At 39.4% G+C, this 72089-nt stretch overlaps 1 protein-coding gene across 1 annotated transcript; it reads right to left on the bottom strand.

Annotated features, from left to right (window-relative positions):
* Nucleotides 1–47051: 47051 nt before the first annotated feature.
* lrrc4.2 (leucine rich repeat containing 4.2) lies at nt 47052–51690 on the bottom strand. The gene is made up of 2 exons (XM_027009658.3): nt 50393–51690; nt 47052–50262 (listed from the first exon to the last, which is right to left on the bottom strand). The coding sequence occupies exon 2, from the start codon at nt 50139–50141 to the stop codon at nt 48195–48197; it is 1947 nt and encodes a 648-aa protein (XP_026865459.2). The 5' UTR covers nt 50142–50262; nt 50393–51690; the 3' UTR covers nt 47052–48194.
* Nucleotides 51691–72089: the final 20399 nt, after the last annotated feature.

Raw genomic sequence — 72089 nt, 5'->3', positions numbered from 1 at the left:
CAACAAAAATTGAGATACTTGAGATACAACAAAATTAAGATACAACAAAAATACATGAGATGCTTGGCTACAAGATGAACATCATCTAGGAACAGTATCCTCCATGTAGATGGAGGGCAAGATAAGCACAACACTGACAGAAGTTCATAAAGGTGTGATGAAGGTACCTGAGAAGTACAAAAAGCTGTCCATATCTGAGGCTTTGGAGACTGACAAACAAAGATTACCAGCTCTGGCTGCCTGTCTGAAGAGGTACACAAGAGACATAGAAGCCAGGAGAATGAACAGGATGCTCTCCCACAAGCCATCCAAAGTGTACTCTCAGGGGTAATGGTGGCAGACTTACAAGAAGCAGTCTCAAGTATAAAGAGTTGGACCCTGTACACATCGTACACATTGCTGTACACATTGCTGTACACATTGCTGTTCTGCATAAGCCTGAACCCCCTCATTGAAATCATCACCAAGAGTAGCTAAGGATATTGGCTACAGAGTGAAGCAACCATCAGTGAACTCCTCTACATGAATGACATCAAGCTGTATGCCGGAAGTGAATAAGACATTGACTCACTAGGATAAACAGCAATGATATCAGAATGTCAGATTGGATAGGTGTGGTCAGATGGTTACAAGAAGAATGAAAGTAGCTAGAACTGAGGTGATTGTACTACTCGAAGATAACAAAGCAGATTTTGAGGACACTACGTTGGACATTACCCACAGACAAATGGGTATCATGAAGAGGCCACAAAAAAAGTAGCTACAGCCAAATAGTAATGCAAGAGTGATTCAAGTCCTAAAAAGTCAGTTGAATGGGAAGAACAAGATCCAGACTATCAACACCTATGCTCTACCAGTTATCAGACACCACGTTGGCATAATAAGCTGCCCAAATGAGAATAGACTGGAGGGGATTCATCTCAAATCCAGCACACTGAGACTGTAGACTAAGTAAAAGGAGGGGGACTGAGGACTAGTGAGCTTCAAAACCACTATCCAGGATGAAATATTCAAGATCCAGGAGGACACCAGGAGCACGGCCCAAGTGATGAAGTGCTTAGTGAGTACCTCAGACAGCACCCAAGAAACCAGAGGACAATGGGAATAAGGAAGAGCAGGAAGTTAAATGTGTGTGTGTGTGTGTGTGTGTGTGTGTGTGTGTGTGTATATATATATATATATATATATATATATATATATATATATATATATATATATATATATATATATATAAAACATTCTGTATCTGAATCTTCCTGCTTCTTTGGAAGCCTTGTGTACCTGTAATGTTTGTAAATGACAAGTCAGCATGATATAGGATGTTTTGTACTTGGTTGACTGGCATACTGTTTTACTTGGCTTTATATTTTCCATAGTTGATTTCAGCTTGTATTTGCTCTCTGCCTCAGGAGAGTGATGTTTGTATCTCACTGTAATGTCACAGAGATAACAAGCCTTATATGAACCAATGGCCATGGCAAACTAAACCCCAGATCTGCATTGATCATGACACTTGCTAAATGAAAATTAATTGAAGTTTGTGAGGTTTCATAAACTTTCTCTCTTCTTGAGGTCCTTACAGTCTCTTGTAAAACTCTGGAATGGACTTCAAATGGCTGGATATGGGCTTCCAAATGTTATACAGTTAAACTGGCAATGTGAGTGAGAGAGCTGTGTTTATGTATGAGGGTCTTTTCTATATAATTTGGCATGTGTATGAGTATTCCTGATTGCTTTATCAAAACATCTGCCAAGTCACTCAGTTCCCTTTGGTGATGAATACAGATACACACACATGCACAGAAATGCTCAAATGTTTCTACCAACAGAAAGGAATAACATTTTTAGCACTGAACTCCCACACATGCATGTTTCTAGCAGTTACAGTTAAGTTAGAAAAGAATATAAAAATACTTGGGTGAGTGGATGGATAGGTAGACAGCACAGTGAGATACAAGCAAAGCCCCTTCCACCTCTGCAGACTTAAAATTAAACTCACAATATATAAATGTCATGAATTTTTATGATGCTATCACTTTTCAATATTATGTCTCAGAACATGGTGACACAGACAAGCTTTACTCACTTCCTATCATAGTGTCAGTGTGTCATCATTTGAAATTATCACATGACATTGGGACTGGTTTATGAAACATGGTCCATTATTAGTAATGGAAGCAGTGGGATCCCTTTTTTACTCACTGTGTATTGTGTTCTTATCTCATGGAATGTAAGCACTCCTACATTCTCTCTCTTACACACACACACACACACACACACACACACACACACACACACACACACATGCACTTAGAGTCATGCTCATTGTAATCAACACTCTTTGAGTAATAGCCTGAATCAGTCTGGAGGTGTTGTGCCAAATCAGCACTCAGATGAGTTTTAGCTCCTCCAGGAGCGTCTGTTCTCAAACTTGTGCCAACCAGCCTACACACACACATGCGCACATACACACAAACACACATGCGGGTGCATGCGCGCGCACAAACACACACACACACACACACACACACACACACAAACAAAAAGGATGATTTTAGTTGATTTAATAACTGTGCCTGAAAATAAGGCACCGCTCCTGGCTGAGTTCATGTGCCAAAGTGCAGAGTGAGGTTAAGGGATTTGGTGGATTATTGGGACCATTGTAGCATGCCTCTCATTCTGGACTGATCTTAAACTCCATATGTCCTTTATAATGAAATCACTCACTCTGTATGTACTGAGTGAAAGGGAAACTGTAGAGGCTGAGCGTGTGTGCTTGTGTAGTTCTGTGAGTGTGCGCAGGGGATGCAGGTGACATGAATGAAGGATGAAAGTCAGGTAATAGAAGTATGCATGTGTATGCATGTTTCAAGGGGACAGGCAGGGACGCATTTGCATCCTTTCTCCCATGCTGTCCCTAATTGTATTTGTGTGGCATTGCTTTCTCGGCTGGGTAAACACTGAACAGCCATGTCCTTCACATGCCAGACTACCTGCCATGACCTTGAGTACAGGGGGCCAGGTTAATCCTAACCAGCCCTGATGTGCACAGTGCACCCTCCCTTCTGCTTGTTTACTGTTCAAAGTGAATCTCGAAAGAGCATGTTTAAAAAACTAAGAGGAAAAAAGCCAAAAAGGATAAATAAACAAGGGCCTTTCTAGTAAGTATACTTTTGAATGTGTGAGTGCAGTTCTAAATGTGCTCTGCTGTTTACTTTCCTAATCGTTACAGAAGCATTATAGACAGATAGTTATGGGCAGGTCAGTTACTATGCCAACAGGGACCTCAGCATGGCCAAAAAGTCAAGGTCATGTAGCCTTGAGGTATGGCAGATTAAAATGTGCAGTAGTCAGCACTTCAGTTTTGTTAATCTGCACTGGAAAATGCACTCACATATGTGTGTGTGTGTGTATGTGTGTATGTGTTTGTGTTTGTGTGTGGCTTACAATTACGAGGTCCAACAGCTCTCTTGGAAAATGTGCTGGTAAAGATATTGTCAACCCCGAATCCCATGACATTAAAGCAACACCTCAACATGCCAGCAACATTACAACTATTATTCACTATAGTAGGAGTAGAAATGAATCATTGTTTTTACTTAATAGCATAACATATTTCAGCATTATTTCAGGCCTATTTGTCTTTGATTATCTTAATGAAATAACGTTAGATGTGGGTGACAAACACTGGCAATGAAAGCACATTATCTCAATGTTTTGATGCAGTTATGTCTCTAATGGAACATTAAGACTGTAGTACTTAATGTGATTTGTTGTAAGAGTTTGCACAAATGGTTTTCCAGTTCTCTGGGTTTTAATTTTTTTTAGAACATATCCAGGCACTTTAGACCATCATTATAAATGTTTTCATTAATTGCTTGTCTCTCTAAATCATACAGAGGATATATTCTTTGAGAGGTTAGTGTATCCTGTAGAGAAGCATATTGCTTATTTTATCGCAAGTGCAAATATCCTGCCCTATTCTTAGTTTGTGGGCACCTCCTGAGCAGTCAGAAATTAAACTGCTTCCTTTGTAACCAGTTTTGTCCTCTTGCATTACCATGAGGTTCTCATCATAATGTATGACCATTACCTGCAATCACATGGACTTCATAAATCAGGTGTTACCGTGTGCAACATCGCCTTTCTGTTTGCCTGACAAATTGATCTATTTCCTGTGTAGCTGCCGCATGGCCGATGGCTGAGTTATTCACCTGAACCAGGCTGAACGGCTGAAGTCCCATCGATTGCGAGAGCAGTCGGAAGCAGGAGCTGGTGCCTTGAACGCAGCTCCAGTGGAGATGACGGGGGACCTGCCTGTCAGCAAAGACCCAGTCATGATGCCTCTCCAGTGAAGCACCAGCACTGTCAAGTGGAAAATAGAAGTCACACTTGACAGCATTTGCTTTTAAACCACACACTTACAGATTGAAGAGTTTCAGTGTGGAATGAAGGATAGGATTCCACCTTCACAGCGGTATCATGGATTGCCAACACTCACGCGTGACCAGTGCTTCATGCCTGCACAGTTGTCACTCTCACTCTAGGTTTTGTGATTTTGTGGGCTAGACATTTTTATTGGTCACAGCAATTAGTTATCTGAAGGTGTAGTTGCCAACTTGTTTCATGAATAATATTTCTAAAATTATAAATTATTTATTTTTTCTTTTTTTATTCAGCAAAGTGAAGCACTCACCACTGTTAAGGTTTTTTATCAATGTTAATCTAGTTAATTCTCAACAGAAAAATAAGAAAAGGAAGTATTAAAGGAGTACATTTATGTTCCATACATCTGAAGCCTATATAGTACAGTGGTTACAGCTTAAGTGGCTCAAATTTCATCTGGCTTTTCTTATGTGATCACACCTAACCTCAAATACTACTATCAGGAGAAATGCCATTGCTCCCTCCTGTGCTTATCGCCAACTTGCCAGGTTATCTTCCTTTCCCAGCATATTTTTTCCATCTCTTGGCCCTATAGTATAAGTCACAGAGTCATAGCTCCTGTACGCCAGGTGTGCTGCTTCTTTTTCCACGCTGCAAACATCCTGTCAGTGATGTAGCCCTCTGCAGCCTACAGCTACTTAAGCAGCCTTGTCTACATGGTCTCGGCACATTGGGCAGTACTAACAGAGAGGGGGACATCAGGCCTTTGAATTTGTGTCACCTGTCTAGGCAAGAACAGACTAAGATAAGGGTTATAGGTTCAGCCAGTCCTGAATAATCTATGAATTTATCCTACAGTATTTCAGACCTGAAATTAACAGTACTGACTTCTTGTGATGCATGAAATTGCATACAAGTGCATATGTAAATAACAATCCATTCTCAAAAAGGAACAGTTATTTCTTTAGTTGTGGGAGGATCCAATCATTTTGGATGTCACATTAAAATATAAATTAATAAATAAACCACTGATTCAAAATTTAAACAGCTGATGGACAACTGGTTTGATAATATAGCAAATGTGTAACTGTGTAACTGTGTAAATGTGTAAAGTAATCTGCACACCATAATGGACAAATACTGCATTGAGTAGGTACAGAGAAGGTATAGTGTCAGTGTGCTGTTACATTGTTACTCTGTATGTAATGCTATAATGTATATAATACTATAATTATATAATAATTATTTTATTATTTTATGTTATTTTTATAATATATTATTTTTTATAATATAAAATAATAATTATGTACATTTACATTACATTTAATTACATTATTTAATTACAATTAAAAGTGTTGTAAAGTGATGTAAAGAGTTGCCACTGTTAATTTAAAGTAACAGTTCCATGGCATTTAAAGCATATTGAAGAATAGTTCAGAGTGTCTCAGGGAGCTGTATCAGCTCCAGTGCCCTTTCACAAACAACTGCTTCTTTCAAAGAAATGATAAAGAAATATTAATAGGCATACATTTCTACAATTTGAACAAATCAAATTCATTATAGAATCCAAGATTAATATAAATAATAACTCCCTTCCTCCTTCAACATTGATCACAAGTATCTTAAACCTGCATTACCCCACAAAAAAAAACACTGCTAAATTTGATAGACTTGTGTTTAATCCCGACAACACACTAACTGCACAAGTACTGAAAAGGGAGAATAACAAGAATTTCTCCCAACCCTGATCTTTGGATACAAACATTCAAAAATGCCTTTTCTTCAACAACCAATGCAAATCTTCAACAAAAGATGCTCACAGAAATGACATCACACAGTATAAGATGTTCAAAATGGGTTTAGCAGATACCAACACGTTTACAATTTTCTCTTAGTAGTGTCGAAGATTACTTGCACACTATGTGGGCCTGCCCACCATCTTACATGTTTTAAACATCTGTAACACACACAATCTCATCATCCAAAACTGTAATATTCCAACATAGGCATCATTATGTTTGCTTGACAAGCTAACGGCGCTTGACCTGCCCAATACACATAGAAGCCCATTATTAATCTCTCTCTCTCACCAAGAAGACTATCCAACTTGATATCAACTCACCTATTCAATTTCACTAGAAAACATATTGTATTACAGAAGAAAGGAAAAGTAATCCTTATGGAAACATGGAACTTTTTATCCTAACAACCTTTAAACTTACAATTTTAAACACACGCTAAAGCTTTTTTTTCCTCTTTCCTTTTCATCTCTTGTTGGCATAACTATATATAATACATGAAACTTGAATATATCTCCATACAAATACCAAACATCTTCAGCTTCACCTGCACATAGCTTGCATAAGTCATTATCAGATACTGTCATGAAGGAGTTGATGGACACATACTCAACACCGACACAATCTAAAGCAGCGGAAATATAATCCTAAGAACTCATCATTGGACAGATAAACAGGGTAATGGAGACAACTGCACTCAGAGACAAGCTCCACTGCACTTATGGAGCCTCCTGATAGGACAGAGACAGAAATCCATCATCCCATTTCCCTCCTGAGCCATATGTATATATGTATACTCACCCTCATACATACTTAGAGTGTTTGAAGGTTAAATGCTAGGAAAGGTCTTTATACCATTTATATTATCAGTATTTATTACTTGTGTTGTAGTCTTTTGTCTTTTCTTCTTTTCTCAATGCTTTGTGTCTATCCCCTTTATGGGTCTTTTCTCATATATGTTTTTTGGAGGGACATGGCCTTTTAAAAGGGCTCAGTCTCAGGGACTGATTGATTTAAAGGTCAAGCGACAGTCACAGACAGATGATTGATCATTCACTTATTTGTCCCCCTTTCATGTCTCTGCATCTTTCTCTGGATCTTCTTTTCAGTTTTCAGTTTGGGCATTCTCTGTATAAATACCTTAAACCACACATGTGGAGGTGCTTTAAATGTACAGGACACCTTCAGGACACCTTCAGGACCCACTATCAGGACCCACTAATTTGGGAGTAAGTGTATATTACAAGATCTAAAAGATAAGTCTTGAGCAAGTGTGATTACAGGCCAATCTGACATATGTGCAATATATTTAGGCAAATATTTTTGGGTGGAGGCATTAGCATTGTCTATATGAATGATTACATTCCGTATAATGCAGTTGGATTTATCATGTCCTTTTTATTTGTGAGATTTTATATTTGTGTGGAATTATAGTTTCCTGGAAGTAAGACACATTGATGATAAAATTTGATAAAAAATATATAATTTACTGAGCATGATATGTAGCCACACCCGAGCTAGGAAATCTATCATAGATTATGTCACCTCTGGTCACACAGAGCTTAGGATGTGTGAGCCGATTAGAATGACTCCAGTTGCTATGCTGTTTCTGTGAAGACATCCTGAACGCACTGCGACGTGTCCGCCGACAGGGATTCTTTCACTCTTGCTGCTTGTAGAACAGCTTGTTTGACTTTGTAGTTCAGGAGCTGAAAGACAGTTCTTGGCTTGTTATCATTTAGTTTTCTGATCTGGTGTGGCCTCACTGTCTCACAATGGCTGCCAGAAAAGGCAGAGAGCACCTTTGTTAAATTCTCCTGCCAAAAAAAAAAGGAGACAGAAGGTTTGCCTAACAGTATTCACCATAAAGAGACAGTGTAGGGAGATTTCCATGTGTAGGGAGATTTCACACTTCCATTCTGACATATTTGGTGATATTATATTACCTGGTAATATTTTTGCATATATAATATTTTCAGGGCAAGCATTAGTCTTGGTCCCATACACTTGTGACAATTCCTGGTTACTTGGAAAACAGCTAAATGGAATTGAATAAAGCCTGTTAGTATAATAACCGGCTTGTTATGCACTGAGGGGCTGTTTACCAAATGCACACAAATCTCTATTTTTATTCTCTCGTCCCCAGAGGTGGTTTCATGTACCCAGCTGATATAGGCTTGCGTGAACCTTGATGTTAGCCTTAGTGAGTTGGCGCCACTACAAGTAAGTGCATCAGGTCCATGAATACCCTACAGGGAAGCTTTCACTCATAGCTGATATGCTGTCATAGGAAGTGCTGAAAGTAGATTAGATGTGATTGTTGTGTGCATGAAGCAGTAATCTTCATGGATGGATGCGTTGGCACAGATCATGACATTTGGCAATATGCAATTAAATCCCTTTTTGAAGACGTCATTAAATTACGTTGTTTTTGAAACTGACACCTTACTGGCTTCCTATGAAGAAATTTGTTAAAAACCTCTTTAAGTGATGGGCACTCTGGCACGCATAATAAGTACTTACATCCCTTCCTTTAAACTCCTCCACTTTAAAAATCATGGAAAAGTAGCTACAGTCTTAAGCTACCCTCTTTGTCTTTTGCTAATTGTGAGAAGTGTGATTAGATAGAAATGTGGTTCATTGTAGTCACCTTTGCTGATTTTATATTACCATGTGAGAAGAGGGTGCTTTAAATGTGTATGTATTTATCAGTAGGAAAATGAACATTTTACTCTGTTTTTTACTCTTCTAAAGAAGTATGTCTACTTTTCCTTCCTATGTCTTAAGTGTGTTTTCCCAAAGTTATTTGATATTGGCCTGCATCCGTCTAGTAAAGCATGCTCTGTGGCCGAAACGGCTCCCTCTCCCTGTTCCTCCAGCTCTGTCTTCTAAGGAGTCGTTGCATTGTCTTGGCATCCTCCTGTTTCAGGCATGCTGCTGCACTCTGCTGTGAACTGGCCCATGTCATGTTCTCCTGCCCCATGATATGTGAATCTTGCTGCAGTGCAGAGGACCTGCCGTTGGTTACGCACAACTTTAAATCTGTTTCCCCGGCAACCAACATGCCTGCAAACCGACGGCAACTTCCCCAGACAAGTCCTTTTGTTAGTGCAGTCACGATCTTAGAGTGAAAAGGAGATGAGGAGAGCAAAAAAGGAAAAGACATAAATGAGTAAAATAAAGCACAAAGTGTTAACATGCGGTGCAATTCATAAGTAAAGCTGCTATTTCTCTGACCAGGACGCAGTGCGCAGATGAGTCATCAGCACTCTGTCAGGACCGAGACGCATGTGGCTGAGAGGAAGCAAACATCTCTGTCAGCCAGCTGGGGCAGTGAATCCTGGGGCGGTATCTGTGACTCTCTGACACCCGACATCAAAGCCAGCTGGGAGAGTTATCAGCACAGAGTACGGTGATTCCAGACGCCATGAACCCCTTCAGCATCCCCAGCCCTTTTACTTGTTGCCAGTGGTGACTTTGTTTGAGCGGGGCTGCCCTGGGACGGACTTTGCTCTCCATAGTCAGGACTGACTCACTGTTCTGCTTCAGTAGAAGGTGGGGAGTATATTCTCCCCCTGTCCTCCACTGGGGGGAAGGCCACAGTTCAAGCCACTGAGTATGGTCGGATGATGTGCTTCTACAGAACAGCACACTGCCGCTCACTAAATACCAGTTTAACGCACATTACCAATGTCAACCAGATAGCCTGCAGGCCAGTTATGATCATGGCTGACATTATATGAGAAGGCTGTTACATAGAGGTAATTATGCAGAAACAGCAAAACTGTCTTGTCTTGTTACAGACACAAAATCTTTTTCTTCTCTTCACCTTCATTCAAAGTTTATGTTAATTACAGCCAAGCCAACAAGTGATCTCTACAATGAAGCTAATCTCTAGAGATGGATCCTAATATAACGTGTGACAAATGTAATCACTGTTAGCCATAATGCCTCAGCACACCTGGAGAGCACAGATCATCATGCAATACCACCCTTAAAGTATTATTTTACGTGTCTTCTGTGTATTCTTTATCAAGGACTGAGCTGGAGGGCTTCCCTAGTGTGATGAGATGTATTTGACCTGAATTTTAGGCTCATAATTGTATAATTCTAATCATGGCATCTGGTTGCTGCTCTTTTCCTGCAAGTTGTGCAGTCGCACTCTGCCCTTGGATATGCAATGATGCAACCAAAGGTAAACTTCTTTGGCTGGCACCTGATAGAGGGAGGGGTTTAACTGAGCCAGGCGGAGCCTCCAGAGTGCCACTGTGCTCCATCTTACCCAAATATATAAAGACCCTGGTTTAGCTCTAATCAGCAGATCAATGCTTTTCTGAGAGCCATGACCTCTCTGGATCTATGATCTAACTGCCCTGACCTTTCAATAACGAGGTCACAAAATCAGTATCCCAGCATGCAGTTTCACTCTCATACACTCAGCCCTGTTATGAACAGACACGGTGTGATCAGTGCATTTCTAGATCAAGAGAAATTGTGGATTTTGCTTTCTCAGATCCCCACTTTAGTTCATTTTAATGCAAACCTACAGTATGAATATTTTATCTGCTCTCTGCTCCCTTCATGATTAAGCTGTGGTGTCTTTCAAGATGCTGCCTATGTCTACCATGCTTTCTCTGGACCATACAGAGCTTGCTTCATGCTTCATCCTCTATATAGCTGGTTTTCAATGGAAAGGGTTCTCTGGCAGCATTTAAACACCTGCACAATAGCGACTTGTGAACAGTACACACCCAACACAAAACAAGATAAATGTAACATTAAGACCAGCGACCTAAGATAAGATAGTAATTTATGCCAGTAATTTAGGAATTATTCTGTTATATTCTGTATGTTGTGTGTTGTACATTGCTTGAAGATCATATTTGTATGCATGGGCATGTGTGCTCACCCACTCATTCGCTACAAAACCACAATTGGCAACATGTCTACTTACTCAGTAGCACCAGTAATGCACAGTAACTAAATCTCTGATGGCACGTTTTTATTTGGTATACTTTTTGTCTGTGAATCTAAATGGATGCCTGCAGCTGAATCAGTGACTGCACTGACTCATTCACTCAGGTGTCATTTGCGTAAGAGATCTTGTAAGTTGCTTAGTGCCACATATACAAGCTTAAAAAAAAAAAATCATAGTCAGTATTTCCCACCTCTTTATAGAGGGGCTCAATGAATGTCATAAGTTAATGCTAACAAGATCATTTACAAATGACATTCTCTTTGAGGTCAAGGATATGATGCATAGAATGAAATGGATCATTTCTTTCCTTTTTTAGTTCATCAAATGTGTACAATATGCACCATTACCACTGACAAATCAATGAGGTGAGTAAAGAGAAGTGCAAAATCTCTCCTGTTCTCTCTCTCTCTCTCTCTCTCTGTCTCTCTCTCTCTCTCTTTCTCTCTCTCAAAAGCTCTGGGCTATTGGCTTTACTATAAAGGGAATAATATAAGACAGCTATTGGATTTATATTGGCACATCAAACCATAAACATGCTATCACTGACTCAGTTTTTGACAAAACTTTCTAAACTGATGATTGACTAACTCTATGGATATTTTTTCTTGTGAATGAACTGTGAGTTAACAAGTATAGTAGTAACTAATGAAAAAAACTCAAAAATGTAACAGTAAGACTTTTGTTACCTTACCTTTTAATTAGTTGAAGATAGTTAGAGAGTATAAACTGATGATTAATTAATAATTATTTCTTGATGATAGACTTATTATAAGTTTCAATGACAAACCTGGCATAGTCACAGGATAATCCAGACATTACTTCACACCTACAATAGGACACATTTTAATTTGGTTAATTTTGAAGCTATTTGGCAGGGAACATCTACTCTCCCTTCTCAGCGTTGATTCCACATACAAATGAGTACATATTGAAATGTCTACTTTAATGTGGCATAATATTTCTCTTTTTTTAAGAAATAGGGATCCTAAAAATGTTTTTAAAAAAAAGACTCATGGTGGAAATAAGCTTTGCCCCCTAGGAAACCCACTTGCAGATGTTTACTATTTAAATGCTAATTTGGCGGTCTAGATGAATGGTTACAGTCCATTGAGAGAGCTAAGTGAGATGTTTTGTGTTTATGGCAAGTTTGATTATGGCATTGGCAGTTTGAACAGTGGGTGGGAGGTTAATGGAGGTTTTGTGCACACTCATGCACACGCAAATTCACATGGTTTCAGTCTCACAGCTTCCCTAGTCCCACATTATTAAAACTGGTGTGGCGTGATGGTTATGGAGCCCAACCAAAGCTAAATTAATAAAGCTTGAGGTTGTGATATGTCATTATTTTGGATAGTTGGTTAGCTGGTGACAGTATATTTTTAGAAGAAATGTTACTTTTGGTTTTAGCCAAGATCTCCTAAGAGCTTTTTGAAAAGTATTTTTGTTGACAAATGGTACAATAATAACTTTTTACTGCATATATATATATATATATATATATATATATATATATATATATATATAGTCTTTACGCTTCTTCTACCAGAGGGTGTGGTGAAGTACTTTTGCTGTTGCTAGGACTGTGCCGTTCAGGACTGAGATTGATGTTGTCATTGCTGGGATCTGTTACAGCCACTTCTCCATCTTAGGGTTCACAGCCCCAAGGGCCCCTATCACCACTGGTACAGCTTTGGTGTTAACCTTCCATATTCTCTCTGTTTCTTCTTTCATTCCCTGTTCTTTTTTCAGCCTTTCATATTCCTGTAGCTGGATTGTTGCACCACTTGGGACTGCCACATCTATTTTCCACTGCTGCTTTCTGCATCTTATCTACTATCACTTTTTATGGTGTAGGTTTGCCATTTCTAGTTTGCATGATTGGATCTGGAAGTCCCACAGGATCTTAGCTTTGTTGTTTTTCATTTTCTACCGTTCTGTGTGTCTTCTCCTATCTGGACTGTCCAGCTTATATGCCTTGCATATCTGTATATGATCCTGCCAGTATCTTGCACCTTGATTATAGGTGTTCGCTACAAAGTGTGTGTGTGTGTGTGTGTGTGTGTGTGTGTGTGTGTGTGTGTGTGTGTGTGTGTGTGTGGGATATATAAAATCTGAAGAAGATTCTAGGTGATTAACTGCATAGTGCTGTAGTAAGAGATATAGAAATATTCAAATTTTTACTGAACTATACAGTTTTGGACAGTGGTCCTTCATCAGCTGTGATTACATCTCTTGCAAGCAATACAATGGACAACTCCCACTGTAAGGCATAAAGATAAATGAGTGATGACAATTGATCCTCGCAAAGGTTGGTTATAAATTGGTTATGCAGCCAATGTTACTTGGCCTTAATACAGAAAGTGATTCAAAAGCAATAGAAAGTAATTAGAATACATTGCAGAATAGAACATAGTGCAATCCATTACATTAGGATACAGATTACACCTGTGGTGTGATCATTTGTTATGCAAGTGACTTTCCCAACCCCTTTCAAGAAAGTTAACTTATTAAAATTGGATAGCCACAATTTATTACCAAACAGACAAACGTGTAATATATCTCAAAACCAGAGTTCTTAAAAGCATTAACTAATCACATCCATATTTAGATTTAATTGTTGGCAGAAAGATGGATATGAGTCCAAACCTCCCTCAAGAGAGCCCTTGAATGAATTTACAAAAGTGTGTGTTGTAGTATGTGGGCTGAGTGAAGAGATACAAACAACTAAATTATATGTGCTGCATTTGACTGTGTATCAAAGGTAAAATTATCCTTATATTTAGGCCTGTCTTTGGAAGATGCTTTCAGGCAGGTCACTGACAAATGTTAGTGAAGGAATACCAGGACCATGCTGAATAAGATAGATAACCCTCGGAAAATGTGGAAATTGTATATATATATATATATATATATATATATATATGTACTGCTGACCTGTGTTTAGGGAATGATGTTGGAGGCAAGTGTTTATGGCAGGTTTTATTAGAACTAATGGTTCTGTTTTATTGATGGCTTCATAGAGGGAATCCTACAAAATAAATCATGCATGCATGCTTACATAATTCAATACTCCACCACAAAAAAAAAAGCTGGAAACATCCCATCTAGTACGTCCAGCAAGAACAGAGAGTGCATTTTTGTTTCCCTAGCAGTGAAATTCCTTTGTGTAACAAAACCTAATGACAAAGAATTCATGTTTTGACATCACTTCTGCTGCAAGTTACAATTGAACAACACTGTATCGCATTTCTATTCCTTTCTCCCTCCTGATCGCTGCCAACACTAGCTTCTGTTGCCTGTTGTACAAGAATAGGACTCTATCTAGGGCTGAGTCTACTGTATCCACTTAATTTAGACAAAGGGATACTACATTCATACATATATGTATGAAAATTAAGGGGCCATTCATTAGTAGGACTTGGGCTTGTGGCTGCAGGCCAAACTCTAGTGTGTGAAGTGTTGTTAACATCTACCTCCGTTGTTGTGCACCTTCGTGGTCCCACAGTAATAAGGCTAGAGACACACAATGACTGATTATTGGCCACCAGACAGCACAGGCCATTGGAGGGCTATGACTAACTATCACCCAGAATTTAGGCTCTAGTCGTTCCTTGTTGGTGCCATTTTGGCTGATTGTGCAAGTTGAATCAGTTGCGGAAGTTCATTCTAAATTTGACTCAAAATAAGATATCAATCAATTGCATAAAGGTGTGCTATGCTAACATTATGTTTTGCTACACCAAAAGTAGTTTTGTTTTGCTAACTATCTAGGGAACACTTGATATTACCTTGATGTTACTGTATAGTATTTTATGGAAGGAAGGAGCCCAAGTAGAGGTCTCCCAGAACTCAGTAAGCTTGTTATAAGAAGCCTGTACCTTCAGGAAGCATAGGTTTCCATCTAAATTATTTTAATTTGCACAGGAGCAGAATGTATGTGTTGTTCATTAGCTGTAGTCTTCATCAGCCGTAGTCTTCATCAGCTATAGTCTGGCATGTTCAAGTGTAAATACCAGGCAATGGCAGGTGACAGTGAACTGACAGAAGGTGATGATCATTGGTGTCAGTTGGTGTTAGTTCTTCAGTTTCAGTTTGGTGTGTCCCTAGCCTATGGTCATGTTTCAGCGTGGTGTGTCCCTAGCCTATGGTCATGTTTCAGTTTGGTGTGTCCCTAGCCTATGGTCATGTTTCAGTTTGGTGTGTCCCTAGCCTATGGTCATGTTTCAGTTTGGTGTGTCCCTAGCCTATGGTCATGTTTCAGTTTGGTGTGTCCCTAGACTATGGTCATGTTTCAGTTTGGTGTGTCCCTAGCCTATGGTCAAGTTTGCGCTGCCCCAACACAAATGGTCAGTTGTTATTCAGGGCTGTACATAAAAGTTGTACCAAGTGGGAATTCTTGTGGCTGTTGTGCTATGGTGAGCTGAGTATGTGGTTATTTTAGGTTGGTCAGGGGTGCAAACTCTGTTCTTGGTTGATATAATAGTGAAGGAAGTTGAGGCCTGATGGGAGAGGGTTTGATGGAGGAGCGTTGGAGTGATGTGTAGAGAGGACCCTGGGCAGAGCTGGTGGACTAAGGAGTTAGATTTGGAGACATGTCTCCCTTCGGCTTGCTCTCTGTTTCCCTCTCTTTCTCCACCCCTTTCTCTCTCTCTCTCTCTCTCTCTCTTTGTCTCACTCTTTTTCTGTATCTATTAGGTAACATTCATGTAGAATTTTCTATGCTGCATCTCTGTTCTTTACAGTATCATGTTTATTGCCTCATGACAATATCTAACCAATTGTAATGACAATATCTAACCAATTGTAACTAAATGGCTTGTACTATGCTACTAAATCATGTGTTACCTTGAAATTGTTAGTGAGTACTTAAGCATTTAAATTGTTTAATAACTAGAGTGAAAAACTAGCTATAGTTTTATATATTCCCAATACCAATTCCCTGTAAAGAATCCAATCTGATGTGCCCATTTACTAGGTTAAACCATAAATTAGACTCAATGGTAAAACTCTTACAATGCAGGCTATTTTAGCATTAAGGAACTTTATAGTTAGTTATGCATACTTTCATGACTTACACTAGGCTACACAATAGAATTTCTAACAAACTTGTTTCTTATAATTTGGAGTCAGATCAATTTGTTAAGATTTACATGCATTAACCGTTTGCCCGCATTTATTTCCATTATTGTCTACAAACTGTTTGTATCTTGATTCCTGGACACAATAGAAGCTGTTATAGACAGCAGTCATCAGTCAAGAGACTTAGATTTTGATAGATAATCTGCTTGGTGTCATTACATTTGCTTAACTTTCAAAGTTTTAATTTAATCACACCTACCCAACATATGCCGTGCAGAAATGGAAGACCAAATGGAGGTCTCAAACACAGCTCAGTAGGTTCATCTGTGTGAGCAGCCAATCATGCAGTTACACATTTCTCTCTTACACAAACATGCACGGTGCCCTCAGCCTTTCCTTGCCTGTAAATGCTTGTGAGCATGTAGGATGGAGAAAGAATCTTCATTTATTCAAAGGGTAGTGGCTGTGTCAACTTGAATGAGCCATTTGCATGAACTGGAGAACTCTGCAGATGATGATGTGACATTGATTTAGGGCCATGCCTGAGGTGGAACAGGAATTTCATGCACGGTTGCTGGGCTAGAGCTGATGAAACAGCCACAGGATTTCATTAACTGCCTTTCAGTCAGTTTTACCACCTTACTTCATGTCTGTGAAAATCAAAAATATTACTTCCCAAGTTTTCACTTCTGGACGCAATATACGTAGTGCACAAGGCTTTTCTGAGAACAGTGAGGACACTTTGATATATTGCTTACTGTATACACATAGGTACATTGTGCAACTGTGATTAATGCAAAGTAAAACTTTAAGAAGTAATGCAAACACCTGTAAAACTCTTGAAACAAACAAACAAACAAACTTGTTTTGAAACTGAATGTTTGGATCTTTGTTGCATCATCTGCTTCAAAAGGCAGTTTAACTTTTTTTTGCACTTTATGATGTAATAATAAAATAATATATCTTGGCGTTTCAGAATCCTTTTTTGCAGTTAAGCTCAAAGCAGCTCACAGTTCCTCAATTCCCTATGAAGTTTGTGAGTCACCACATGAAAATCATTTTGGTCAAGAGGCGCAATATTTCTTTGGACACAATCTTTCCGTTCTCCCACTCATTCCACTGCTGAGAAAAAGTTATCCACAGTGTCAAGCATTTGTACTAGTCTAAAATGCACAAATTTTATTAGAGCTGAAAGCACATTTTCCAGCCTTTTGATATTTTGATACCACTCACATTCAATCAGTCTAAAACTAAACTGCTTCCAATGTGCTTTTCTTTACCCACATCTATCTGCAAAATGCCAATGCTGGCTATAACACTTAATAAATAAATAATTTTTTGGCACCTGATCACAGTGGATAAGAAACATGCTATAGAAGCTCTATAAACATGCGGCTTAATACACATGAATTTGTTCACTTTTGAGCGGAGAAACAAACAAGTTGTATTATAGGTTAGAACATCTACAGCATTTATCCGGCAACACAAAGTATAATTAGCCTACATTTATGCATATGCTTTGTGCTTTTAGTTTTTATTTTTGTATGTGTGTAATTCAAACATCAAGGAAAGAATGATCCTGAACAGGCATTTCACAGCATTTCTGGAATGTGCATTTATGCATCCTGTTGTTAGTTATCGCAGTTTGAAAATTGGGTAACACAGTGTTCAATTGGGTAACACTTTATTTTGAGTGCTCCTTTGTAGATGATTAATAAACTCACCACAGACTGTCAGTAGAATATCAACAACATATCAGTGAATTGGAAGTAGTGAATCATCTAAAACATTCAAGTTACTACAGTCTGTAGATGGACAAAACCGATTTATGATTAACATACATATATTTAGATATATTACTTTAAGTAAAGATACTATTACTTACATTAAGTAGATCTATTGTTAATACATTATTTATATTAAGCGGATATATTGCTGACACTGTGGATTAAGTAGGTATATTGTTAATGTTACATTAAGATGATATATTGTTAATGTGTTACTAACATTGTTAATAGATGGTTAAGTTATATAGGCCTATTGTTGAAATATTACTTACATTAAATAGATATTGCTAATGTGTAACTAACATTAAGTAGATATATTGATACATTAAGTTAATATTATTGATACTTTACTTACATTATGTAGCTATATTGCTAATGTGTTACTAACATTAAGCTTATACATTGCTGATACATTTCAGAAGACCTGTTCTGCGACTGATGAAAAGAAAGAAAAGTCTGGAAAACATACAAACATGAGGTGTGACCTACTGGCTGGAAAAGAAGCACTCGAAGGAGTTCTTCTGAAGGACATTACTATAATAGCTGTTATGTTGATGTTTATGTTGTCCTGTTTGGCACATGCACAAACATTTCTTCCACCCACATACTCAACTCTCTTTTTCACTTATGCTCACTCATTTAATGTTTTGTATCTTTTAACTGGAGGTTTTGATAGGTTTACAGACTTCAGTGGCACATGACTCCTTTTCTTTTGGTTCATTATTTAACTGTTTAAATGGCATGGCTTTGAATGCTTTTTGAACTGTGTAAGTAAATGTAAATGGTTTGTTGTAATTAAAGTTTGTTGACAATCTACTGAATTTGGTTGTTTTTCACATTATTTGGAGTGTCCAAATTTAAATTCTGTAGATGTTAACATGAGAAGTCACTGAACATGTAACAGGTATAGTACATGTCATGTGAATATAATCAACAAGTTATATACAGGATCTGGGCTTTGTTAATAGTAGTTTTATGTATTCATTATCCTTATAAACACCATTCAATAAATGATACTACACTGCTACTACACTGTTATGTGTAAATAAATAAATAAATAAACAAGACAGACATTTAGCAACACATCATTAATGTGATGGTGCAACTCTTTATCTACAGTTTATCTCTAGCTACTGTTTTATTACTATATCAACAATATATCTTTTATATCTTATAACAATGTTAGTACCACATTAGCAATATTTTCCTAATGTAAGTAAAGTATCAGTAATATTTACTATTACTTATGTAAATATTATTGATAATTACATTAAGAAAATATTGCTAATATTGTATATCAACAATAGGCCTATACTTAAGAAATGAAACAGACATTTAACAACACGTCAGCAATATATCAATGTGATGGTAACTTAACCATCGACCATATAAATAATGTATTAACAATACATCTACTTAATGTATCAATAATATTTTTACTTAAAGTAATATATCTAAGTATATGTATGTTGATCATAAATATATTTTGTCCATCAACAGACTCTATAAAGATATTTACCTGAATGTTTTAGATGATTCACTACTGTACTGAAATACAGTCTGATGCAGGCAAGTCCTATGTTATTGTAATATCTTAACTTAAAATGTATGTATTAAGCACATAACTTTACCTGAGTGGTAGGTTACCTCAAGTGATTTGACATCACAAACACATTAGCTCACTGATAATGGTCTGATTATAATAGTGCTTGTTGGTAAAGCAGTGGACCAAAAGTCCAGACTTTGTCTCAGTTAATTGAGTCAGTAAATGCTGGGTGCTAGCCTGTATCTAACCCTGTCACAGGCCTTCACTGGGCACAGCCCTAACTTCCCATTAGCCCAAAAGCCATTCATCTTGCCTGTGATGGCCTACAGATGGCTTCTAATTAGCAATGAACTTAAAAGAGGTTGATTAAGATTGAAGAAAAATCTGGTGGTCTGTACAGAAATGGTTATAGTAAAGAACAAGACAGCCATCATTCAGTAGGGAGATGACGTGAGCAGCAGGGTTTCCTTCCTACCAGGGAAGAAGGAGTGAGCTATAACGCAATGCGTGGAATCCAAAACACTAAGTTCGCACAACTGTTGAAAGGAAAGTGATCAACTGGTGTTTGCCACTTGCATTTAGTGATTTCACTTTGGCAAATGTTGTGCCAAATTATTGCAAAGAAGGCTTTCTTTACCCAGTGAAAGCAATGGAATACATATTTAATTTCGTGGTGCTTTAAATGTAAAAACTTTTGGAATGTTTATTTCATGATTTTTGTTATTTAAAAAAATAAATAATGTTTACACATATTTGTATATTTGCTGTTACCTTTGTCCACAACCTTACTTAATAGAATTCTCTTAATAGAATTTCCACCCTTTCTTCCCTTTTTTGCATAATTATTAAAACATTCTGGGCAAAGTAAAACTAAAAATGTTTCACCATCATTAAAAATGCTTCAGCATGCTTGTTAAGTGTCAAATAATTTGAAATGCCATATTTGCGATGCTGAGGATTCGAGGGTTATGCCAGCTAGAACAGTTGGTCAGCTGTTGTCGGTGACATCGGGCAACGATGAAAGGGCCAGGAGAGCACTGTTTACACTGTCACGGTGTGGATCCATTACTGTGTCCTGCCATGACCCTGCCTGGCAGTCACTGGCGATGACCTTGATGTTAATCCACCGTCTCTGCTGTTGGTATAAATCAATCAGAGCCAATGTATTCATCTATTCCACCTGCTATGCCTCACACTTGTACTAACTGTGCTTGACAGAGTTTGTGTGAGTTATGCCAGTGAGTTTCCGTAAGGCATACATCAAACGTACAGTGCTGAATACACATGCAAGACCTGCTAGCACAGTATAGGAACATCAAAAAAGATTCTAGATTTTTAGCTTTTAGCTTTATTGCTTTATGTTCATTGCTTAGTGTCCATTATGAGCTGTCACAGAAAGTTTAAATGAATATGACATGGGTTTAGTTCCTTGAATAAAACATTCTGCACATAGGATGTGGCTATAATACTGGTCTCATCATCCTTCTGCATGTAACAACAGAGAAAAGCATGTTCTTTGTGCTTTGTGTTTAAGTGTAAGTCTGTGTAATGGAAATGCCCTCATTTACAAGGTGAGGGAAGGATCTGGAGGAAGTCGTGGATATTAGCATTTCAGCTCTCCCAAGGCTTCCAGAGGCCACACCTCTCCTCTCCTGTCTCTGGCTTCTCTCTTTGTCAGACTCACCACTTCCCTTTCTGCCATTTCAGTTTTAACATTCTAAACAGGATTTTAATTTATATATATATATATATATATATATATATATATATATATATATATATATATATATTTAAAACCATAGAACTGTCTTGATTTAATCAGCCTTGCAGTGTGAGCTCTGTGATCTTCGATTTGGTGGGGCTTTCTGTCAGAAGATAAGCCTTTCAGATGGTACTTTTCTTACATTAGCCTCATCTAAACCTGACATCTATGGTAAAAGACTGCATTTGGTAATTACAAGGAAGTCTGCATACATTAGCTCTGAGGTTGATTCTGAAGAGCAGCAGTCTTTTTAAACTATGTGCCGCATGACCTTGATTGCTTTAACATTTCAAATATATTCAAATTGTTCACACGTAATTTACTGCACTGATGAGTGTGATGCCTTGCCTAATTATTTCCAGATCAATTAAACCATTTAACATTAATGAGTCTAAATTGCTTTGATCATTTCACCTCAACCATAAATTAACCCTGAAGAAACCATATTTTGCCATCATAGAGTTTGGTGTTGATCTCATTGGAAGAATAGATACATTATGTGGCAAGTTATGCCCTCAGTAAAAAAACAGGAAAATAACCTACAAAGAACCCATCCATGTCATTCATCTTACTCTGGACCACTGCAATAATGTAATTATTTTTTATTATTTGAATTTTCAGAGTGTAACCGCAAGCAAAACACCTTCTGCAATACACTCGTTATTTTTTTTTTAAAAGTGAATTTATTATTGGTGTGTAGTTACAGACTAAATCATCTGATGCCATAAACATTTAGTGTTAGCTGTCCTCCAATTCATCATCGTTGGTCGGTTTCTGACCTCAGGAGCACTGTTATCTGAATATGTCAGTGCCATGTGCACATATGAAATGCACCTTAAAGATCAATCAACTTAATAAATACAATCCACTGAGTGTGTGTGTGAGTGTAAGCAAGGTATGTGTATTCTTGCTTATTGCTCACTCCTACCTCATCTGCTATGCCTTGGTTCCTGTTCCTGTGCTGGCATGTTGTGTATCATGCATGTCTGTGGCTATATTGTCCATATTGAGTCCGGGTCTTTTGTGAAGTACGCTTCCTCTGTTTTTGTGACACTTGCCTGTTTGTCTGGTTTATGATTATGGATGTCCCTTTGCTCACCTGTTTGCTTGTACTTTGACCCTTGCTGCCAGTTATTACAGTGAGTATTGGAAAAGCCCTTAAAAACATGCTTTTTACATTTTTTCAGTGTTTCTGACTCCTTTGTGTGGCAGCATTTATACTTGCAGATTCCTCACATGCAGTGTGTACGGGGGCCTATGGAAAATATTTTTTGTTAAGCAAACCAGCTAAAAGAGAGCCAAACAGCCCCAAAGAAAAGGGTGTGGTGTTTGGTGGGGGGGGGGGGTGTCTTTAGAGTTGAAAATGCTGAGGCAGTCTAGCTCAGTGGACCATATTTATGTCCTTCCTGATTAACTTGAGATTTTAGCAGTTTAATAGCACACACACCATTGTGTCGTTGAAAATGAGCCAGTCTCTTTCTTTAACATTTTACAGTGATACCACGCATATAACAGAGAAAAGAACCAGAAATAAAATCAGTCCTCTCTGCCATGACTCAATTTGGCCATTTTAAGTAAACCAAATGAGAATGCTGTTCACATGGTTCAGCAACAGTGTCGAGATGGGTGGCAAAAACCTTTTAAGGCTGGGGGTGGATGGGTGCACAGAGGATGTGGGGGTTTCTCATTGCTAAGGCACAGCTGTGTAATTATCTAAAATGTCCTTAAACTGGCATTTCTGAAAGGGTGTTCGGAATCGATTTAAATCTCATCGAGGCGCGAGAAAGGCTGAGAGTCACGGCACATTACAGGCCTTTTATGTGTTCTTTGACGCCACTCTGCGTGTGCGTAATGTGGTATCACACTGCAGAGTGTGGACCCCCAACTGTGACTGAAATGATCAGCCATCCTAAAGGAGAGGAGCTGCAGATTTGGGCCCGCCGATCCCTCCTCCACCTCAGATCGGCTGCTTTCCCAGAAGATGAGAGGAGGTCTTGTTCCTGCTCCCAATCAGAGACCCAATGCCGCTTCTCACCAAGCCCTCTCAGAGGCAGCGCAAGGGCAGAGGGAAGAAGCAGCAAGCGTTTGAAGTCTTATGGTCCTTGTCGTAGACCAAATCAATTAGAGAGGGACAGAAGGATCCCTTTTTGAAAAGAAAAAGGCTTTTTGAAAAGAAAAAGCGAAGCCTGGGTGCCAGTGGAATCAATTCATGTCAGCTGCAATTTATGCATCATATTCTCTTTCACTCTTCCTCTTGCTCTCTTTGTCTCTCTCAGTGATCTCACTGTTCTTTGCATGTGTTAATACAAACATTGGACCCCATTTCTGAAATCTATGAAATCTGAAATCCTTGGAATATGTCCTTTATAGTGTGAATTTATCAAGATGTATTAACTCTGTTATCGTCACATTCATTCATGTGTAATGATAAATCTGTTTGTTTTCAGAAAAAGTGTGTGCAAGTACTTGAAATAGCTATATAAATTCCCTTAGCTGAGCTGTACTGGTTTCTTCTTAGCAGAGGTCCAGTATAGAAGTACATATGTGTATACATGCATTCTTAATTGAATGTATTGAGCTCTGGTTAAGACCAAATATTTATGACCTGCAAGAGATCATCTTCAAATTATCTAGCACCAGACTCAAATGGAAGGTTTGTTGCACAACCAGAATTTTAGAGATTAAATAAAATTTGTGTCTAATTTATTTTGCACATAATAACATAATAATGCCAAAACACTGCTACTTCAAATGTATGTACCAGTGGAAAGAAAGGCTGTGAATGGCTGAAGTTTGGGTCAAATTAATAAATTAAGGTAACTGCAGTCAGTTTCACCTGGTCTTAACTTGATAAATGTTAACAGTATAAATGATAGATTTCTACAGAGATTTAATATGTGAGCTGTTACATTAACAATAAACTTTGCATTAATACCAATTAAGAAAGTGTGCAGCTAATAGAGTTATCAAATGTAATATTTAGAAAAGAAGGAAATGGGGGAACTGTAGAGAGATTATAACAAAGTCATAATAACAATAATAGAAATAATGTACCTGAGAATTGCATAAAAAGCATGCATAGTAGATATAAGATATTTGGATTCCAAACCTCAGTGAGCATACACTTTACATACGATTATACCCTTTGAACAGTATAAGGTTAACCACTGAAGGATTAGATGAGTGGAATTTATGGCAGGCCATGAGGAAAATGTACATTAACCTCTTAAAAACAGAAATATTACTCAATCTTATTCATTTTAAGGCATATTTTTTCAGTAACTTGTGTGTATTATTGAGTAGATACAGGGAAACTAATATGGAAGGGGTCGAGCAAGGACTGTACGTTGGAAGCACTCAGTGCTCCTTGCAGTTTCAGGGGATAAAGATTGCATAAGAATCACAAGTTAGGAAGGCAAAGGTGACATAGGCAGCCTCATTTTGGGGGTAAGACCAACATGACACAGCTATCCATAGTCTTTACTGAATGACTAAACAAACTTGAATATCTCTTTGACGATCACCATATGATTTACCATAACATAGCTCGATAACCAAGGTTAAGCATGATATGGAAATATGCTAAAATATTAGAATAACACAGCATGAGTTTATGAGCTTTTGTGTGAACTTGTAAGTGATGTGTTAAAGACTCCACACTGATGTGGCATACACTTCAACTATGCACATCCACATATCCCTCAGAGATAAGGGCTGACCATTTATCTTTCTCTGGAACCTTTTTTATTTGTTTTGGTTCATCACATACTACATTCATAAACTATTCATGCCTATTTTCCCTTTGTTCTCAAAACAGGTGTGGTGTGGGAAGAGATCAAAGGAATTGTTGTAGACATGCATGAACTATGAACTGTTAGCAGTGTTGTAAACAGTAATAACCATTCATAACAATTCGTGCACATCACAGCAACCACTTTGATCCCTGCCCCACTACACCTAATTCAGAGCCAAAGGAAAGCATGCATGAATAGTTTATGAAGGTGGCATGAAGTAGAAAGGGAAAGGCAAAACCGAGCACGTGGAAATGAGCCCATGTAACTCGCTGTGTCTGTTCTGGAGCATGCTGGGGACAAGACGCAGGACTGGGATGAACCTCTCATGTAGATCACGGGGCAGGAGAGAGCCAGACTCAGAACTGAAAGATAGAACACTAGAAAGCGGCATGTAGGCACTTTGAAGACTCCCAGCACACGGTCATGGTAACCGTATCGCCAAACAAAACGGAATAATGCACCACTCATTAGTCATAATGTGTTTCAGCAGCACTGCCTGCCTTACCACTTGAAAGAATATGAGTAAAACACGGGTCCATTTGTTCGTGGAAGACAGCGTGTGCATTGCTTTTTTGCATTTTTGATTATGAATGAGTTTTTCCATTGCTAGTTGGGATAAGTAACTTCATTCAATAAAGCAAGTCTAAATTTTATGTCTATCTCAATTCTTCATAAAGTATACTATCGATCATTTAATTTTGCTTAATTTAAAGTGTAAGGTAACATAAAAATTAAATAGATAGAACTGAAATATTGTTGCTTAGAGGGTGTCTTCTGGATGATTTATTACCTCCTTGTTTCTCTGATACATCAGTTCTTTTTTCATCATCGTCTTTCTTTCACAGTGACATGGAAAATGCTGCTGTATTCTGCTGAACTACAGTCTAGAGCTGTGCTGAATATATCTACCTGTGTTCAGTCAGAGTTAGGAATTGCTAATATCTCACCTGAAAGATCTGATTGTGGGATCTGAGTTTGTCTGAGTTTGGATGGCCTGTGTCAGAGCAGTGTGCAGTGTGTGTGTGTGTGTGTGTGTGTGTGTGTGTGTGTGTGTGTGTGTGTGTATGTGGTGCCAGCTCCTTATAATGCACTTTTTATGGCGCGGGCCCTGATTTCCTGAACGTGGCAGGAACTACTTTGGAATATCAATGACCCCCCACTGAGGCAGTGCAGTAGAACACAGCCTGAGCTGATGCTGCACTGACACAGACACTGTGATACTGTGTGTTTCACTTTCTCTGCCTTGTAGAGAGTGTGTGTGTGTGTGTGTGTGTGTGTGTGTGTGTGTGTGTGTGTGTGTGTGTGTGTGTGTGTGTGTGTGTGTGTGTGTGTGTGTATGCATGCATGCTTGTGTGTGCATGTGCGCATCTGTGTGTGTGTGTTTAAGAACAACAAACCTCCATCAAGTGCAAGATATACTTCAGGGATGATGCTATGAAGAACAATAACATCAAGCCAGAGGTTAGAGAAGGCAGGCTTCTCCCGCCCTCCTCTGCTTTCTTCTATTTTCTTCTATAAGCAGATAATGTCTCCATTGTATCTTAAGTATTCGCTTTTGCACCGCGGTGTAGAGCCTTTCCCATGCTGTCTGTGCCGGGCTACTTGGAATTCAATGATGTGTCTTTGTGCAGAGGATCAGGGCCAGCAATGCCTGCTGGAAGTGAATTATACTCTCTCAATTAAATCTGGGCATCTATGAAATATTGAATTGCAAACTCTGAAGATTCCAGTCACAGTGTGAAGTTGTATAGAAGCTGACTGACTTCCTACTTGGACCTATCAACAGCAAGGCTGAGTGAACAGTTCAAGTTAATGAATGCACACACACACACACACACACACACACACACACACACACACACACACACACACACACACACACACACACATTACATATACAGAAGTAAACATGAACCAAACAAGAACAAACTAGGTAATGCATTTTCCAAAGTTGTCTATATATATATATATATATATATATATATATATATATATATATATATATATATATATATATATATATATATAGTACAGGCTACAACAGTAGTTGGTTAAAAGATAAAACAGCAAACATAATTAACATAATTAATAATTAAGACATCTGATTCCAAATTATTAAGGGAAGTTTATTAGCTCAATAGTAAAATCCCAATATTAAGACTTTTCTGGTTTTTGCCATTTTTGGTTATAGTTGTAATGCTCATTTTTCACTTCCACACATGAAGCTTGATATACTGATACTCCATGAAGCTTGATATGCAATATAAAGTCATTGTTCAGTCACATTTTATTTCAGTCTTTCTAAGAATTAGTGAAAGTAGAGTGAAAGACCACACTTTTACTCAGTAAATGATTGTACAAATTGTTATTTTAGACATTTGTTACACATTTTCATACTACTTTATTTATATTTATTTCATTTTATTTGTGAACCAAATCCTTGGGTAAACTGATTTCAATAGCCAACACAGCTCGCTCACATGAGTAAAGATATGTTTTCATATAAAATATGATAAATTTCTAAAATGAGACATATTTTCAAATTTATAGCTATACTTTTTCTTTATGCAGTCAAATACAAGAACTGAGATTGATCTGAACATTTCGATCTAAAACATATGGGTATCATGCTATAAGTAAAAAACTTTAAAGTTATGTTTAAATTTAAGACGATATGCAAAAGCAGAAAATGCCCTGAAACTTCAGAGGGTTAATAAAAATAGTTGGAAATAAACATGGCGAGCTTAATAAAAGATGTTTTTATACACAATGTTCAGTAGCTCCACTGTGAGAGGAACAGCTTGGCATGAAAGTGAAGTGGATGAGTGAATCCTGTGCTTCCCCAAGTAGCAGCCTGTTGTTTTCAAAGATCGACCCCCAGTGATGTGACTTGGATTCAGCCACATGGTCCAAAAAAACCCTATAAGAATCAATGGCCTGGTTTCACAGTGTGCTACCCAAAATTGCTTTAGATGCTGATAGCCTACCTGTTACTTTTTTGCTGTTTATGACATGGTCCTGTTGCAGTCGAGGGTGTTTCTCAAGAGCAGACCCTGGTGAAACATTATAGCATTCACGGTATAGACTGCAGAAACTATGCTGGGGCTGAAAACAAGGATTTTACAGACACTGATGGACAAATTACTACTAGTGTTGGTGTAACGTTGAGCGGTAAGGAGGCTGACGCATGTGCTGAGAGGAGCAATTTAATAGGGGCAAATCAGGGTCGTTTAGGCAGTCCAGGGTCACAGAGCCGACACGGAGAGTACTGGGATACATTACAAAACAAAAACACACGAAGGCAAACTAGGGAAAGCAGGCTGTAACTAAGGCAGGGGAAAACTCAGGACTAGGAAACACAAAGGCTAAGATAAACACACAGGCACGGAATACAAAGAAACAACCATCAAAAGTTCAAACATTAATTCAAACAATGAAACCATGAAACAATGAAACCATGAAACAGCGAAACAAACAATGAACAGCAACAACCAAGGTACACAACAGGGTTTAAATACATGAACTCGAAACGAGGGACAGGTGTACGCAATCAAACAATGTGAGGACCAAACAAATCTATGGAACAGAACTACACATGGGAAAACACGGAACATGGAAGGGAATGATTGTGACAGTTGGTTTGTTTTATCTATTCTATACAAATCAGTGGTTAAATAATTCTAAACATATTCTTATAAATATTCTGAAATAGTGTAAACCTCTAGCAAAAGAGCAAGTGGCAGTGGTAAATTCTAATAAAAATGTAATGTAGGCAATTATAGACAAATGTACCAAGATGAATAAGATGATGTTGTCAAGACTTTTAGGAGCCTGATATGCTGCATGGGTTGGCATTTTCCATATTCAAATACAGGAGTCATGCCTGGAGGAAATGACCGCATCCTTGATTAAAGAACATTGTGCTTGATTTATTGTGAAGTGTAGACAGAGTAAATTTATGTTCACCATTTGTCTATCCTTTGCAGTGTCCTTCAATCTTTGTAATGGCAAACCTCAAAAGCTAATAATACTGCACAGGATCACTTTTGCATATATGTGAAATCTTATTATAGCACAGGTCAACAGAGGTTAAATGGAATTATCTATTTAATTGAGGAGCTTGAATGGAAGCTTCCTAACTGGTCACTGTGCCCAAAACAATGTCCTTGGAGCATTTTCAAAGTTCCCAATTTTGAGGAATGGACTGCAAAGAAATGGAAATGCATTCATGAGATGTCCATAACATGAAATTAAGCTCCCACTTTTTGCCCATGTTTGGTTTTCAGCAGTTAAAGTGATGTGATAACAGTGTAGATGTTGATCAAGCTCACACACTGGATGACAATGGAAAAAATACTGCAGGCTGCCTTATGCACAAAGACAAGTGGAAGAAGATGTAATGCATACGAAGAAGGGACATGCCAAAGATAGGAGTGCTGTGACAAGTACAGGAGAAAGACATGGACAGAACAGGTCTTGGTCACAGAAAGGATCTGCTATGGTTTGTCAAGCTTGAAAATTAGAACTGGAGAAGCATAGAGAGAGCTAGGAGTGTTTAACCGCATGCCTCTGTTTCTGTTGCTGACTCTCCTCTGCTCACTACTGACCACTGGTGAGTCAGTGTGCCTGAGCCTAATCATTAAGCCCACCTCTCTGCCTGCCCTTAGTTTGTGCACTGTGGCGATGTCTACCCTGCTGGGGTTGGAATTGGATACCTGCTGTCCATGGTACTGAAGGGCAGGTAGCACTGGAGATATGGCGTGATGTGACTTCCCCCTAATGGTCCAGTGTCACAGTACCCCTCCAATCTAAAGTTATTTTCTTACACAACTAGGAGCCTATATGAACAGGCTTTTAATTACATTGATTCCACTGATTCAACAAAGGTATGGTAGCAAAGCAGCTACATTGTAGCAAAGCAGTTACAGTTTTCTTTAAGCTACTGACTTCTTGCATCTAGAGCTAGGTAAGATATGAATTGGAACATACCCGCAACCTGTTTCAATAATTTATTAAAGATAGAGTTACAAATTAATTTAATATATAAACTACACATTGTTAGAATAATATAGACGTTTTATTTCCAAATGTGGGAAAATCCATTTGAGGTTTATTCTGGTTTCTTCTCCTCTTTATGGTTCACATCCACATATTCCTGTAATCAGCAGGAGGATCTCCACACATAATGTTCATGTGATACACAGAGCCTAAGATATCCAGGGGAAACCCAACAAGGATGGCATATCAGTGCTTCTGAACTGCATTTCCCACACAGCTAGATCTATGTGGAGCTGCTTGTGGAAGGCAGGCTAGGCCATAAATGGTTTGGCAGTCAGTGCTGGGCAGAGTCATGTCCCTTTCACCCACACATGAACCAGCAGACTGAAGACATTCTAACTGATTAATATGAGGGAGCTGCCATGTTAGCTCTGCTCCTGCAAGGGTTATAACGAGATTGGTCTTAGAGAATATTTTCATATGCATCGAGGGAGTGTTATCTGTAGCACGAACATACTGTGTCTGATTATCTTGTTATGCAAATTAGAGGCCATGTGATGAAACCATGTAAGGGCTATCTTCAATTTTGATGGGGCCAGTGGATTTTGTGTGTGCGTGTGCATGTGTGTGTGTGTGTGTGTGTGTGTGTGTGTGTGTGTGTGTTTGGTATACATAGTGGTTCAGATGTGGATTCATAGATATTAAAGATTTAGATTTTCATCCCATCTGGCAGCATGTGAATTATTAATCCTGTGATACTGTGATGTAGGTGTTGCAAATCACTGAGCAGTATAGGGACTCCAGGGACTATTTGTGTGAAATGTTTCTGTTTAACAGCTTTTTTTCCTGCTAGATAATATATGAGACTGGATACAAGAAAATGGCAAATGGCAAAAAAAACAAAACAACTGAATTCAGTCATTAGCATATTCATGGTTAAAAAACTACACAACAACTACACTACACTTCTAAACTACATTAACATCCGTTAATATATAATGGCATATACCTAGCTGAGAGTCATTCATGAGCCTGAGGGCACAGCAGTGATGAAGCCCCCACACTTGAGTTTAAATGGCAGATTAGATGTAGACTATAGAGACCTGTCTGATCTTCTCAGCTACTTTGACAGCGGCAAGCAGCAATCTGCAGTGTGAAATGGAAAACTCCAGTGACGAGTCCTTTAAGAGTGGGTGTGAGAAGCTAGGAGACAGATTTTTAAAGTGTGAACATCAAAAGTTAGGGTGTGCGTACAGGCTTCACCCGCTTACCTCAACGCTGAACAGGCTTAAAAGCTTCCTTGCCCTTCCCATCCCACACCCCACTGTGTAAAATGAGTGCAGATTCTAATGACTTGCCAACACCCATGGAGAATGGGGAATGGACAGAGACGTTTTAGTCCTTTCAGTTCACCATTAACTGAGTGTTAGAAGTACTTTACAGATGTCTCTAGGGAGACACTAGATTAGCATTTTAAAGAAGCTTCTCTACTATTCACACCTTCAGTAAGTTAGAGTGTGTGCGGTATGTGACAGCAAGCTGCACCCCACGTTAAGACAGAGGGGACCAGAGATGCTTCTGGGAAGCTGGGCATGCCCCACAGTGCTGAACTCTGGCCATAATACAATTTTCAGCAAGGAGATTTTGGATGGCAGTGTCAGCCTGGGAGCGAGAGCAAGACATGCATGACAGTCCTGATCCCCCGATCCCCAGATCGCAGCTGCAGCTACAACAGCCACTCCAACAGCAGTGAAGCAGGCAGCAATGAACACAAAATCCCACGTCTCTCCTCCTTTCTTGCCCATAGATGGTGGAAAACGAGGGAGGGAGAGAATGCTGGCCACCACTGCAGTGTGTGCGGCCCCTCCCTCCATCCAGCATCCCCCTGAGAGAGCTTGCTCCTTCCTCTTCCTCTTCCTCTTCCTCCTTCCCCTCTCCCTTGACCCTAATTGTTGAAAATAAACTGTCCCTTCAGGGCTTGCTACAGTATTCTGGGTGCTCATGTGAATTTGTGCTGCCCTCACCGGTGCAACTCCGCACACTGTTTTTTTTTTTTGTTTGTTTTGTGAGTCTCTTTGTGTGGGGACAAACTAGCCTTAATATGATGTTGAAGAAAACTCCAAAAAACATCTATGGCTTTTATCTGAGAACTAAAAGGAAATAAATTATGCTTTGGGTTAAGTGCATAGCAACACTTAATAAAGACTGTAGATCCAGTCTCCCCCAGGACAATCCACATAATCTTTGCACTCCTGACAGACCCATTCCTGTTCTGGCCTCACCTGCCATAAATGAGCAGCTTCTTGTGAAGCCTTTACTAATCCTATAGTCTTGACAGTGTTTTTTTGCTTTGTGCTTTGTTTTGTCTGGTTTTAATTAGATTAACCTGTATTTAGATTATGATTGTGGATTTCCCTCTGATAATCTTGTCTGCCTGTGTCTTAAATCTCTGATGTCAGTGTTGCAAAAACACTTGTGTTAACAACCCCACCCCCCACCCCACCAAAAAATACATGTTGTCTGCATTCCTAAATAACTTACACACATTTGAAGCTCATGTATATCAGTGTAGGTGTGTTTGTGGTGAGTATCTTACACATGCACACACACACACACATACGCACACACACATGCACACATACACATTCACGTGCACCTCAAAATGCCTAGCTCTATAATGGTCCCTCAGAACAAGGCTGATGGGGCATGTAATGTGAGTGTGATTCCTGCAGTATCTCTCTCAAACATTCGGCCTGCAGCAGGGCTTGAGCACTTCAGCCTGCGGGATTTTCTAGCCGAGCACTGTACTTACTGCACACAGTTATTTGCGTCCTCCTGTGCTTTTCTCCAGCTGGAGTTGTTGTGCGGGTTTGACTCGATAAATGCACAGTTGCAAAACCAGCCTGCTGCAACATCTCCCTTTGCCGCACCCCTCCACTTCTAACCGGAACGGCTCACTATTGTGTGCCCAGGATGGGTTCTTCCGCCCTGTCATAACCTCTTTCACTTGACTCCAGTATTCTTTTTCGTTCTCTTCTTGCAACCTCGTCTCCTGTCTTTCGTTGTGCTCTCCCGCTCTAATGATGCTGTGGTGTCTGGCAGGCTGTGCCAGTGATAAACAGTCCATGGTGATGAAGAGAGCAATGATGATAGAAGTGGCAGGCTGAATAATTCAGAGCTTGGCCAGAGAGACCTCAGCAGCTGAAGGAGAGGCTGACATTGGGCAGGCTGTTAGATGTTTGTGCACTTTCATGCACACACACACACACACACACACACACACACACACACACACACACACACACACACACACACACACACATACATGCTATATGCATGCATCCACTCACCAGTACATACAAAAACACACACAAATACATGCCATACAAGCTGTTTCTGTTCTTTGTTCAATGGTTAGTGCAGACACATTAGGTCACTATAAGACATCGTCTATATCGTCTACTACCCAGTGTGTGGGGGGTGTTCTCTATTGCACTCTTCCAGGTATACCCATAATAAACTAATGCTTCTGTTCTGTGTTTTATTTTTAGATAATGTGGTTAAAGTGTAGGTGTGTGTGTGTGTGTGTGTGTGTGTGTGTGTGTGTGTGTGTATTCACTTAGACCTTGTGCACCTTCTCTGACATGCACTCACCATCAGTAATGTATACATTCAACCTGATAAACATATGGCTAAAGGTCCTGTAGAAAGAGAGACACTGCAGAATTATACCCAGTAGCTCCATGTTTATGATCCACCTTTATCACTACACCTACCATTAAGTATAGCTACATCAGCACATGTCCTGTGGCTATAGAGAAAAACTTGCATTGCCTTGGGAGCAAGTAGTGGGATAGCAGAAAGTGAGCCCCACCATCCTGGAGATAGCCACTGCAAGCCCTGAAGGGACTGCTTTTATTAGGAATTCTACACACAAAGTGCTGCAGGTGCTGTTTGGGCTGGCAGGAGCCCTGAGCAGTGGGTCTGATGTCTTTTGTCCACTGGTGAAGGCTGCATATTCTGAGTCTCCATCTCACTATTTGGGCATGGGAAAGAAATCAGGAAACCTTTAGGAGGATTCCTTGTTTCCATTCACTTTTGCTTCTCCAGTAGAGAGAATTTGTAGCTGGCACCTTGCCTCCCCCTTAGTGAAAGCCAGGCACATCTGAGTGGGGAACACCTTTCTCTGGCCTTGAGGGGTGCTACTGTGCAAAATATGGGTGCTGAAGTTTGCTGGAGGGACTAGCTTCAGCACCATGGAGAGCAGCCAGTGATACTTGAGTGTCATTGGCACCATGGATGGCAGTCTAACCGCTGTCGGATTTGCCATTACAGGATTGGTGTCAGTAGTTCAGTAGGTTTCTGATCTGCTCACTGTGGACTCTTCTCACCATAAAATAATTTGTTATGAGATCTAAGCTGGTATTTTCAGGTTTTTTACATTATTTTAATTCAGGTTTCCTTTTTACTATTTCAAGCACATTTTGATGTGATCATGATACAAGCAAAATGCATGGAATTTTATGCCCAGATGTATCATTAATGCAAAGTGTTGTCTAGTGATGAATCTAGAACTGAGCTGGCTGGGTAAAGATTATGCAGGAAAAATTGATTGACTGCACATAACTGATACTCTTAAGAGCTCTTAGATGGATGTGTTGTTAATTTTACTTTGTGGTACCTTGTCTACCTGTCTATATATTCTTCGATTGAAATCAATCTTCTCTGTGCATATTGCATTGTTTTAGTAAATAAATCATCATTGAACAATATGTTAACATGTCACTCTTTTCCATATACACACAAATACATACATACATAACCATCCCAGCCCCAAACACACACTCACTCACACACACACACACACACACACACACACACACACACACACACACACACACACACACACACACACACACACACACACACAACAAACAAACATCTTCTTTGTGAATGGGTAGATACAGATGACATTTCCCAATTTCACACTTGCTTACCTATGACTGAGAGAACAAGCAGGAACATGAAGGACAATGGAATCTAAACAAGAGTGCAGCAGGAAGGGCAGACTGAAGGGAACAAATGTTGTTACATGTGTGTGTGGGACTGGGGATGTAATCCATGTTATTCCTCAAACATAATTACTTCATATGTACAGCCTGAAGCCAGTTATGTTGAAACCCCTCGATAGTCAGTCAATGTGAAATTGTATGTGCGGGTGTGTGCGCACATGTGTGTATGTGCCTGTGCGTGTACATGCATCGATGAGTGACAGAGAGGACATGCATGCAGTTATAAAAGTCAATGGATGTTTAATTCGCCTAGTCTATGCATGCTCCAAGCCATGCTGTGCTGAGAACAGGTGCTGTTTGCCTGGTGAGCAACACTGCGTGAATTAGAGGAGAAGGGGGGAGACAGAAACCCTCCACATGTGAAAGTCATGTTTTGAAAGGTAAATTATGCAATTAAATCGAGCTCATTGTCTACTCAGGCAATAGTAATAAATAGTAATAATGCCTACAGCTCTCTACCTAGCATCTGGTAGGGCCACATATACTTGCCTTTTTTCTTTTTTGTCCGAGTGTTTCTAGGGATCTTTCATGTCTTGGTATGAGTAAGGTATATGTGGTAATACCTTTAGAAAGGACAATATCTTAATCATAGTTTTTTTTGTTTTTTGTTTTTTTTTTTTTTTGGGGGGGGGGGGGGGGGTTATGACATATATCCCATGCATAATTTTTTTTAAACAGGAGCTTTGACTTATCTTCTATCATCTTCTGGGCATTAAAGACAACTGTGTTCTTTCCATAGCAGCTGGTAACTTTACTGTAAAATCTGATGATCCAGAACACTCACATTCCATTTCACTTTAACATGATAATGACTGTGATGCAGGCCCATAGTAAACAGGTTCACTGGGCCATCACCTGTTTCAGGCAGCAGTGGAACATCTGGAACATTTTGTGCTTGTACATCTCTCATATCAATTACATGTGTGTGCTGTGGTGTGCAGCACACTATCCACTCCCTCTCATCATTGGCCCCTTTCAGAGAACTATAATGTCATGTTTCTGTGCTGATTGCAAAACATTGTTAAGTAAAGATTTACAGTGAAGAATGCAAATGTTGTATAAACATATGCATATTATTGATTTAATAATGTTTTCTCTTTGAAATCTTAACGTGTTTTGACTCACACAAATTGTCAACAAAATAAAATGCAAACATCAAAGCAGTGTACCATGCTTACTGATAAATGCTCTTTGATGACACTTTTCATCAGGCACTCACAGCTGGAGTTGGAACTTTGTAATCTGGGTTAGGTCTATTTTGTGCATTGTCAGAGCCTGAATCCTTCACTTCCTGGTGTCCCTGCTGAGATTCAGCTTGGCTGTCATTAGTCTGTTTCCACAGAGACACACAGGAGCACACAGAAACATGGTTCTATCTGCTCTTTCACACAGACACGATGATTAGTTGAACATACAGGAAACACATGCCTTAGAGATCCATTTCTGCTTCCATGAAGGTCTTTCACAGGGCCAAGTCTGAACTTGACAGGGAGAGGAGAAAGATAGACTGGACAGAGGTGGCTGGATGGTGAGGTGGACCCTGAATGTCTTTCTGCTCAATCTGGCTTTGAAGGACAATGCTAATATTTTGGAAAAATAACACCTTGTTTCTTTTGGTTGACAAGTAGTGCATGTGGCAGTTTTATGGGTCTTAATATGAAAAACTTTCTGAAGTAGAATGTATTTCATATTTGTAGGCAGAACAGCTGAATGTAAATTTCTCAGATGGACAAATATGTTCTTTTATTAATCATAACATTATAACTGAAATTATAATATAACTGAAAAATGCATTTTTTAACTGTCATTATGTTGACCAGTGTCTTCAAAGTGAGTTCAGTTTGAAGAAATATAGTATCTATCTATCTATCTATCTATCTATCTATCTATCTATCTATCTATCTATCTATCTATCTATCTATCTATCTATCTATCTATATATATAATATATATAGATAGATAGATATATAGATATATATATAGATAGATAGATATATATAGATATATATATATATATATATATATATATATATATATATATATATATATATATATATAGAGAGAGAGAGAGAGAGAGAGAGAGAGAGAGAGAGAGAGAGAGAGAGAGAGAGAGCAACATTATGTTGGCATAAAACGACATTCTGAAATGATTACAAGGTGTTTAGAAATTCTGCAGACGTGTGTTGGTTTTCCAAAGACCACGCATTTAAAAAAAAAAAAAAAAAATTGTCACAGTCAGCTCACTTGGCTCCTATTACCATCTACTTCGGCAAATATCTCATAAAACCCCCCACACACTTCATGGTAGAAGTCTCAGTGTCATGCATTCCATGTCAACTGAATGAAACATGGGGATGTTTACCAAAGACTTCAAGCTATATTCACCCTTTCCATGCGCACACACCTACACACATACAAACATAACCCACATGCCCACAGATCTCTTTCTCATAAGTTAGGACTGACACGTGTCCTTACACACTGATCATCCTGAGAAACTCATGGCCCCTGCTCTGAGTGCAGCCCAACCCAGCTGGGTTGGGGTGGTGAGGCAATGCATAGCAGGGCAGAGGGCTGAGCAAGATCACAAGGCTTCAGACGGCTCGTGCGGCCACTCTAATGCGTATTGGGAAACAGGCAGCTAGGTCTTGAAAGTGATGGAGTAATCTGCTGCTGAATAATTCATGGCGACATGTGAAATGAAACATGGTGCCAGATTAGTGTTGTTCGGCTCATCGTTCCTGTCCCCTGTGGAGTCTGACACCAACACAGAGCAGTTTGCTCCAAAGCAGCAAGCAGCACTAAATCATAAGGATAAACATAGATGGGAATGGGAAGGAATTGGTTTTGTATCAATGCAGAAAGACAGCAGGTGCACCAGCATATGTAAGTGACACCCAAGAGCCCTGTTTTTTATTGTTTTAAATTACAGAATTGGGGAAAAAAAAAAACATTCTTTCCAATTTTTCAAAATGCTTTTTGGCATGTTGTTAAAAATACGGGTACCAATGTCAGACATTAATGCACTCCTTGTAAACCAGACTTTTTTGAAAGATGCTTGGATTCTTTCAGTTGTCAACTTTGCACATTGTGCAACATAGAAAATATGATTAAATGTTGTGCGACTGAAAATGTTCAAGGCTGCCAGGAGAGAGGTGATAAATTGCCAGAAAATGATTCAGTCCAAATACCATCACGGATGGGGCTGAATCGCAACTCAAGATTGCAATGTGTTTTCATATGTACACAGTCAACAGATTTTGTTTACATCTATTAAGATGATCGTTATCTAATGGAAGTTTACCAGTTGGGGGCTAATAACTGCTAGAGAGACATAACTGCATATCCAGGGCCCTTCTCAACTGTCCAGGGAAGAACATGCACACATTCATTATCTTGTTTACATGTTTTGCTCAGAAGACACAAAAACTTGACATCTTTGAATTTCTCTTTAGTTTTATGTTGGTTATGTTGTGTTTCTCTAGCTTGTGTTCTCCACAGTGTTCGGTACACATCACAAACCTCTAAACATCCCTGGAGGATGGAATCGATTGTTTGTGCCAGAGGCTATTCCAGAGGGCAACGCTTAAAATGCCTTGTCACTTTATTGTGCCAGCCAGCGAAGGAGCCCAGCTATAGGATTCCAGTGTTGTAGTCAGGCTGAGCAAACATGGTGTTTGGACCCTTAAGGATGAAATGGACTGAGACAGAGTTTCTTGATCCTGTTCTTGGGGACAATCCATGGATTTGCACAGTCCATGATTATGAACTGTTCCTTCATGCAACACACCTGAGACAGTAAATGGGTAATCACTGTAACTCGTATCCTTAATTACCTAGTTGATGTACATTAGCAACCAGAGAGGAGTAAAACTGTGAACAACTGTCCTTCTACAGCCAGGTTTACAATATATGACTTTTAACCCTACAATTTAGCTACAATTCACAGTTGAGCTAAATCTGTTTGTTGGCCATTCTTTGTAGATTTGGGGCACAGGGAGCAGACAGCACAGAAAATAAGGAAGTGCATGAGGCACAGACTTGAGCTTCTTATCTCCTAGTCTAATTTTGGACCACTTGGAATGTCCAACATTTGAGTCTTTAAACAGAAATCTGGATGTAATCTAGTAGACCCAAATGTGAAAGGGGTTCAATATCCAATGGAAATTAAGACAATGACAAAAGTACAAAAAGACATAAAGAAAAAAAAAAGCAAGCTGACAAACTATTTATGAACTTCCACTTTTCCATGTTCTAACTCCCTTATGCAAACATAACTAGTGAACTACAAGACTTCTCTCACTCCAACTTCACTGCCTTTTTTTTACATAGGCACAAATGGTAGCACAAGCTGTTGTACTGCTGTGTTTATTCTGCTATTGCCAGTAATGGGAGAGTACGTGCTTTTTTGCAGGTTCAGTGTGCTCAGTCCTGTTCAGCAACAAATTACAAGTTTGGAATTACGTGATCCTCATTTTGTCAGCCACTTTAACATTCTATAAAATCTGTCAGAAAGTGTAAGATACCCAGTCCTTTTATAGTCTTACACATTGAGTTTGTTAAGATCGCAAACATTTCATGTCCAGAATGAAATTAATACAACTCTCACGACCTCTTCTCTTCTTCTTTGAACCATACCTACATATAGCATACTGTTTTTATCTTAGCTGTTGTGGCAAGGCTGAGGTCACATTGGAGTCAGGCTATCTAGGGCCTAATTAACCCAGTCATAGAGGACAGCTCATTGCTGTGGTGAATGTCACTGAGGCCTTTACTGAAGTAGCTCCCAAAGGGATCTGGGCTAATTACAAATACTGCCTTAGCACTGGACGGGGCCATGAAGAGGCATCTGGGTAAGTGTTGTATGCCTGCTAATGAACCTGTGCAGGGAACTGTACTACGCAAAAAGCAGCTTAACCAGATTTAAGATTGAACTACCTAACATGTAAAGCCATGGCTCATGGTCTGGGGCCATGTGTGTAATGTAGTTTGTGCCGTGCAATCTGCAGTATTTTGAATGTAAAATGAAAACTTCTGTTCCAACATCTCTAGAGTAATGTCTTCTCCCATTTAATTATTTTGATGTTTGGGTAGGCATGGTTTACTTTCATTGTTTTCCCACCACTCTCTCACTCTCTCTCTGTTTCTGTTCTCTCTTTCTCTTTTTTCTTTTGCTCTCTCCATCTGTCTTCTGCCTCACTCTTTGTCCCCTTTCTCTTCTTGCCATCTTACATTTGAATCATTTGAGGTGAGACAAATTAATACTTGTCTAAGGAGGTCATGTTGATTGGCTCCATTTTGGAGCAGAGCAGTATAGTCGAGTGCTGAGTGCCATTGTGCTGTGTGCTCTCCCGGGCCTTCAAACGTGGGGATTAAGCTAAATGAGTTTGCCAGGTTCACTGTTTCCATCCTGTCAAGTCAACAAAAGAAAAGGTACTTTTGGGATTTCAATATCCTTACTCTGCAATGCTGGCACATTTGCTATTTGGACTTCATGTGTATATCTATTTTTAATTATGAGAGTGAATATTAAGAACCAGAGAAGAAGAGTATGATTTTGATTTGAATATTGAGAGCTGAGAGAAAAGGGACTTTTTGTATTATTTATTTTTTACTCTTTAAGCCTCTTTCTGCCTTTCTGTCTCTGTCACTCTCTCATTTTCTCTGTTTCAAGATGAATGCATTGATCTGATAGTGTTTCTTGAAGCAACGGATGGTGCAGGCTTTCAGGCTTTGTCACCATATGTAGAACTGAACGATTATGTTTGTCTCTAAACAGTAAGGAGAAAGAAATCGTATACTGAGAAAGCACTACTTCTCTCTTGCTCTCTCTCTCTCTCTCTCTCTCTCTCTCTCTTTCTGTCTCTCTCTCTCTCACACACACACACACACACACACGCACACACACACAAATCGATATTCCATATGTGAACCCATATAATAATGATGTGAATTGGGCTTTTGATTTGCACTCTGTTTTGGGTGTCAACCACACTCTGTATATTTTTGCTCTGAGCACAACTTAAGTGCAGCATTACTCTGCTATATTTCCAACCACCAAGTCGCACTGTTAGAGTTTTATATTCAGTGCTTCAATATTAATTCACTGTTGTCTTTTATTGTTTGAAGAAGTATAGTCTCTAAAATTATGCTTTAAAAAGCTACATCTTTGCCATTCTGCCTCCTAATCTTTCTTCTTAAATGCAAATGTTAAATTGCATAAAAATAAAAATGCAAACTGGTTAACTGATACAACACTTTCCACTTTTATTTATGTAAAGAAAATAGCTGATCAGATTGCCCCAGTCCATTGGTCATCTTACTGCATGAAATTATTTCTGTATGAAAAAAAGGGGCATACTCAAATATTCTAGTTGAGAAAGCCGGATAGTTACAACAGAATATGCATTAGGGTTATGACTACATGAACATGATTATAACCTGTTAATATGTGATTCTCTAATAATTCTCTAATAAAAGTGCCACTCTCTGCTGCATAAGCAGTCATCTGCACATATGCATTGCATTGCTTTGCGTTTAAACAGGGACAGCTCTATTTCTTTCACCAAGTCTTATGCTGGAAACTGGAAGTTTGAATTTACCTTTAACATATCCCAAGCTTGTTATAGTCCTAGCAATCAAAGTAATCCACTTTTACTGGTTAGTGTGTGTATTTCCATCTTTCCATCTGCCTTGGAAAGGGGAATGCAAAATTATATTTCAGTTCTATTGCTGAAATAAGGGTTTATCATAATTTAAGTTACTTTCTTAATCTTGTTATAATGGGAGAGAATATTAACTAGAGTAATACCAGGAGACTTTCATTTTTTCTTATTGAGGCCAGAAATATAAATGCACTGCAAATGTTTGAATTTGTGTAAGAAAGATGTTAACAAAGGTGTCTATAAATTATTTTTGATTAACATTTTCATGTCATTCTAAATAAAGTTTGATGGTAGTAAGGAGAGTAAAAATGTTCTGTTTTTCATGGGATTTCCCCATGAGAGAAAATATGCATATAATCATGATTCATCACAAAACTGTCACAATTAATCATGACTTAAAATGTAATCAGTTGTCATTTGACATATGTGCTGTTAGTAGGAGTAGGAGAAGTAGCTTTTGGTAGGAGAGTGGTTATAAACTTGACGTGAACAAACACTGAATCACTGAACATGGTGCTAGAAAGACTTTTAGCACAAACACGCACACACACTGGGTGAAGCCAGTGGTAGGAGAGAACTGTGACTGTCTCACTAACTGCTGAAAAGAGCTGCTCTGTCAGTATGGTTCCTTTCCTTCCTCCGCTTATGAACCCAGCCTTGATTGACTTAACATTACCTCAGAATAATGCCAGGAAAAGAGAAGGAAAGAGACAGACAGAGAGAGAGAGAAAGAGAGAGAGAGAGAGAGAGAGAGAGAGAGAGGATGGGAGAAAACAGAGAAAGTGTGGAACAGAGACAAGCAGAAACAAAACAGGGACATACTGAAGAGAGGGTATACACTAGAAAAGGTCAAGCGTGAGAGCTGAGTTAGAGAGAGACTTGGTGAAGAGAATCCCTAATTTAAAATACGCCATCGCCTTCCATTTGCCCCCAGCTAACTGTGACCAGAGAACACTCAGAAGTGTGCAAGGAAATGTACTCACTGCCCGTCTGTGCACTAGAGCATATGCTGCAGGTAATTACCTTATTTCCGTTTTGAGTGAGTGTTTCCTTTCGATCAGGCTTGGCTTGGCTATCATGTGTAATGAATAAATAGTCATCAACTCATTAGAGCAGATATTCACACCATTATGTAAACATGCAAAGAGTTTGTGTTGCCTGAGCCAGGATTACAATATTGTTATTGTATAACTTTGCAGTGAAGGAAATAATACTTGAGTAACAAAGTACATACCGTCCCTTTCTATATTATTAAAAGAGTTGCATTTTGCATTAACAGTAAAAATTGTTTGTTTATTTTTACACTATTTGGCAGATGCTCTTATCCAGAGCATCTTACATATTGATAAGCATGACAGTGTGTGATGTCTGACAGTCAAACCCATGACTATGGTATTGTTACAATCCTCTACCATGTGAGCTACCAGAACATTAACTAACTTTTCTTTCTTTCTTTCTTTCTTTCTTTCTTTCTTTCTTTTTTTTTTTTTTTTTTTTTGCTGTCTCCTTCATGATGTATCTTATCAGAATGTTGTCTGTGTGGTTATTTGTTGATATAATTTCAGAACCATGGTTTCACTACCCAACTTACATTCAGTAGTTGGATTCTGATGTTTAAATTTAAATTTGGATGTAAATTCAAATAATCCTCTTGAACTCATAGCATAAAAACACCATATACTTATTGGACTAATGAGATTATTATGCATATTAAACCTTTAGTAGTAACACATATTCAGTTAATGATAAAGGCTTAAATTTCAACTGAATCTGTTCAGAAATGAACCACTGATGACATCTTAACACTGTACTCACACTAGTTTACCATTCCCAGTGTAGCAGATGTGAATTCATATTTAGATTAGCTTGAGTAAGACTTCATAGTCCTTTGCTAGTTTGATGCACATATTGATGCACATATTTAGCTTTCAGAAATAAGCAGCACACTTTTAATTATCCTATTAATTGATAGATAAGTTAACCATTACATCATGCACAAACACACACACATACACACACACACACACACACACACACACACACACACACACACACACACACACACACACACACACACATACACACACACATATTCCAGCTCTCCTAATGCAGTTGCCCTCTATATTTCATGTGGCCTCCAAAATAAGTGGGCTTTATAGAGCCTAGAATGGGATGGCATTGATCGCTCCACACCTTCAGGCACAAAAAGTGCATTCGTAATGGCTTCTGTTCAGAAGTACTGCAACACTGCACCTGGAAAGCCTTTGAAATCCCACTGATTTCATCTTTACTCCACACATTACTGTCAGACAAAATTGTAGTTTTCATATATAGACAGAAGAATGGCTGTTTTTTTTGTCCTCTGCACCTCTATAGTAATTTTTATTTGCTCCCATGAATGCAAGTTCTCTATAAAGAACAATGACTACCCAATATCACACAAGCAAACACAAAACACAAAATTTTCATTTTTCTAGAGTCCTGATTTCGGACACACACACACACACACATACACCCACACACATAGGCACACATAGGTACACATAGGCAAACACTTCTGGTCAGGCACTGATGTGTAAAATTAGGACATCATATATGGCTGGTCACTTGTGTAATGCATACAGTATTAACTGTTTCATAACAACTGTGAAAAACAATGGGGCTGTTATAGCACTAATTTATATGTATTCCATTTGTTATGAAATACATTTTCAAAGCTTGCTTTTTATTTACCTGTCTAAGAATATTACCAAAACACCTCCATTAGTGTTCATTATTTCCTCTGATAGAAATCATATGTGGGAAACTTAAACATGTACAAAAATGGTCTTTTCCAGTTCCTGGCGTGTGTGTGTGTGTTTTATTCTCTGCTGCCCAATATGAAACAATTACCAATGATACTGTCTCGTGGTGAGGTTTAACTCACTGTGTAAGTCAACCACTATACAGAAATGACCATTTCAGTTGCATTGACCGCCTAAAATCCCACTACTCAAAAAAAAAGAGAAGTGATTTGCAACAAGGGAGACTTTCCTTTTCTAGGGAGACTTTCTGAACACCAATGCCAGTGGCAGTCACAGTACACTCCAGCTAGAGGAAAGACCACCAAGATCCAGACCAGACACTTCATTAACTGATAAACATCTGGTATGTGCTCTTCTCCACCCCACTCCATCGCCCTCCTCATCAGTATCTATCAGACTTCAGAAAACCAACATATCAGTCAGTGCAAGGGGGGAAATGTGGGTGGAGCGATCCTCAAATCTGTTGGGATAATTGTGAAGCTGATAAGTCTCCCATGGAGAGCCTATCAAACAGCAGCCGTCTTCTCCAGTAAGCACATCTTTAACCTGGACTCCTTGCTGTGGCAATGCTTACATGGAAAGTCAATAATTTCAGGTCAATTAGAATGATAAAAAAAGGAGCAAGAGGACAGGAGTGCAGTGATAAGCGTAATGACAGGAGACCATGTGCCCCAGGGCACCCGTGGCACAGAAGCATGGCCTACACCCATCATCCGCTTCATTCCCCAACATTCAAACTGGGGCTACTGACAGCCAAATTCTGATCATGTGGTACTGAATTTGAAGCTTGACTTCACCGTGTCTCATAGTGATGGGCGTTTAAAGCTTAAAAAGACTTCCTGCTCAGTCTGAATTGTATAAATGAAACCTTAATGACAAAAAATAATCAGTGTTGGTGCTTGTTGGCAGAGCACTGGGGAGTTTAAAACAAGGTGGCTCAAAATGTACAGATTTCATATAGAATTTTATAAGAAAAAATGCGTTTTTCATGCAGGCATGACAAGCACATTTAGCTGAAAAAAATAGGCTAAACTTGAAATGAACTTAATGTTGTCACCAGTACAAAAAAAAAGAAACCCTACTATTTTGTTCATTCTCCTAGACTAGAGAGCATGTCAAATTAACGTATGCAGAATGATTCTTCCTGGCATTAAAGATTAAATTTACAAGCCTCATCAGCCACAAATACAAGGCTGTACCATCAAGACATTTTCTTCTGAATAATGTAAAACCACAGAGCTGGTAATTATCTCCGTATATTATTGTATCTGTGTGTGTGTGTGGGGGGGGGGGGGGGGTTGTATGTGTGTTGCAACAGTGTTGTTCTGGTGTACTGGTGTGAGGGTATTGTGGCCTGAGTGTCCTGGGAGGGCAGTAAATTGCTGTGTGTGTGTACTAATGCGGGGTTAGTGCAGCTCTGAGCTGCGAGATACTCTGGCCCTGATTACAGTGTACACCCTCTTCCCCCTTCTCTCTATGCTAAAAATGTACAGCCTAATAGCACATTAGTACCCATTCAAGCCTAAAACAGCCTCAGCATTATGCACTATCATAAGAAATGATTTAATATTCAGCATACACAGAGTCAACTAAGAACACTGTAAAAAATCTGTGAAATGCCAAGACAGTTTTATATGAATTTAAGCAAATATTGTTAAAGGTCAGATGCTCAGAGGAAATCAAACATCCTAAGGGGGCATTTAAAATTGCCACTTTGTAGCAACAAAAAATTTGGTTCTGTAAGAATTATATTTAATATTAAATTTACGAGTTTGGTGGAAATGTGAAATTCAGTCAAAAAAAAAACAACATATTGAATTCACATAGACTTGATTAAAATCTAACACACACAAGCACAGGCATGATACCTAATTTGGTATGTGCTACAGGTTAAGTAGATCAATAATGGATGATATTAAAAGCTGCACTTAACCTTCTTAGCCAACTGCTTGAAATGCAGCTGTGTTACCTCAGCACTGAATGTCATTATAGCGGAACAAAAACAGTCCTATCAAATACCTGCCTAACACTCTGTTATTTCCTTTACTGTGTCAGAAAATCAGACTCCATTTTTAATATGTTGATGCCTCAGTTCTTCTTGTTATTCATTTCATCCCATTTTAGTAGCATGCCCGTTTTGTAGTCACTAGTGTGACCATATGCAATCACAAATACGATAAAGATCAGATTCTCACCACCACGCAGTTTGAATAAGATTCAAAAAAGTGTGTGGTGGAACTGCAGTCACAAATGTAGTTCATTCTGAAATGACATTTGATAAAGGCGCTTAATCTTCACTGCTTCCGTACAGTTTTGCCAACATGTTACAACTGCACACAAAATGTCTGCAGCAAGTAGGGAAAAAAAGTGAGAGGAAAGAGTTCTGTTTAGAGAAATACAAACCAAATGTTTTATTGTTGTAACCTCTGTAGACTCCTCATAAAAATAGTGTTGCTCAAAATAAGGACAAAGAAAATTCACGGTTTGAACGATCACCATAGAGGACAGCCCATAATTCACACATTCATTTGTATCCCCTTCTCAAGAGAAAGAATTGTAAGCAGTCATGTTAATGTTAACTTGCAGTACACCAATGTGTCATGGCAACTGTCTCTGCACTGTTGCAAATGAACACCCTTTTCAGCCCTTACTCCACTAATCTGAGGCAACTGTTGTAATACATTTACTATATTTTAGCCCTAAAAGCCACTCAAGTCTCAAGAAAGCATTTGGGGATCTTAAAAGTATGAGGAAAGTAACCGTAACAGAGAAAGAAATGGCCAAAACTACTGGGATTCACTGTTGGCAAATTTGTCAGGGTCCAATGGGACTTTAAGGGAAGAAGAGTCGGAAAAGATTACTTCCTTGTTTCTCACTGAGAAACAGGGGGCCAATAAAAAGGCTGGCTATTCCGCATATATGAAGTTAAACACTCACTGCAAAATAGCTCATTAGACCAAACCCATTTGGCTGATAGCTACTGAACAGCAGATTCTGGGGAACTTCCTTATCACTGCCTCAATATAGCCTGAATTTTGTGATGCTTAGTTCTGATATCTCTTTAACCAAACTTTTTTATTGCATGTTTGACATTTGGCACAATACAAATTCATGGTGCTTTTACAAGACAAACCTGTAAAAACTCTTATGGGGACAGTTGTGTAGAAAGATGGATCCTGTCTAGCATGGTCTAAAAACCTCAGGGTGCCCTTTTAAAACAAGTCTGACCCCATCTGTGGTGTCATGTCAGTATCTCCACATATTTCCATCTTAAATAGAAGTTACAAGTTAGAAAATAGTTTAAATTCATTTTTCATTTTTATATAATCTGCTTCTCTTACCATCCCATAGTGGATTAATTTATATATTTATATTCATATATTTATATATAAGCATGTACAAGAAAAACAGTCTTATCTTTGCACTGGGTACAAAAGTAATCGCTGTCTTTTCTTTGTGCATTCTATTGCATGTTTTCATGAGGAACAGAAGAGGGCTCAGAGGAAGAGAAAGTTATGGGAGTGTTAGATCTGGGTTTCCTGTACCTTCTCCTTTGTGTGAGTTTTGATCATGTAGGGTTCAGGGATGGTGCTGATGGTGGAGGGCCGAGAGGAGCGGTGCAGAGAGTTGCCAATGTTGTTCTCTGTCCAGGGAGCAGAATGTGCTGGTTTGTAGGTGCTGTAGCTGGGTTTGTACGTGCTGTTGCGATCTCTCAGGCCTGGCAGCACCATCCCCCCCTCTCCAGGTATACTTGTCCCTGGAGCACTGGGTGGGACGTTCTCCTCCATCTGAATGATCTCTATAGTCCTGGCAGCCGCCACTGTGCTCCTCTGCTGGTGTCGCTTGCGTAGCTTGTAGAATGCAATCAGCATGACAGCGGCAAGCAGTGTAACAGCGACGAAGCAACCAATAATAATCTTTGTAGTCTTCATCACCTCATCCAAGCTGGCGGGTGGACGCACTGTCCCTCGGACGGTCGGCACGCTGACCTGCCGGGGCGTCTGCAGCAGAACAGTGGGTGTGGAGATGAACACGGGCTGGAAGACAGAGGGCGAGGCCGTGACTGTCTTGGGCTTGATCACCTCCTCCGACGTGGGCTCCACCACCTCCACCGTCACTGTGGTGAAGTAGCTGAGGTGCTCCGAGGTGTTGAGTTCTGCCGCGCTCACGTTCAAGTAGGCAGACGCGTTTGAGTTCCCGGCCATGTTCGTCACCATGCAGGTGTACACACCTATGTCAGACGGAAGCACATTGGAGAAATTCAGAGTTCCGTCATTAAGCACATATATCCTTGGATGGTTGGAGCCATGGGTCAGAACTGTTCCGTTGGGAAGGAGCCATCTGACAGACGACATAGGGGCTGTGCGACACTTGAGCTCGGCCACTCGTTCCGCAGATATGTTAAGATCACGAGGAGCATCCAGAATAAAAGGAGCTGAGCACTGGAAGGTACTCTGGTCCAGCTCTACCAGGTAGCGCCCCCGCAGGTGGGCAGGGGTGTGGCAGCGGCCACAGCATGTGGAATTGGTTGGGATGTACTCTCTCAGCCACCAGGCCAGCCACACAACGTCACAGTCACAATGCCATGGATTGTGGTGCAGGTGCAGCTCTACCAGATAACACAAGGGTGTGAAAAGGTCATGGGGCAAAGAGCTAAGGTTATTGTGAGCCAGGTTGAGCTCAACCAAGGCTGTGACATCATCAAAAGCATTTCGCTCCATTGTGGTGATCCTGGAGTTCATAATCCAGAGCTTTTTGAGGGATTTTAGACCCCTGAAGGATCCAGGTTTGATCTCTGGAAAGTAGTTTTCTGACATCTCTAGTTCCTCCAGCCCCACCAGTGGGGAGAGGACAGGTACCTCCCGCAGATTACACATTCCAAGGTTTAGGTATTTCAAGTTGTATAATCCCTCAAAAGCACCCTCAGATATATACTCCAGTTTCTTTAGTTCACCCAAATCCAGACGCATGAGCGAGGGGACACGGTTGAATGCATAAGATGGGATGCTTTCGATAGGGTTGTTCCTGAGCCATAACTCCCGCAGTTTAGACAAGTACTCGAAAGCACCACTGGGGATTACGGTCAACCGGTTATCAAAGAGCTCCAGGGTGTTGAGATTGGTGAGACCATTGAAGGCCCCTACTTCGATCTGTCGAATGGAGTTCCTACCAAGCTGTAGCACCTCCAGGTGGTGCAGATGCCGGAAGGTGTCAGCCTGGATTATCTCGATGCTATTCTCCATGAGGTTGAGGTGGCGTGTGTTGGCAGGGATGCCAGGGGGCACTCGGACCAGGCCGCGCCTCGTACACACCACCTTGCTGAACTGGTTACTGCAGGAGCAGACAGCTGGGCAGTTCTGCGGTCCAGTGGGGGCGGCGCACACACTCCACGCTCGCACCATGAGGTAGACTGCACAGAGCAGGGCTGCGTTCCAGACACGGTGCACAGTTACCTGCCACAAGAGACTCATGATGTGGCGCGTTCATAATTCAACATCGTGTGGGGATTCGTCTTGGGAACGGAGAACAGTGGCCCTACCCTGGTTTGAGCAAGACTCTGATTCTGTTTTCCATCGACAGTGCAGGATGGTGCTGTTTTAAACACAAAGAGTAGACAGACAGAGTGTGGGAGCAAGGGAGGGGAAAAGAGAGAGCGCAAATGGTTAGAGAAAGAAAAAATAAACAGCAGTGGAAGAAATAAGTTTAAATATAAAATGCTTACCTCATTAGTTCAGAGTTCTCTGTTGTACCTCCCCTTTTATTTCACACAATCCTCACTGCGGTCAGCAAGATGTCTGCAACATTTTGAAATATTTCTTTTTCAAAAAGTAAACTGGAGTGTGAATGACTTTGACAAAATGGCTCCTTTGAATTCCAGAGAGAAGGAGTGTTTAGGAAAACTGTTCCAAGACGTAAGGCCCAGTGAGCTAAGCAGGTGCACAGTTCCAGTCAGATTGCACGAGATCTCTCAGCCCCCCCACTGATTGTCCTTGGAAGCCAATGCTGAATACCGCTGGACATTTTTCACAAGACTGCATTGCCAAACTGCAATCACAATAAACTGTAGCAAAGGAATGAAGAAGAAGAAAAAGAAGAAGAAGAAAAAGGAGAAAATAAAAAAGAATAGAGTGGGGAATGAGGTCCCAAGTCTTTTACGATATCTTCCTCTGTTAAAGACTAACCAGTTTCTCAGTTTGCTGTTGTCCACCTCCTCCGACACTTGTCCAGTTGATTAGCTGTGCACTGAGAAATACAAAAAAGGCGAACAAACGCACACTGCGGACATTCTGTCTTGCTTTTTTTAACTCACCGCGTTCTCCTGCCCGTCGCTGTAGCAGCTGCGGACTGCCGTGTGCACAGTTAGCAATAATCCGTCAATTTCTCTGGAGGGGGGCTCGGGGGTGGTGGTGCGGGAGCACGAGGGGGAGGAAGGGGGCAGTAGCGCAGCAGTAAAGCTCTGTGTAGCAGTCGTTCCTTCCTGCTTTCTCCCTCTCTTTCTCCCTCTCTCACGCCGTCTTTTCTCTCACCGTCTCCCTTTCTTCCTCTTTCTTTTTTTTCCTCTCTCTCTCTCTCTCTCTCTCTCTCTCTCTCTTTTCAGTGTCAGAAAAGGAGCAACTGATCCTGCTCTGTGGATGTGCAGTTGATTTTCAGAGGGCTGTCTCGAAGACGACTCTGTAGCGTGTTCCCCCTGGTGCAGATCTTGCAGTATTCCTTTCTTCCCGCGTCTTGAGGTAGTAAGTTGTGGCTGTTTGCCTGCTCTGCCTGTGGGCTGGCCGGCGTTCTGCGGCGCAAGCTGGGCAAGCGTGAGGAGAGAGAGAACAAGGCAGAGACACACACATGCACCCAGAGAAGAAGCCTGTCCACAGCAACAGTCCTTACCCCTTCCCCAGCATTCAAGCTCCACACTCTCTTTTTCTCTTTATATGACGGGGCTGCGGGCAGCTGAGGCGCTCTGCTCTGTCTCCTCCTTTTGTCCTTCAGTGGGAACGTGAATGTACTGCTGACGCATCCCGCTCAGAGCAGTGCACTGGTTTGATGCAGTGTTCCTGTGTATTAACACATCCACCCCCTCCTCTCTTCTGTGCTCTGCCTCTCTCTCTCACTCACTCTCTCTCTGTCTCCCTCTTTCTCCTTGCATTCTCATGCGCACCATCTCTAACTCTTTTCACTCAGTCAGTGCATTTACTTTTTAAAATAATTTTACTATTGTTTTTTTATCTTATCCTTCTCTACAATAACTCTCTCTCCCTTTCTCTTTCTCTCAAATATTCACCCTGTTTCTCCTTCTGTAAGCTCTAGTGGGACTGGTTTGACTAAGATAAAACAACAGTCTTCCTGTACCTGCAAAGGTGGTTGTTACAATGAGTAATTTGTCACCCACCACCCCCACCCCTCCCCTGGAGTGTTCCCAAACCATTATATTTAAACATGAAAATGTGAGAACTGTTGAAATTGTGAGTTTTGCATAATGCATTAAATTTTTTTTTCTATTACTTTTCCTCTCTCTCATTCTCTCTCTCTCTCTCATTCTCTCTCTCTCTCTCTCTCTCTCTCTCTCTCTCACACACACACACACACACACACACACACACACACACATCTGGGGCAATCTCTTGGGAGACATAGCATACACGGTAAAAGTGCAAGTATGATATCATGACTGCTGACTGTGCTGCTGTCTGTTGGCAGGCTGGTCCTAAGGAATACCCACAATGAAAAGACCTGCTATAGTAAAAAGCAAAAAAGTCTAAAGACCTGCTATAATAAAAGGCAAAGAAATCTAAATAATCATAATGGTTTGAGGGCAGTACAAGAGTGGTAGTAAGCCACAACTTAGGTAGGCAGCCAGGTGCAGATGGAAAGAGAAAGGGTACAAGGGTAAAAGTTGGTATGATGTAGCCCATTTCCTGACATTAAATACCATTTGAATGCAAGAGCAGCAGTAAAGAGTCCAACATCCTCTTGTTCTTAGTCACACTGTAGTTAATTGCCCCTTGCCCATCCATTGATTCAAGCAGGCAAAAGACAGTCCAGTAGTTTATACCATGCCCAGGGTCTCTATCTGCCCAAATAGAATGTTTTCAAAACTTCGGTTAAGGTAAATAAACTAATGCAATGAAAACAGTGGTATTTTCACACCTGACAGTATAGAGTATAAGTTTCACTAATGTAACTAAATAATTTTGAGTCTATTTATTTCTAATTTATTTTCATTCATCATTTACACTTTCTGAACTGATGATACTGGTGTCATTTATTGCTGTCATTTACTCGTGCCATCTGTAATGATCATATTAGTGTCTTTTGCACTTCATGAAATAAATGATAAATGGTGTTTTATGAAGGCTTCGTAAATCCCCCAAATGAATTATACACAGACTCAGTCTGGGCAACAACATGCCTCCAAACCCTGGACCCAATATAGTACCTCTGCATGACGAAGTCTTCAGACAGGGCTGAACTGGCCTGCTGTCTCTGTCAGCTGTGGTCTGGGAAACAGTGCAGGGTGATATTACTCAGGGGACGTTTGTTCTCTCTCAGGAGTCCAAATGTCTCAGAAGCCCAGCTGAGTCCTCTATACACACTGCTGTTCTGTCTCCATGCCTGAGTATGCTTCTGACAGCATGCTCTTGCTAAAAGCTATCTTCATGCAAACTTTACATTTATTTTTATGCTTCTTTGCATTCATGTTTATGTTCTTTTATAGAAAGCTGAGCAGTTCATTGAGCATTAATAGTATATGTAGAAACATACACCATAATGTTTTTCTTCCTGTTATGAGAGGGAAACGGGCACTGCTGATTGCTCAGCTCTGGACCACAGTGCGTTAAACTACACTGTACCATTCAGCACTGGCGATGTAAGTATCTACTGCTCCATTTATAACTGGCAGCCAGTGGAAGTGATAGAGCACCAGACAGACTAGGCACTCTGTAAGTCTCCTCTTCATGCTGAGCTAACAGGACAAAGTGGGGCTTTGGAAAGAGTATTAGACTGCTAATTGTCTCCTAGCAAGTTAAAGAGAGACTCATGGCACTTTGAGCAGGAGCAGAGCAGACTTTTACATTAGGGAGCTGTATAAATTAGCCCAGCTAGGCTGTAAGGCGATTGGTTTGGCCTTCTATTTAACAGCCCAGCAGTGGAGGTAATTGATATCCATGGTGCCGACTCCAGTGCTAATGTCATTATAGAGGTCATATGCGTGGAAAGGTCAGGAGGCACATTGAGGATGTGACTTCCCCCTCCCAGATTCGCTCCAATTCACAACTAGCTGCTTGGCTAACAGGCGGTTTGACACAAGCAAAATGGCATGGTGGAAATGCTAGCCTAACCGCTCCCATCCTTTGCTACGGTAGCATGTAACATGCAAAGATCTATGGTATGACATTTCAGGTCATTGATTATAAAGCCAATGACATTAACGAGAGCATAGAGCAGTTATGGATGATAATAAGGGCCAATGATTTTCTGCATGATAAACCAGTAGCTACAGGAGTGAGAATAAAATACATTGCTAACTAAATGTGGCTTTTGTGGAAGCTAATGACTCAGTGGCTACTTCCAGGTTTGTAGTATCTCTATGTGCTTTGCAGTCAGCATTGGTGTGTGCTCTGTGCATGCACATTTGATCTGTTTTGGTAACCTGGTTTGTGGGTGGCAAGTGTGCAGACCCTCAAGGGTGAGGGGTGAAGAAGCCAGTGCAGTAGAGGATGGTGCAACACACCTGTGTCAATACTGCACTTACCCTGCCCCACTTCCCCAGGTCCTGTGCCTGTGCAGATTCAATTTGTGGCACCCCGTGACCCAGTTTCCAGGCTGCTGTGCTTGGCGGTCACTGTGAAGGGTGTCAGGGATACACAACCGACTCTGGGGGGTGGGGGTAGGTGGGAGCAACACGCAGTGCAGAGCATTGCCAGTGTGGCGCTCATTTGCTTTTAATGCTACTGCACCAATATACACTTCATTACTGTGATTACTGTAATGTGCTGATCATAAGGCATGTTTGGTGTTACAGAAGAGGATTGTGTTGGGTAATCAAAGGGAGGCGGTAAGCAGAGAGCTGGCACTGTGATCCTCTATGCTTAGCGTAGCATATTAGCAAAATGCTGTTCTTAGGCCTTTGGGCTCTGAAACATCAATGTAGGCTGTAATGATGAAGCTCTATTTTGCTCATCTTCTGCCCCAGTATTATAATTGTGGGGATTTTTTTGGGGGGGATAGGTTTGATTTATTAGCTGTCTGATCCTGCTAACCCTCATCAACCCTCATGGTGGCATGGTACATGGAGAGATGAAGATGCTGGAAAGGTGAGTCTCCACTTGACCTCTTCTCTCTGTTCAGCCCTGTCTCATGAGCCACAGAGGTATCCAAGCTAAACTAATACAATGAAAGCAACATTTCACCCTCTCCTTCCAATTCAATTACAAATCTGTATATTTCAAATTTGATCAAATGCGATAAATCTTCAACATTTTCTTTTTTGAAAATGTCTTAGAACATAATTTTTTAAACTAGGTATTTAATGTTTATGAGGTGGACTAGCAGAAATGTGCATTGCTTTGTTTTGTTTTTGTTTTCATATTTGAGTACTAAACCCTGTCTAATCATATTTGTGATTTTGATTCCCTCTGTGATTGATTTCACATGTCTGAATTAATGCTTATTTCCTGTTTCCTTTTTGATTATTACCTTAATGCTGAATTTGTGGAGCAGCTTCAGTTTTGTGTTCTTTATATACTAATGACCTTAATTATTTGGAGTCCTGCTTTGCCATTATGCCATTTAGTAGACAGAATTTTCACTTTCCCTAGACAGGGACAAGTACAGAGCATAATACAGATTCTGACTTTGTACTTACAGATAATTGCTCAAACATTGGAAAAAGATGTATAATATCTATTGTGTCAATGGAAAGAATATACTGATCATGTGTAATAGATAACATGTTTAATTTGCAATGCACTGCTTATTAAATTTTCAATATACAAGTATTTTTGGTCTTCTTTTAGAATAGTGCAGCACTAATGTTAGTGTGGGGGCTATGATCTGTGGTGTAGTCCACTATAATCCAATAGAGGAGGAGCAGCTAAGATCTCAGTCTTCACTGCCAATCAGGGATGAGCTGCAGCCCTCTCTCCAGCAGGGGTGTGCAAATTGGAAAGCAGTGAGGGCTGATTTGTGACTCATTTTAATTCCAATAGTGTGTGTCTGCCCTGCCAGGCTTGTAGTCTCAGACACTGTGCTCTATACTGTTAGACTGGGGTTGCTACATGAAATAAAAAGAGAGGAATTTCTCATGCAAAGCAATTACCCTTGTAGTTTTTAAAGATTTTCTTTTTTATTCAAATCCTTCTCAATCACATGCAAATGATACATTTACATGTACAACTGTGATTGGCTGAGTGACATTAACATTCCAATAACGTCTGAATTCATTATCCTTGCATTGCTGTGCCAACAGTTAACAAAAAAAGGACTAAAAGGGACTTTGTTGGTGTTTGATGTTTGGTGAAGAGATTATTTTGAGTTGCACGAGACCTTGAATCTTACATTTAACACAAAACGACAGCTATGAAAATGTCTTGACAAATTTGCCAGTTTGGGAGATGGGGCAATTCCTACATAAGGCAAGGCAGCATTTTCAGTTCTACTTATGTTGGAAACCATTAAGGAGTTGTCAAGTAAATTAATTAAGCATTGACAGAAGGAGGCCAGGGCTGCTGTTGATGTACAAGCCCAGACTGTACTGAATATGCCTGCACCATGCTTCTATTATAAGGACTGCATGTGTTTACATCATTCAACTCACGGATATGCAACACTAATATATGAGTCTGAGGATAACATCCAGTTTCAAAGATTCATGTGTGTGAAATGTTGAGGTATTCTGAATGTAAGAGAAAGAGAGAGGAAGTATTTTGACTGTCAGCTTGCAATCCCCTCTTCAGCATGGAGCCATGAGGCATTTTTGTGTGTGTGTGTGTGTGTGTGTGTGTGTGTTTGTGTAAGAGGTTGAATTTTTCTCTCACTAGCCAAATGGGCCAAAGTACCTCTTAAATGTGGAACAGGACTGATGTTCCACTAATTACCGGATAAAAAGCTTCACTTAGACTTCTTTTTCTATCAGTGACCTTGATCGTTTAATCAATTTTCAGTAAAAATAGCAATGAATATATATAATTATATATAGTTGAAAATTTTTGTTTCTGTTTATTAAATAAAATCGTCCTGTTTGGCTTCAATGAAATATAACATTTTAGAAGCCATCCATTAGAATCTGGAAAATTCCAAAGGGTTCTTACATTGTTACTTATAACGGTACTTAATTAGATAGCTATCCACTTTAACTACATAAAACATTGTCATGTTAACGCTTCCAAATCACTTTTCAATTAGGTTTGTAATGTATCTTTGTGGTCACAAGGAACTGGTTAGCTATCTGATTATTATCCGATTATTCAGAGGTAGTCAGATTTGAAATGCATCTTTGGAACATTTACAGTGCATCTGGAAAGTATTCACAGCACTTCACTTTTTCTACATTTTGTTATGTTATGCCTTATACCAAAATGGATTAAATTTATTTTCCCCCTCAAAATTCAACAATTTAAAAAGATTCCAAATACCCCATAATGACAAAGTGAAAAAAAAAGTTTGTTTGGAATTGTTGCAAATTTATTAAAAAAAAAAAACCAAAAAAAAAAATGTACATAAGTATTCACAACCTTTGCTATGACACTCAAAATTGAGCTCAGGTGCATCCTGTTTCCACTGATCATCCTTCAGTTGTTTCGACAATTTGATTGGAGTCCACCTGTGGTAAATCCAGTTAATTGGACATAATTTGGAATGGCACACACCTGTCTATATAAGGTCCCCTAGTTGACAGTACATGTCAGAGCACAAACCAAGCAATGAATTCCAAGGAATTGTCTGTAGACCTCCGAGACAGGATTGTATCGAGGCACAGATCAGGGGAAGGGTACAGAAAAACTTCTGCAGCATTGAAGGTTCCAATGAGCACAGTGGCCTCCATCATCCGTAAATGGAAGAAGTCTTCCTATAGCTGGCTGCCCAGCAGAAAGGCCTTAGTCAGGAAGGTGACCAAGAACCTAAGGGTCACTCTGACAGAGCATCATATTCAAAAAGACTTGAGGATGTAATTGCTGCCAAAGTATTGAGCAATTGCTGTGTGTAACACTTATGTACATGTGATTTATTTATTTTTTTTATTTTTTTTATTTTTAATACATTTGCTACAATTCCAAACAAACATTTTCCCACTTTGTCATTATGGGGTATTGTGTGTAGAATTGAGGGAAAAAATTTATTTAATCCATTTTGGAGTAAGGCTATAACATAACAAAATATGGAAAAAGTGAAGTACTGTAAATACTTTCCAGATGCACTATACACTATAATTGTTTACACACATTTTTTATGTGGTCACTAGTAGTCAGATAGCTATCTGATTAAGCTTTGATTACTTAAGACTTTTTCATGCCTTATTATCCAAGATAGGTTTCATTTATATGTTACATTCATCTGTATATGTTGCATGTCGTACATTTTGCACATCATAGGAAAAAGAAATTCTGTGAGACTCAAACTACTCCTATGAGGCCCTTTAACACAGTCATTAAAAGTGACTGTTACTTGTCTTCAAAATGAAGGACACTTAAGTACATGCACTGGGAGACAAAATTGTAAGAGTAGGTTGATCAGCCATCTACTGAAAGATTGTATAGCAACCCATCAGAATACCCAAAGAAGCTTCCACTGCTGACAGTGGTTTTCTGAGGCTTTTCTCTCAGACTGTAATTAAAAACAGGTTTTGCATCTTATAGACAAACGGCAGCGTGATGTATGGACAGGGCAGTTCTACATGAGAAGCAGAGACAGTTGAGAAAGAATAGATAAGAGATAGGTGAAAATATCTGTGGGGGCTCAGCGATAAATCCTTTAAACTGGAGGTTCTGACCTGTGGTAATATGTTTCCTATGCAATGCAATTCTGGATTTCCCTGAGGTGCTCTGTACCTCTATGGAAGAAAAGCATTCAGCAGCTTTCTCTAAATTGAAGTCAATAACAGCCCACCGTTTATTAAGTGTTCTCAGATACTCCAGGCAGTGTCGGCACGAATGGTGATTGAGCTCTGAAAATATAGCAGACTAATAGGAATTGATCTATTGCTCTATGGTTGAGAAAGGCAACAAAATAAAAATATCAACTTTTTAGCAGTAATCAAATTTTGCTTAACTGAACTATGGTGTGAATATATTTAGAATAAATCTTCATTTCATAATACTTTTTAATAAATTTGCATTTTCATTTGGGTTATGGGATTACAGGAGACACTCCCACAAATGTCAGCATGCAGGGGTTTTCAAGAGTCCGGGAGGCAGTGCAGGTGCAAAGGATTACATAGCACATTTTGAAATAGCTAATGGTAGCTAGTCTCAGTTTAAAAAAAAAAAAAGTCTTTTAGCATGTACCTTTTGCTCTAATATACCTTATATTATATCCTTAATTTCTAGGAGAATTTACACAAGTGAAATGGAATTGCCAGAGAAAATAAAATATGTTGTATTTACAAATTTTAAAAACCTTAGTAAATAAAGTAACCAAAGATGGTTACTGAGGTGACAAAGTTGTTTGCCATGGACCTTTCCGTGTTCAACTAAACTACAGATTTTCAGTGAAGCACATGTGCACTTGACCTCAGTGGAATGTACAAGATTGAAATGCTCTAAGTTTGATGTGAAAGCAGTGACAGTAGCCTGAGTTATTAATGCGTTTAGTACTCAAGACCTGCTATAAAATTATTAATTAAGATTCCGATCTGAGGATTTTTGCCTGTTTAATGGAATTTTATTAATGCGGTGGTGAAAGCTGTGAGTGGCAGTTATGTTCTGCTGTGTCCTGTCAAGAATCTCAGAGTAGACCCAGGTTTATAGCATAGTGCTGCCAGCAGTACTTTTGGCCAGCTTAAGGTTAGCCACATGGCCTTCTCAGTGACCAAAAGCTAAACCATGGAGTCACTGAAAATCCGTCTGTGATGTTCTGTTGGAAACCATGTGGTCTTTGAAAGAATTACACAGACAAAACATACAACAATCAATGTAGTAAAATGCCATACTCCAGAAATGAATATTAATTTATTCGAACAATTAAATATGATTGATTGATTGACTGATTGATTGATTGAAATTTAGCTTGACTGTCATTCCAATGTCAGTGTTTTGAATTCAGAAAGGTCCACTTTTCCAGTATAGCACACCAACTTGGCACTACTCTGAAAGCCAAGAGAGGCTCAACATGATCCCTGAGCTTAGATCTGAAGCATCAGGGCTGGTCTGGTGATCTTGTAGCAGCCCTGAGTAAGCGTCAGTCTTATGGTTTAACTACTTAACCTGCTAACTCAGTGTTAGCACAGTGTTCGAACACTAGCCCCACATCCCTGCTAAATCTCTCCAGCTAAACGATTGGACAGTGGCCTGGTGGTGGTGGTGGTGGTGGTGGTGATGGTAAGGAGGGTGGGAGGATTAACAAGGGAATAAGAATCGATTTCTGGATATGGTCCATTACATCTGGATACGCTTCTCTTCTCAGAAACCAGGGTGACATGCCTTTACACACACAGCACCAAAGTTTTCTCTCAGGAGATGCTAGCTCTAAGACCCAGCCTCCCTAAGAAACATATAATATGTTTTATAGTTACTTCTTATTTTGTCCATGGCAGCTCACATTCCTATAAGAGTATACAAAACAAGATCTAAATAAGAGAATGGCTCTTACACCAGGAATAGCCAAGATAGTTAGTTATTTTTTTAGCATTATTTCTGGTTTATTTTGCTGGCAAAGAGGACATTAAATTAAATTGTGACTATAAGCCTGTTAGTATGTTAGCTGCTTTAAATGCCAGGAAATAGGAAAAGTTGCTCACTGTTTCTATTGTCAGACTGATATAACAATATTATCCTCTATGAGTCTTCCAAGTGTATTGTCTGTGAATGTCTATCTTGGAGTCACCTTTGCTCAGGAAATGTTAAATAAATTAGTTGTTGATGTCCCACTTATCATACCACTTGACACTATTGCTAACTATTACAGTGTATTTAGTCATAATTTACAGAACATTTTGAACATTTATGAACAATACAGAACAACATTTTGAGCCTTTTAGCCAGTTATGAATGTAGACTGAGGAATGTTGTTGAAATATTGCAGTGTTGCCAAGCTACAAGCTAATGAAATAAATAGCTTGCTGACATTAGAGCATGGCAAAATGGCTGTGTAGTTTGTCTATCATGCCGCATAGTAATGGGTATGTAACAGCTTCCTGAAATTTCAAAACCGATTATAGTGGACAATGATGAGAGATTGTGGAGAAACCTTTTCACCTGATAATTTTTTTAATATCAGTGAGAAATGGTACTGTACAAAATAGTAGTGGAGCAGAGAAAGATCAGGGTGAAGGAAGAGATCTCTCTCTCTCTCTCTCTCTCTCTCTCTCTCTCTCTCTGTCTCTCTCTCTCTCTCTCTCTCAGCAGAAGGTAACATTGGACAGTATGTGCCATGTGCCACTCTGCCCAGTCCAGTGCTGGCATTCTACCCACTCCTTCTTCCTCTCTGGTGGGCCTGTTGAGGAACTCGGATCCTAAATCTGTGTGTGCCTGTGCCAGAGAAAGAGGGAGATGGGTATGGAAATGGAGTGCAGAATTTACAGACATTGCTCTATGCAACTTTGTATAGCATATTTGTGAATCTGTGCATGTGAGACAGAATGCACTCTCCCATTTGCGTGACAGGCCTGTGGGTGATAAATGTGGCAATGTTCCACACCTTGGCCTGTCTGAGTACTATTTAGTAGGCTGAAGATTGTCCCCGACAGTGCACCATCCGCATCAGCCAACGTCCCAGCCGTCAGCACTAATGTTCCCATTGCAACTCCTTAACACAATTACTACTTAATAACAGTACCCCTCCTTTCCTTTAGGACTAATCTCTGCTGATTAATGGTGGAGACATGCTGCTTTGCCTATGGGTGTCAGAGAAAAATGAGCATCAAGTTAAACACTGCCCTGCTAGGTCTGCTCATAAAAGCCTGTGTAGAGAGTCAGATCAGTGGTGCTGTGCTCACACGACCATGAGCACTCATGTGGGGGGACTGCATTTCTCCATTGCTACAAAGTTGAAGTTTGAGTGCACAGGAAACACAGGAAGTGTTTGGCAGGTACATGGGCAATACACCTAAGGCTGAATCTGTGAGACAAATAGGATTTCACATTGCTCATGCTTTATTGATTGTTGAATGGGTTTTGATGGCCCCTATATCAAATTTTGCTTGTATCTAAGAGCACAGACCTTTCAAGTATGCTGAAAGTCTTGTAAAAAGGTCTCATTTAAATTTCCTCAGAAAAAAATGCTTAACCAGTATAATGCTGCTTGTAGAAGAAAGTCCAAACCATTCTCTAATATCCCTTCTTCACACAAGGGTTTGCATACTTTGTTACTATGGTAACTGTATCCCCATTTCCGCCTTTTCCACTTCTGCAGTAAGTAATGTGTGAGTCACCATTACTAAAAGACACTGCTGAGTCCTAAATGAGAGAGAGAGAGAGAGAGAGAGAGAGAGAGAGCTTAATCTTTTGCAGCCATGCCTTTATCTCCATCCATTCAGTTTCCTTTTTATTCATAGGTTAACACAGAAAGTCTGTAGAGAGGCACAGCTTTGATAAGAATTTCAAGGTGATTTTTTTTTATTGTTGGCTGTGTAGTGTTTGTAACTGTAAGTAATAGAAAAGTATTATACCTACTGCTAAGGGATAAGAGGGAGTGATGTTCAACCCTGACTATTTCTAAAGAAATCTAGGCTGCATTTGCAGTTACACTGCTCTTATGACAGTGTGACAAATTCAGTTAATAGGTATTTAAACATAATTACACTGTACAGAAAATAGCAATAGTAAAAATGTAAAAATATAATTACAGGTGTGTAATACAAGTATGTTAAAAAGAAAAAGATGTACAAATGTAAGCATAATTGTCATTCATGAATTTAGTGTAAACTTTGGTAAGCTACTGTAATAAACTAAACTTTTAAATTAAAGTAATACTTTTAATTTGTAAAGGTCTTTATTTTTACATTTATTTTCCATTTACATCAGTTCAAAAAGGGATGGGAATAAATGTACTAACACAAGTAAATCCAATCATAGACAGACTACTAGAGGTACGTTACATCATAGTTGTCCTACAAGCAGTGGCAACCATTCACAAAAGTATTCAAAGTAAATTAGCCATAACCTTGAAATACACCAGGTACCACTTTTAAAACAGAGAAAGAATGAAAAGAATGAATGCATTTTTGTTAGATTTTCTAATGAATTTATGATAAATATTGTTGATCATTTATATGGTCAGTTACATCAGTTGATCTATTTTGTGTAATTATGATTACTTATTAATTATACTATATTAACTAAACTTACTGCACTATACCGGAAGCATTAATATAAATATTATGATAAGTATTATGAAATAATTACCTTCATTCCTTCATTCAATAAATTATATCCTGACTTCTTTGGTTTACAAAGAATTGGTTTAGGTTCAGTGGCTTAGGCTGTGAGAAAAAAGTTAGTGTGTTTCTGTCTTTGACTTTAAGCTTGGGAATGACCATGAGTTCTGTTCTTGTTTGAGAACCCCAAAAGTATAATCTTACAACAAATCCTTCATATGGTACATTTTAAACTTTTAATGAGCTTTTTGACATGGAAATGTTGTAATAATGCATGGAAAGAAAGCCTTTCCTTTCTTTCCTCAGTGTAGCAAGGGTGAAAAAAAAATTGCTTTGCTGAAAGAGACAATCTGAGATTCAAAGCAACAAACTGAAGGACTATCTTAAAAAAAAAACACTTAAAAAAAGTGTTCTTTAAATTATATAGATAAAATGTATGGCTAGTTGTTTGTTTGTTAGATTATATATAATATATTCTTTATAATATATATTCTTTATAATGCAATAATATTTTATAATATATATTCTTTATAATGCAATAATAGCAAATTGATTTCTAAATTGTAGTCAATTTGTATTAGCTCAAATAAATGTCATGGAATCTGAGAAACTATACAAAGCTGTAAATGTGTTCAGTAACTGAACACAACTCCCACCCCCAACACTTACACACACAAAACACATTTTGTATTCTCGCCTAGTCTGTGTTGATGCCATTTTCTCTAATTAGGCTTCTGCATTCATCACCCTGTGTGCATGTGTATAAAGGGAGCTTTATCTGGAAGTGGCACATTTCTTAAGTGCATGTGACCGCTCGCGCTCTCTCTCTTCTCTCTCCCTCTCCCAGCATTAACATGTCACTGCATTTGGCATTAAAAGGCAATTTAATAACAGCATCTTATTGAGGCTTAATTGGTGTGTCAGTGGGGTGAGTGTTTGACCCTAGTTTGGTTATCTGCTGAACAAATTTCCTGCCAGAGCGCTGGGCATGAGAGAGAAAGAGAAAGAGAGAACAAGAAAGAGAGAGAGATTAGAGCGAGAGAGACAGACAGAGAGAGAGCAAGAGACAGATAGGCAGTGGAAAAGAGCTCTTTGATCCTCCAGATGGCCCACAGCGTTCGAGCTCTGTCCCCCACATACAAACATGCAAACAAAGCTTTGAGAGTGTCAGCTGAATGGGTTTTCGGCCCCGTAATGATCAGAGCAGATAGCACTCCTCCCTGCAGCAGACACAGTGAGGCATTTCAGCACAGTGACAGCAATCCCGAGGCACATCTCGTCACACCAGAAGACTCCTCATGCTGTCCAGCACAGTGTTCATTTACACCCTGAATTTATTATTGACAAAACTATTTGCAAGCATGTTTTTTTTTTTTTTTCCAGTACAAACTTTTTTTTAAAAAAAAATTTAATCAAAATATCCCAAACATGAAGGTCCTTCAAAGTATGTTCTGAAATATTGGTAATTCCTGCTGATGCATTTATCAAAGTGTATTTTTCTCTAGTTCTGTGTTTTAGGTTGTCAGCACCAACAACAGGCAGGCAATTAGGCAAAGTACAAAAAGCAAGATTTGAAGATCATGTTCATGGCCGATAGGCATCTGCATGACAGTTGTTTATATGTTTTTTTTATTGGTATTTTATTGGCTTTATTATTTTTGATGAGTTTCAGTGGCCAATTTTTATTTTAGCAATCCACATCATATAAATGTAGAGTTTCTCTTTACATCAACACAATACAAAAAGGTGAAGAATTTTTTTTTGATTCACTTATGTATATAGGCACAATTTTCCATCACCAAAAAAAAACCAAAAAAAAAAAAAAAACTGAAGACATACACATTAGACTTACAGTAGCATTAGACTTGCACTGTGTAAGTTTAGTCAGGCTATTCCAGGGACAGGTTTATTACAAGCAGGTGTCAAGGAATAGGTAGACAGATACAGAATCCTCCATGTCCCACAAACAAAAAATGGAAATGGGAAAAATATATCAGATAGGTTCACACATCAATACAACCAGAAAGACTGTATAGTCTAAGTGAAAGCACAGGTTATAAAGGGAAAAAAAAACCCAATGCAACCACAAACTGCAAACAGGCAAGTGAAAGGAACTACTTGGTCCAAGGTGCCTGTTAGAGGAACAGTAGACAAAGCAATGTGATAAAACCTAGAGTGGAGTAGCCTCTGTGAAATTAGTAATATAATGTAAATTTAGTAATTTATAGTTATTTTATATAGTATGTTTCGACATCTGTAAGACCCTATAATTATAAAATATATTTATTTATAATATAATCATTTAACTCTGGCACCTTCAATATTCAGCCCCTGGAAGTGTTAGGTTAGCATCAAGGATAGGAGGAGCAGAACTGAATACAGGAGAAAGGGATGAAGCATGACCAGAAAAAAGGGTTGGCTAGAGACCAAGACAGTGGCCAGTGGTGGATCAGCATTCAGGTCAAGCAACAGGGCAGAAGACAGAAATCTTACCCATGCAGGAATACAGGATCAGGCATGAGGTCTCATTCTAGGCAATGGCAGTCATGTACTAGAGGCAGGAACACCTTGCCAACTACCCAGTATGGACCTGTGGATCAGGGACCGTATCAGGAGCCGAATCAGGGACAAGGAGGAAACAGAGGACATGGGTTCGAGTGGGAAATGAGCTAAAGAACTATGATGGAAAAGCATTTGAGACACAGGAATGTGTTAAGGAGCTAAACATGTCTGAAATTATACTGCAAGAAGCAGTAGATTGGCCAGAAATGTGACAAAGGTTTATGATGCCTCTGGGCTGTTAAAGAGGCGCTGGGAGAGGAGCTGGATATAGTAAGTAGAATCTCTGTATGGGAAGAATGACTTAAAAGTATATAGACAGGGACTAGGTCTAATCCTTGTGGAATACTACAATTGTGAGATTGATTTTAAAAGGTCACCAGATTAAGGAGATCACACAAAATAGAAACTACTGAGACTCAGAAAATTTGCTGCACCAGCATCTGGCTGGTTCAAGACAACACAGCCACAGGGACTGGAGCAGTGGTGCCTGGGACAGGAACCAGAGCTTCTGGGTTTACAAGGACAGATGCCATGGCAGGACTTGTAGGACAAAAAAAATGAAGAGAGAGACAAAGAAAGTGGGGAGCCAACGCCAGAGCCTGGGGTAGCATCAAATCCTCCAACAAAACATGTGGCCTGGTAGTAAGCAGTGTTGGACTACTCCTGTAGACCTGTACTGGAAGTGGTAGAAGGTCAGGAGCTGCAACATGTTTCAGACATTGGGAAATCTGGGACAGGCATAGGAACAGAACTTGTAGTGGGGAAAATAAGAGCACATACAATGAACCTGCCTTTGCATCTCAGGCTTCAAGGGGAAAGTCATGGCCTACTCAGACATCATACAGGGCTGGTGGTTGCTGAGGACGGGGATGAGGGACATCTAAGGACCAGGCATTGAGCAAAAACAGGAACAGATTTTGACTCCTGCGCAGAAATAGCATCAAGAATAGACTGTTCACTTGCCTTTAGGTATTGCGTCAGAAGCTCCAGAGCAATCCGTGCTTGAATCTGGATTTTGTGCCAAACCAGAACAGACAAGGTGGCCGAGTCCTCAGAATGCAAAAAAAAAAAAAAAGGCAATAGAGGACACTCCTCCCACTCAGCATTGCGAACAAGAAGATCCTGCTGGCTAATGTCTTTCACCAGATAGCCTTTCAGTCTCGAGGACTAGTGCCAGTGTGAGGTACAACGTCCTCTGTGCTACTGGTAGCTGACTCAACTAACAAGCTGAGACTCAAACTCACTGCAATATAGAAATTGGAACAAGAGCAGTATAGTCACCATAGTAAATCTCCTCCTGAAGACTGGTCAAATTTAGTGAACATGGATAGCAGCAAATGTCCGAAACTGAACAAAGAGGGACAACGCATTGATGAACCCTATCAATTAGCTGTCAAAAAATGGAGGCTATGCAGACTTCAAGAAAGGGATATACACCCACTATATGTACTAAATGTACATGGGAGCAGAAAATCCCAACATAAATCAGGTGACTCATTAAAGTCAATGGGCATAGGGACCAGACTTACTGAAGCAGGAGACACCTGCTTTTTTGCCAATTGGCAAAAAAACTAAGTAACGTTAAAGGTGATTATTTGAGTGTTTATCCCAGCAGAATAATCAGATTTCTGTCAGTAGGTGCATCGTTCAGTTCAGCATCCCTCTTTCTTGCTCTCTTTTCTATTGAGGTTAGTCAAGTCTTCTTTGGAGGCAAAGGAAGGTTACAGGCTACTCAGTGCTGACTGAGTTAATTCAGGAGTATCCTGGAGCATCAGCACCACAACCAGGAGTCCAAATGAAATGGAAACAAAGGGAAGATACTAAGATATAGGAAAAAGACTCATAAGGGAATAAGACAATCTGCAAGACTATACAAATTCTAAGAGAAACCACAGCAAATGCAAAGAAAGGCTAATGATGATTGTACAGCAGTGAGTGAAATGAAGACAAGAATAGTGGGCAAGCCCAGATTGGCAAACCTGGAGTCTCCCTTACTGCAAGTTCTGTAATATTATCAAACTTTATATTGTTGTGCTAAAATATTATTTTATTGGAATCATAATATTTAATAGCTATACAATTGATCAAAACAATATTATCTAAATTAACAATTAGAAGTTATTATCTGATGCAAGGAATATATTAATGGAAAAATTGCAAATCAGATTTATGGCACCAAAGCAGCTTTTAGCTCTAATGGTTGAACCTGACAAGATCTTAATATTTTATAAAATCTCAGGGCCTATTTTTAGAAATCTCTGGAATGTGGCAATTAAAAGAGAATCAGGCTAAGTGAAGATTAGAAATTAGGTAACAAAACCTCTCTGGGGAAGGGCATGAATCTGTACTTAGGGAAACAATGCCTGGTTGCAGTGGTCCCAGGTGCTTCATGCAAACACGAGTAATCTAGTGATCTTAGAGAAAACAAAGTGTTTTGTGATATATAGCATCACTTCAAGAAAGAGATTGTCAGAGAGAGAGGAAGATGGGGGGGGGGGGGGTTGTTAGATGGACTCTGGCACCTTCCCAGGTATTCATAGCTGTCAGTGACAGTTACCACACTGATCTGTGACTCTATTGCATATACATAATTCAGCAGGCACACTTTATCCTTTATAATAACAACTCCACTATGCTGATGGACACTACCATATGCCTGTCTGAGCAGAACAGCAGAAGGAATGAGAGAGGTAGGGGGTGCTAGGAAAGAGCAGTAAGTGACATCTTTGAGATCGTGGCCATGTGATAAAGCATCGGTTTGATGAATACATAGCCTGGCTTTGATGAATACATAACCCTGTACTGTTGGCAAAATTAAAACTTATGTAGGCCCATGAAGAAGCTAAATGAATAATAATACAAATTGCTAATCAGCCAGTGGCCAGTCAAAAAGATCCCACTGCCCATATGCAGAGAAACTCTATTCAGAATACCAAATGACATGAGATGTAATCAATTACTTTTTTTTTTCCTTTTGTGCATGTTGGAGATATGAGAAAAATGAAATAGATATATGCCCTGAGGAGTGAGTCATATACTAATTTCTAAAACAGCACATTCCATTTAATATTTCAAAATGCTTAATCTTAATGTCATGTTTAATATCTTTATCTTTATTCAGGAAAACAGTGGTAAGTGTACCAAGTAATGCCTACGTTTATTGTAGAAACCTTGTATCATGAAAATCTTTAATGTAATAACACATATGCATGTGTTTAGGTCTGTAGCGAAATTTAGTGGAGAATTTTTAGCTTTTAATTGGATGTTTATCATCTCAATAGGTAGCCCTCTGCCTTGGACTGTACAAGAAAAGGCGGCATTTGCAGCCTGGGTGATTGAGACCCAAATCTGCCCAGGAGCTGTAGAGTGTGAAGCAAATCTAATAAGCTCCACCCGAATGAGGCTGACACACGAACAGAAGTATGTGATGCGATTCTAAATCGTCCGAATGCTCAATTAATGCATGACACTCACAACTTAAGATGAAAATAAATTCCACCAAAATATTTACTATTCTTCACAGTGACTGGTCTTGCATAGACTAAGCAGAGTGTCATGTAAATGCTGAGGAGGGCTAATGCTTGTTGAGTCATCCTTCCTGGAATGCAAATTGCAAAGTGAAGTGAGTAGCTCTCAGTATATAAGTATATATATATATATATATATATATATATATGCTCAATATACATAGTGCATTGTGCTAACCAGCCAACTCTTGGCTTGTTAAAAGGCCTGTTTCACTTCTTTAGAGAGGAGCTAACAGTTCCCGGTGACTCTCACTGTGCTAAGCTAAGCATTTTTGATACTACTCTAAAACTGCATACAGAGGGAGAATATGATGGCTAGCCTACTGTTCTGCTTAAAGACAGGTTTATCTGACTCTGGACAAACTGAATAAAGAGATTAAGTTCTAAAATATTGAAATATCACTAAATTACAGGAAGATGTATGTAGAATGAACTGGATTTTTATGGGAATTGTGGGAATGAACGTAGGGGTTACCCCTCATAGAGAAATTATGCATGACATACTATTGCAATCTTATTTGTTTGCTTGCTATTGTCCCTGTTTGTAATAAGTCCTCTCTGCATTTTGCTGTTTTGTTAATGCCCCAGATGGAGAAGGCAACAGGCAGTTCTTTATCTTGAACACCACCGTTTGAAGTGACAAAATGGCACACTGATGAATGTCTGCCCCTCCCACTGCACTGCTACCACTGCTGTCCCCCTTATTTCTCTTCCTGTCTCTCTCTCCCCCCTCTCTATCTCTCTCACACATACACACACACACACACACATGCACGCACACACAGACACACACACACACACACACTCGCTTTTCTCACAGCCCCCTTTTTCTGTCAGAGGACAATAGAGCAGGGTGGACAGAAATGGCTTTTTGAATGACACTGGTTGTCACCTCATTGAGTGTGTGTATAACAGGGTGCTAGGATGAATGATACTGCCTCTTCCAGTCTGTGCTCTGACACAATTTTACCTGCATCAATATCCATGAAACCAAGCTGTTGGTCTCCTAACCTTAACAAATGTCCTTTTTGTCCTGCAACATGTACCATATATCTGTATACTCCATCAATTGATTAGAGCTGATGATATCTTTAATATCTCCCATCTTACTAATGTAGTATAAAAACAGCATTCGGAGTCTCCATTACTGGATTTGAATGAAAGCCTCATATCTTGGTTTGGGCTTATCTTTGTTACATTGCAGGTGTAATAAGGAGTCTCCATTTCTTTGTTTGCAGTATCATTCAAAATAAAGTTGCTTGCTCCTTCCTTTAATCTTTCTCAAATGTCAACCATTTTTCGAGGCATAAAGGAGTATAAATAGGAAGCTTGAGGGACATTTGGCCTCTCTTTCTCTTTCTCTTTCCCTTTCTGTCTTCCTGTGCCTACACGGATTATTATATTTAGCCAACACTGCAAACAACAATCTTGCATGCCCACAAAACTCTTACTCTCCGCCCTGATCTCCACATGAAACTTCACTTATAATGATGGAGACTTGAAGGGCAGTTTCAGCTAAGTAAAAGGTCTTCATTTATCTATTTCTATTTGTTACTTAAAATTTGTGTGAAACCAGGCTAAAAATACAAAATCAGAATACAAATAAAAGATCTACGTATCTGCACCTACAAGGAGATAATGCCCTGTTATATATCTTTTTAGGAAATTCATAGCCTTTATTTTGAAAATATCATAAATATCACATAGTAATATAACTACTCAAATCCTTTGAAGGCATTTACCATCATGCACATATATCTAATACTTTTATCATTCACTGTTCTGTCACGGAAAGCATTTTTAGATGTACAGCTTTACACAAATGCAACATTGCTTTGATACTGTTTTAACATTTTTTTTAAACTTTTTTTTTAGTGTGTGTTCTCATAGGTCTGTAGACTTAATGATTCATAATGAGGCACATTCTTGGACAATTCTCGGCCATTGATTTTTGTTCTAATGAAATCCTGATCTCCATCTCTCAAATGGAAATTATGCACAATAGACAAAGTGTAATTTGATATATATTGATTGGGTTGAGAGCTATTCTGAAAATAAGGAATTGCAGTTATTGCTATTGATTTCAATAACTAGACTGTTACAATCCATTCATTGCACTTATTCAACACTATGGAGAAATAAACTGTTCGCACAGAACAGAGATTTTCCCATGACCAGTTGGTAAAAGCTATCCTTAGGCAGAGATATCTCATGAAGGGCAGAACTGGGAAAGACATTTCACATCTTCTGCATGAGATTTGCAGGAAGTAGCCATTTATTGCCCGAATGATCATGTCACTTTAACTGCTAATGCAGATACAGACAAATCATTCCAGTTTAAGTAACCAATCACACTTGTCCTGTGGGACAAATTCAGTACGTTGACATTAGTATTGATCTGCACTGCATTGGAAATCATTTAGACTTTTCCATTTCCCCAAAGGCTAGAGTGAGTGACTGTTTTTGCCATATCAATAATGAATACCCACCAGGTTCCATTAAGAAGTCGTTTCAGTTTGAAAGATGGCTACACCATTTTTTTTCTATCCTGTTCTCGTGGTGGTAGAACAAGACACAGTGCTTTGAATGAAAAATCCAACATTTGTGATACACATACACACACACACACACACACACACACACACACACACACACACACACATACAAGCATGCATGCATGCATGACAGCACACACACAGATAGATATCACTACCAATATTTCAAAATGATACCCAATCAAGTGCAGATAAAGATCTGCATGTTTTATCTTGTTTTAAAATTATTTTTGATGTTGTTTCAAGTTTAAA

The sequence above is a fragment of the Electrophorus electricus genome, chromosome 6 (genome assembly GCF_041902795.1).
Source record: "Electrophorus electricus isolate QZ-2024a chromosome 6, ASM4190279v1, whole genome shotgun sequence".
Taxonomy (NCBI): domain Eukaryota; kingdom Metazoa; phylum Chordata; class Actinopteri; order Gymnotiformes; family Gymnotidae; genus Electrophorus; species Electrophorus electricus.
Note: the sequence above shows the minus strand (reverse complement) of the source record. Positions and strands in the feature narration are given on the sequence as shown.

Excerpts from the sequence above, each read along its gene's own strand:
- lrrc4.2 (XM_027009658.3), bottom strand. The coding sequence starts at position 50,141 with ATGAGTCTCTTGTGGCAGGTAACTGTGCACCGTGTCTGGAACGCAGCC.